The sequence below is a fragment of the Vulpes vulpes genome, chromosome 14, assembly GCF_048418805.1.
Source record: "Vulpes vulpes isolate BD-2025 chromosome 14, VulVul3, whole genome shotgun sequence".
Lineage (NCBI taxonomy): Eukaryota > Metazoa > Chordata > Mammalia > Carnivora > Canidae > Vulpes > Vulpes vulpes.
Genome location: NC_132793.1, coordinates 65,555,931 through 65,618,294, shown reverse-complemented (window position 1 = coordinate 65,618,294; position 62,364 = coordinate 65,555,931). Strand labels below are relative to the sequence as shown.

The following is a 62,364-nucleotide window of genomic DNA, read 5'->3' as shown; positions in this document are numbered from 1 at the left end:
ACCCCATGGTTATTGGATGAATCGTGGCTAGCTTTTACTGTTTCAAACAAAGTAGTGGCCTACATAGTACCATATACTATTTTATAGAGTGAAATTTAGTTGTGTAAGTTTTAGGTTGTAGTATTGGTGTAAGTATAGGGAAATAATAAATTTTACAGTAATATAAAATCTTCAAGTCCACAACCTGAGTACAAGGTTATGATATTTTAATTCAACTATATCAGGTATTCTGAATGGAAAGGTATTGCTGGAAGAGGAATTTCATTTTTTTTAAGTTTTTATTTTTTAAGTACACCCAACATGGGGCTTGAACTCACACCCCTGAGGTCAAGAGTCACATGTCTCACTGACTGAGCCAGCCAGGTGCCCCAAGAAATTTCATAGATTAAGAAGCAGGAAATGCAACATCAGAAAAGTCAGATGATTTGTTCAGTTCATTCAGCCACTTAGTGTCTGTGGACCAGAATTTAGATTTCTTATCTCTTAGATGAGTACAGTAACCCAGCAGGACAAAAAGGGGTAGCAGGGAGGGAATGTTTCCTTTGGTCTATAGTGATTTTACAGTTTGGGACTAAATCTGCTCTATAAAGTGAAGAATATCTGAATGTATTTCCTCTAAATAGATAGCTTTTCCTTATAGGTACTACATTATTAGCATGTTTTGTTTTTTGGAGGAAAGAAGGTTGTTATGGATTGAATTGTGTCTCCCAAAAAGATAGGTTGCAGCTCTAATCCCCAGTGTCTCAGAATATGACTTGATTTGGAACAGGGATATTGCAGATGTAATTAGGTAATATAAAGTTTGTGCTGTAGTACGGTGGACCCTTAATCCAGCACGACTCTGTCTGTATAAGACGAGAAGAGACTCAGAGGAGAAAGCCATGTGAAGGGACAGAGACCCTAGGAGAAGATGGCCATTAGATAAAAAAGGGCAGAGGTTCCAGTGGTGCGTCTGCAAGCCAAGGACTGCCAAAGATGGGCAGCCACCACCATAAGCAAGAAGAGGCAAGGAAAGGTCTGCCTCTGTAGACTTCAGGAGTATAGCACTGCCATGATTTTGGACTTCTAGCCCCCAGAACCGTGAGAGAATAAATTTCAGTTGTTTTAGGTCTCCTGGTTTGAAGTATTTTGTTGAGGTAGCCAGTAGGAAACTAATAACAGAGGACAATGTAATGAGGGAATTTATGGGGCTTTTCCTGGTCAGGCTGCTCAAGTTCGCCAGCGGAGGCATTTGTCCACTGCTTCCCTACACAGCGTGTACTCCTGTGGTTGTTTCTTCACAAGGGTTTCCTGAAGTTGACTCTCCAAATAGGAGAAATAGTAAGGAGAGAGAGTATTTTCTCCTCTGCTTTTGTCATTTTTGGGATTACCAGTTTGGGAAGGGAATGCATGTGTGATTTTGTTGTTGTGGGTTCTGGGACCGCTTTTTATAAGGGCTGCCAGCATCCTGTTTATGTGATGTGTGTGCTGTATCTTAGTTTCCTGTTATTTTCCTCTTGTTCTAAACATTGTGAGTACTACCTTTTGGGATTCAAATCTGTCAAGATGTGTAGATTATAAAAGTGTGTCTTGCACTTGAAGGTAGAAATGTTGATGATGCCTTAAAAAAAAAAAAGCAAAGCAGAAACTGGCTGTTTATTCTAGCAATTTGTTTTTGCATTTCTATCATTATTTAAGCTATTAATCATTAGAGAAAGATGATCTAATAAGTACAAATTCCTATATTCAGTAAGGATCAGATAGCAAAAATTCATGTCATCTAAAGTAATAGTGTAATAATTTGACTTTCATCTGTTGTATCATCACTGTTAGACTTAGGACAATATATTTTAATTTTTCACATCCTTCTGTTTACTGATAAGACTGTTTTGTATAACTAGTAAATCTCTAAATTATGCAAAGATGTTTTAACTCCCTATTTTAACTTTATTAATGTTCCCAGAGACCTATCAGTGCCAGAGGTAATAATCATTTTGTGTAGATTGTAAACTAATGTTGAGAATTTATGGAAGTCTTGAATTTAGAAGTAGCAAAAATCCATTTCCAGTTAGACTTAACTATAATGCATCAGAAATTCCTCAAGCCATAAGCATTTGTTTTCGTGAATCACATTAGGCTATATGATCTTAACATAAAAGTATTAGAATCTATTCTAAAGCAACTTTGTTTTTGTTTTTTTGCTCTATAATAATCGTGACTTCAATTACCCAAGTTAGTAATTGTGAAGCTGGTTTGAGAAAATATATTCTTTTCCTTATAACTTCATGCTATTCAACAAAGACAATGATATTGGTTCTATTTCCAGTTGGGCTTGTGCATTTGGATTTTTAACTACTGGTTGTTTTGGATTTGACATATTCGTGTATTGGATTTCCATCTTCATGTATCTACTGCATTTCCTGGCTATTTTCCTAATTTTTTTTTCTTAAAAAGATTGCAGACTACATTCCTCAAAAGTCAAAATTTTTTTTTCATTTTTTTTCAAAAAATTTTATATCAATAAATTTTTCTCTCATGAATTGAAAAATGCATCTCCTATTGATTTTGAAATCAAGAAATAAAAAGAAAATATTTCATCATTTAGTCATGGATGTTTTGAGAAATGCTGGTTGTTAATATAATAATTGCCACCCTTCATTATAGTAGTTACAAAATTGTATCCCCAAAATATCAAGCCATAAACAGGCTTTGAGATTTAAAACACCATGATTATTTTTCATTTATTTATTTTTAAACAAGATTTTATTTATTTATTCATGAGAGACATAGGCAGAGACACAGGCAGAGGAGAAGCCAGCTCCAAGCAGGCTCCATGCAGGGCAGTCCCATGATGTGGGACTCAATTCCAGGACTCCAGGATCACGCCCTGGGCAGAAGGCACAGCTGAGCCACCCAGGCGTCCCTAGTTTTCACTAAGTTTCCCAAATCCTTAGCTCACTTACAGTCTGAGACTCATGAAAACAAAGTTGCCTGTTGTGTCTTCATCTCTTACTTTTCCTTGGTGCTACAGAGCTTCTTAAATTTTACTGTACTTACAAATTATCTAGGAATCATGTAAACAGGTATTGGGTCAGTATTCTGGGATAGACCCTGATATACTGCTTTTCTAATGCGCTTTTCAAGTGATCCATTGCTGCTGGTTTGGACAACACTAGAAATACCAAGAATATATAGTAACCTCTTTTCTCCCTTCTTTTGGAAACAGATTTCTATTGGGAAACCCATTCTGTGTGGCATGAGACATAACCCAGATATTGGCCAATCAGAATCTCCCCTAACAAGTGATTTGGAGAGTCCAGATGGCTTTTCTTCCTGGAGCTATAGAAGCTGGGCTCATCTTTCTTGGCCTATTATGAAAGAATAAGGCTAATATGAAAAAGGTAAGTGAACAGAGATGAGAGACAAGTGTCCTCAGAGCATTATTTGGATTTCTGGATTCAAATGTATTTAATATAGTTCATCCTCGGAATTACTGGTTATTAGTGTTTTAGTACTTAAGCTAGTCTGAGTTTCTCCCTGTTACAATAAAAAAAAATCCTGAAAAATAGTAAGCTTGGTCATTCAGTAAATCCTAACTGGTGATAGTTTGTTAAGTATCGATGACAATGCAGAAACAGAGCCAGGTAACTATCAATTGTATATAACTTGAAACATGTACTTAACTCAGTCTAAAAGTATTCTAATGCAAATTAAGAAGCACTGTAGTTCATTTCCAATGTTGTAAAGGGACTTTGGAGATCTTTTCCACCTTGAAGACATCAAAATTCACACATCTTGTTCTAGGCTACATCTAGTTATAGAACCCAAAACCTCTATCTCCCCTTCTCATGCTGTAGTTCTTCCCTTGGTCATCTTTATTTCTTACTGTATAGACATTGTGTAGATTGCTAGCTCTTATATCTGTAAAATTGATTATAAACATATTGTATAAACATTTGTCACACCTTATGTATGTATACAAATTTGAGAATATGAGAGAATCATAGTATAAGGCACATATACAACTTGATAGCTAATCTAGGAGTATATAAACACTGAGGAATGGTTATTTTCTTAATGTGGTCCAAAACTACTTCTGATGTTACAAATCACTGTGAAATCCACACATTCCTTCAGAAAAAGAATATGTACAGTTGTTCTAAAGTTTATAAAAAATATTTTTCTAAGATTAGTTAATAAAAATTTATGTGCTCTTGAAATAATAGAAACTTGGGACACATCACAGCAAGAAGGAATTGGTACCTGAAAGTGAAACTACTTTACCTGGTTAAGTTTGGATCATATAGAGGACTGAAATTTATACAGTGGACTTACAGCTTTTATTAAAAAAGCATCCATAATTTGATGGATTATTAAGTCAAACACTGATAATCAGTATTAAAAATTCCTTTAAGGTTTCAGTAGTTCTCTTTGGTGGCTTGAAGTAAGTCTTACCCAGAATGGCTTAAAATAGAATTTAATTGTAGTTCTAATAGTGTTTGCATGTATGAGGAGTTACTGACATGATCAAGATTCAAGTAAATCTCCACAATTTTACAAAAAAGAAAAAAAACAAAACACTTTATTTTCCACAAGGAAGAGCAATAGGAAAAATTAAATCATTTCCCACATATTGTTTTCTTAAAACAGAGCCTACAAGGACATATTCAGCACCAAATAAAACAGGAAAAAAAGAGAAATTACAAACAGCCATAGAATATAATCTATAAAGCAAACATTTAATATTGCACTTTGTTTTGCTAACGTTTTGGGTTTTACTTTTCCTAATTGCAAAATCAGGAATCTATCTTGAATACTGGAATACAACTGTGAACCTCACATCTTATGTCAGGAATTGACCAATATTTAGAAGAGAGTAAAGTAATGCCTCTAAATAAGAAAGAAAAGAAATATTTTAATGGGGAAAATAAAACTTTATTTGATAAAGTTTTATATATTTAAAATTTAATCACATTTTGTGACCCAGTCCAATTGTCAGAATATTGGTCATTCTTGCTTCATGTGTTATTTATAAGAGTATATGGTGATAAGTATTCCAATGCTATGCCTATCAACAATTGTTCCCTAGTCAGTTAGACATAAGAAGAGAGAAAAGAAAAGGGATTTTTCAGACAGTCCCCCCCCAAACAAAAATAAAACCACCAAATGCCCTTTATGCCAACTATTCCATTAGCTTCTTTTGAGGGGGACATTCACAAAATGATTTAACAATAAAAAAATATTTCACCCCCATTTCCTTATTATCTAGTATTAGTTTGCTACGGGAGCCCAAACCCTTTATTGAATCACTTAAAACGCGATTCATTTTTACGCTGGGCTTTCTTCACCCTGTCAGCATTTTTCAAACATGAATTGTCTTCCATGTTTTCTTAAAGGCCACTTATGGAAAAGCCTATTTGTTTTGTATGAAGCTTTAAGACAGTATTTAACCAGGTCAAGCACCAAGCCAGAGTTACTATTATTTTCAGCCACTTTATTCACTGTGGGGTTAAATGGCAGGATAGATGTAACATCCATTTCACACGTATGTTGCAACATCAGAGATGCTGATTTATTAAAAATATCAGAGCTGAATTCTTTCTGAAATAAGACAATCAGTACACTTGGTACCTTGGAAAATGGTTTTTAAGTGTCATCATGAATGCTGGTATATTTGTAATGAGCCAACTGTAAATTATCTTTAATTATAATGTACTGAGGTGGTTGCTCTTATCTATATATACTCAAAGTGAGTGGTTTCTCATATTTAGCAAAGTGTTCTTTAGGTAATGGAAAAATACTTTCATTAAAAAAAAACCCACATAAAAAAAAACCCCACAAAAATATAAAAACAGTTCTCATTCCAGCATACATTCTAGTATTTGTAATTTTGAAGTTATACACTTTTAGAATAAACCTGGGTTTTCAAGCTCTGAGAAGCTTGAGCAGGATAGGAAATGTATAAATTAAGCTAATTGTAACCTGAATATATATATACACACATACACATATATATTTGGATCTATGTGTATGTGTGTATATATATATTCCTGCTCATTAAAATACTCTGCACCAGCAAAAATGATTTCCAACATATGTGTTTTGGAGGTAATTAAGTAACTCTGTATAAAAATAAATGCACTTTCTCCTCTTCTCCAGTGACTGGAAAATTTCCATACTCTTAAAATAATAAAAATAACAGTAATTTTTAAGAGCAACAAGCCCTTAACTCTTTGCTGGTGCCTGCCATACTGCCTTTCTAACTCCATTCTTAGCTCTGCTAGTTTCTTCTTTTATGTCATGATAAAAAGGGAATGTGGGTGGGTTATCACTTTTGTGTATGTCCCTTTTCCAAATTTCCCTCTCCAAAAAGCCAACCAAACAAACAAACAAAAAAATAACTCAACAGTGCAACAAAACACAAATAGCATTCCAACAGTTTGGCAAGTGATGCGTTCACCTGAGATTAAGTGATTTTAGGCAGTCAGTAACAAAATGCTGCTTTGCTGTAATAGTAGAAAGGCAACAAATTCTTAAAAGAAACCAAGAAGGTATACAATCTTGACAAAGTCTCTTATTAGCTTCCTCCTCTTATCTCTTTTTCCCACATATCTGTTGCGTATCTACTACAGTAGGCTGCAAAACATACAGCAAGAAGGATTGGCTTGAAGGCATTTGATGTTTGTAAATAAATCCACAATAGGATCCAAGCTGAAGAGGTGATACATGGTCAGCCTAGTAGGACATTTCTGAGCATGTGCATACGCAGGTAAAGTCCAGGCTATATTAAATTAAAAAAAAAAGTCAGTGCGTTTTTTTCATGTTAAAGTTTTTTCAAAGCTTTCTTTTGTTCCTTGTTGTGCTGACCACAAACAAGTTTTTAAAGAGTATCAAGAGTCTGGCATAAATGGAAAAAAAAAAAGCTGTAGTGACATCGGAACTGCACAATGTAAGCATTGAGCATGTGCAAATTTTCAAATCAAAAGAAGGAAATCATCCCTCTTTACAACGTGGTGTCTTGACACGTATGACCATAGGCTAAGAAGACTGCTCTTAGTATGTGCCTGTTTTAAAGGAGAAAAGCTTAGATCTTCAAGCATGTTGGAGCAGTCCCAGAATGTTGCTATAGGCTTCTAAAGCATGATCACTGGTTGTTTCATGTATTTGCCATTTTTCTGGGCAAAAGCAATTCCACTTCCTCTGAAAACGTGTCTCCCAGATACTTCTCTGTCCTCAGCTGGGAAGAGATACAGTTCGGAATCCACATCAACTTGATTTAACCAAGTGTTCCTTCAACGAGATGGGCAGGATGGTCTATCATCTGCTGACTGATCAGGATTTGGATCAATCTAAAAAGTGAAAAAAAATTACACTTATTTGAAAGGGTCTAGTAAAAATGGAGCAGTGACTAACATTTTGAGGACTACTGAAGAGTTTAATCAGAACATACACAGCATGTAAGGGAGAAAAGGATACTCGTAGTATCTATAAAGTGGCTGAGATTTAATTACTAGATTAATAAGGTATGCCCAAATAGTTCTCTTTCCCAAAAGCTAATGGTAAAAATTTTATCAGTGAATGGTGTTTTACTCAGCACTTCGTAGTACTTAAGACTAAAATACAATGGAGAACACATCTTCGTAGTAATGATCTTTGTAAAGTATCCCTTTTATCCTCTTACAAAAGTCAACTCATCTTTTTCTAGGCTTTGGGAAGAATGCAGTTGTGTAAATAATGTTCTTGGTGAATATTTGAAGTAATAATTTGTGAGTAAGAGACACTAGAGAGGGCCTAGGAAAATTAGGTCTATCAAGAAATAGCAAGGCTGAATCCGAAATGCCTAAGGAGCCTGCCCCCTTCCTCTGTTACTAGTGTGACTTTCATATGCACATATATTCAAGCAAGGTGACTGTATCTCAGCTGCCTCTCTGGTACAAAGAGAATGGGCACAAGGCGGCAAATAATTGACTTTAATACATTTCGTTTACTGAAACATCTTTTGGAAAAGACCCATTTTACTTGCATTTAAATTTGGCATAATTTAAAGTGCCTCACAAAACTAAGTAAAACACATTTTTGAAGGGAAAAAAAGCAAAATAACTTTCAATAACTTAAAAGAGAAAAAAACCTTAATACAATCTAGAACTTCCTCCGTTCTATGTGGCTATTTAACTGAATCACATTCTGAACCAATTTAGGGTTTTAAAAGTTTTTTTTTTTTAACATTTTTTCTTTTTTAAAATTTTATTTATGTATTCATGAGAGACACAGAGAGAGAGAGAGAGAGAGAGAGAGAGAGAGAGAGAGCAGAAGCAGGTCCATGCAGGGAGCCCAATGTGGGACCCCAGGATTCCAGGATCATGCCCTGAGCTGAAGACAGAGGCTTTAACCGCTGAGCCACCCAGGCATCCCTAAAAGTTTTTATTAAATCGTTTTTAGTTCACTTTAAAAGAAGGTAGTAGAATTTTGCCACAAATTGCTTACAAGTGGATACTTAGATTGCCATTCTTTTAAAATGCCTGTTGTACAACCTGAAAGCCTCAGATCAAATCAGAAATGACTAACTTAAGACAGAAACATCAGCATAAAAATGTAGTAATCAAATCTGTAATAAGTGGGAAAATCTTTTTAGCACGTAAGGGAAAATTTTGTGAAATGGAATAGTGGGTTAGAAAAATTATGTCTAATCAAAAATTTGCAAGAACAAATTCTAAATATCCTATAATCAATGAATAAAGTGACTCTTCTACTAATCGCATCTGAAATGGACTCTTCTAAGTCATGATATTAAGAGGTAAAAAGCAATTTGTTAGAGTGAAGCAATCCCACTTAGGTCTTGAGAGTAATAATTCATTGTTAAATAGCTGAACTATGATAACCAAAAAGAGAAGAGTGAGTCTAGTGATTTACAAAATTATTTGGCATTATATTGGTATCAAGGCCAACTTAAAAGCTCTGTAAAACATTTATTAATTAAGATGTATTCTGGGGGTGCCTGGGTGGCTCAGTTGGTTAAGTGCCTTTAGCTCAGGTCATGATCCTGGGGTCCTTGGATCCAGCCCTGCATTGGGCTCCCTGCTTCTCCCTCTCCTCTGCCTTTCCCCGTTCATGCTCGCTTGCTCTGTCAAATAAATAAAATCGTAAAGGGGGAAAAAAAAAAAAAAAAAAAAAAAAAAAGAAAGATGTATTCTCAAGTATCCTGAGATTGCTCCATTTCCCCCCTACCTCCTTGTCTTTGCACATGCTGTTGTTCCTGCCTGGACTATATTATCTTTTGAAGACTAATTATTTGAAGATTTGGCTTCCTTCTCAAGAAAGACTTTCTCGATTTCCAAGGCCTAATGAACTGCTCCTCAAATGAACTGAGTGCATTCTAATCACTTTATTATGGAATACCTTGCTTCTAAAAAATTTGTTCTCACCAATCTGTAGGCCTCTCCCACGTAAGGGCCATGTTCTACTCACATAAGTGCTTCGTGGTCATTCATATGAGATGAATAAAAAGAAACCGTGTAGAAATGTTTGTCTAACATGTTTTGCAAATATGTTATCTTCCCCTATGACTGGGAATGTTATATGCAAGAACTACATTGGAAAAGGATGATAAAGATAACTTCTTAGTTACTTGATTAGTTCATGCTTGCAAAATGCCACTTCTATTGATGCTTTAAAGTATGAATTGTTCCTTTAACTGGCACTTTGTTAAGTTTGAGTTTAGAGCATTATCCCTATTTCCCCAATTACAGGAGTTCTACTTATTAAATTTAAGAATGAAACTTAGTTAAATCTTGACACCTTAATCAAATGTTTAATCCTGTTGTTCTAGATTGTTTTTCTATTAATACAATGATAATCAAAACCTAACTTTTTTTTTTTTTTTTAAAGTCTGCAGTGCTATTTCCTAGGAGAGTCTGCCCATTTCAGACTCAAGATGCTGGGGCTTACCTCTGAATAAAGAGGTGGAGGCAAGAACCGAAACTCCTGGATATATGCAAACAGTGGTCCTTGAAGCGCTCTCTCAAAGTCATCACAAGCACTCACTGGTGCAAGATTGTTCCGCCTTTGTTCCTCTGTTACCACTTCTGCATAGCTGGGTGGTGCTGAAGGAAAAAGATACACGCAATTCGAACAGCATGTTCTTATGCATGTCAAAATACACAGAATAGTAGGTATTAAAAAGGAATGTCAAGGTAAAAATAATAATTGTTTTGTGATTAAAACTAGGGGGATATATGTTTTAAATCTAACATTAGGGACACATCTACTTTCTGCAGATATAGACAAAAATTTAACTAATCATAAAATACTAGAAGCAAAATTACAATCTTGAAAATAATCATACGAGATTAGGCTTAAACATGCATTACTGAATTACCTTCAGGTCTTTCACGTAGGGATAAGCCAAGCCAGCTCATATTCATGCTACACTGACTGCTTACACTTGAGGTTCTGCTACCAAATGGATGTAGAGGAATGGTACCAATGACAAGTGGCAAATTAAGAAATAAATCCATAGCTCCAGGAATATCCACATATACCTAAAACATTGAAAGGAGATGATAGGTTTAGAATTCCAAGCATTATTTCTTTTTAAAAAACCAATAACCCAATTTTAATGTTACCTTAGTTTTTCATTTACTTTCTTTTATACATACATACATATATATAATCCACAATAGAAGTTCCTCCACTATGTATAGTACTGTGTAGTACATTTACATGTGACATAAAATAGTGGTAATTCAAATTAAAGGTTTACATATGTATATATCTATGATACATGGAAGATAAAAACCAAACCCTGGAATAAGACAGAATGATATCCTCATGACTTTAATAATGAAAAAACTCTTAAATCTATACATACCATTAGTGAATATTCCACACGAATGATGCTACAGTCGAGGATAGAGGGAGAAACTGGTGGAATTTTCAGCAATTTTCCATTCCATGTATCGGTCTTCCCAGATGATAAGGATTCCCCTCGCAAGTTAGCCACCAGCTGTTTTACTTCCTTCATTTTCCCTTTGGCATAGAAGGCCTGTGTTTGGTAAATGGCTGCCTTTGGCACTACCATTCGGGAAGAGCAGTTCTCAATCTCAGCAAATATCTGAATTGATTCCCCTGGAGAAAAAAAACATGTATCTACTGTTAAACAAATCAAAAACCCTCTACAAATGTAGATAAGTCTGAAAGTTCAATGGACTACATGGATGAAAAACTGTCCCCAAAGTGGCAAGTAACTTAAATTGGTAAAATGAACTACTGATTTCTAGTAGCTATTTAAAAATGGACATCACATAGGACACCTGAATGGCTTAGCGGTTGAGCATCTGCCTCTGACTCAGGGCATGATCCTGGGGCCTGGGATCGAGTCCCATGTTTCTCCCTCTGCCTAGGTCTCTGCCTCTCTCCTGTGTCTCTCATGAATAAATAAATAAAATCTTTAAAAAAAAAAAAAAGGAAACCACATTCCCATGTATGAAAAAAAAAACGGAGTTATTTTACCAAAGAATACTGTATTACATCTGCATTTAGTAGAAGTACTATAAATTTACACACAAGAACTAAGAGAAGAAAGACCACTTCTGTGGGAATCCATCTCATACATACCTGGGGTATAGCCCTTCCTTTCGATTTTGGCACTTAAGGATATTGGGCCTGAGGTACAGAACCAGCAACAGAGAGTCTTTTCTTTTGTGCCTGCTTGGGGTGACTGCAAGAAATAAATTTAGAGAAAAGGGTCAATGTATAAATTAGAGCAGTAACAGAATGTTTTAAATTAAAACTCTCGATTCTTGGGGAATTAAAATTAAAAGCAGTGTTGCTTTTTTCCCCCCAAGTGTATTGAAATACACTTTTTAAAAAACTAACCAATGGCTTCTGAATTATACAATTATTTTTGTTTTATACAAATTTCCATCCAGTTAAAAAAAAATAAAACAAAAAACATGGCTTAACACATCCCATAAACACAGTTTTTGCTCACACTATTTACATATATAGTAATTAAAAACCAACCAATCAAACAAACAAACAAAAAAACCCTTTCCACATTCCACTTAAACTGCCTTAAAAAAAAGGCAGCTTGGAAAGCAACTTGGTTCTAATCCCAAATGTTAACATCTTTCTTTGAGAATGTAAAAATCAGTTTTGTGAAAAAAGGAAAACTCTCATTTTTAGGATTCTTATTTGCCTAAAGATGTTATCATTTGTTTAAAACTGATGAAGGTTTTTTTTTTTTTTTTTTGATGAAGTTTTTAAAGTCAAATTTGAATTTTGTGAAAAAATGCAATTAAAAAGGATTTCTTTTAAAATGTAATGGTTTTTTCATGAAAGTGACAATCTCCCCATTATTTGACAACTATCCCTATATTGGAATATGCAATGCAGTCCAAATTTTAGAGTATGATCTTTTCATGGTAAGTGACATTTTCTTATGATAAAAATAATTGATAGTACTGTTCCGCCTCCACTAAAATTATCCAGGGAACAGATCTATTTTTTGTTATTCTGTTAATTTCAGAGTAAGAGTTATTTCATACCATATGTTGCTTTGACTTTAAAAAATTTTTAAAGTCATTATATACTGTCAGGAAATACGAGCATATTCTTCACTAATTTGTGTGCTCTTGACTGTATTTTAAAAAATATATTAGTATTTACGGAATTTGAAATCACGGTTTTAAAATTATACAGACTGCATAGTTTAGGTGATTATTCTTTAGTATTTATATGCCAAAAAACAAAGAATGAAGAATTCAGTCAATTCTTACCAGTAATGAAGGAGTGTTGATATCTATATGCTCAAAGACTGTAAATTCCTTCTTTAATTTTACTGGTAGAAGCCAAGGCCTGTGCAATTCGGCTTTCACCCAATAGCGCACACTGCCATGTCGGCCTTCGAATGAGGTAGCAAGTGGTCTGTGCAGAATATAAAGTTCATTATATTAATTTTATACCTCTTTTTAATAATTATACAGGTCAGCATAGAAGTGTTACTATATTGCACTGTTCATATATCAATGAGGTATCAAACAGAATTTTTTTAATTTCCAAAGGGAGAAGTCATTGGGGGAAAAAAAGCCTTCTGTTTTCCAAAAAACAATAGCTAACACTTAAGTATTATAGAAATTTTGCTTTAAAAAGCCAGAAGAATACAATCCCTTTAAACTAAGAAGAGGCTCCTTTCAATGCTGGCGGCAAAATTATGAAAGTTTGGAAAGTCAGCAATTCTTGAAAGGTCGATAATTTAAAAACAAAGTTAAGAATGGTTTCATCATTTCTAATATTCTACACACTGGCTAGGAATTCTCTCTCCTTTTATAGGAATTAAGAAGGTCTAGAAAATGCCTGGGACTGTTGTTATAATATCAAAAAGTTCACATTTTATAAACTCTCCTGAAACTCTAAAAAGCTGCTTTTCCGTTTCTTAGGTTACTTGTCCTAAGAACTCTTTTTGGCTGTGTTGTCTAACCTTACAGAACTAAAAAAGAAAAAGAAACATTTCTATTAATCTGTATCCAGAGAATCATAACTGGTTTTCTCCCCCCCCCCCTTTTTCTTCAGAACTGGTTTTCAACTCTCCCCTAGATTTTATTAATTGTGGAGGTTTTATTTCAGTTAGTCTCTGTTTCATAATTTCATTAGAAATATGCCCAGTAGTCAGTTACTTACAAGGTAGAGTGCTAACCTGGATTAGCATGAGAAGTAGTGGCGTTTTTAAAGATTTATTTTGCATTTTAGACTCTTGCATTAATGTGTATAGCATGAAAATGCAGTATTTATGTAAGTCTTCCAGAGTCTATTTTAGATACTTTGGTTTATACATAGAATTTTTTAAAATATATATTAAATGACCTTAAAACTACTCAGGTCCAATATTAGCATTATATTCAGACTCGCAGTACTTCTATTAAAAGTAGATTAGGGCAATACATTTAGAAAGAGGTCACGTAATTTGATAAATACTCTGAAAAACACCATTTATGAACTCTATCCACATATAACCATTCAAATACTAGAATTAATAAAGACATTTAAAAAACTGAGGAGAGTATAATCTCTTGTAACAATCTATTTTTACTGAGAATAAACCACTCTCCTTTTTCATGCTATATCCGTGCCTTATATTTAGGTAGCTGATGGGTGTTTCCCTTGAATTCCAGGTCTTAGTACACCTGTGTGACTTTTTCAGGAGTTCTTTGCACAGAAGCTACTGAATTCATATCAAAAGAACATCCACTTCTAACGTTAGGATATTTATTTTTATCTTTTCAGCTTACGGCTATTGGTTAGCATTTAGCAGAACAGATTAAATGCTTAATTTTTTTTTTGAATTATTGAGTCAGAGACTTGATATGTTCCACGTTTCCGCTAATGCCACCTGATGATAAAGTACAAAGTGCTTAGTATCTGACGAGCACCTTCCAATTCACTCTCAGTACCTGAAATACTATTCAAGTCTTGAAAACCTCATAGGTTTCAAGACCGAGGACTAAGAATCGAGCTTTGCTTTCCATAATTTTGCCAGGCTCCATCAAAAAGGAGCTTCTTTTTTTTTAATGTATTGTTTTCCTCTAGCAATATTCAGTAATGAAAAGGGTTTTTTTTTTAAACTAAAAAAATCTAAATTTAGAATGACTTTAATTTTCAAAGAACAGAGGTCTACCAAAAAAAAAAAAAAAAAAAAAAAAAAAAAAGCCTGTTACTCATAATACTTACGTCTGTGGAAGCTCGAAGCTGAATGCATATTCATGCCTTCCTGAATGAATAGTGTTGAAACCTTCTTCTGAATTATCATCATCTGAAACAAACAGGAAAAGAAAACAAAAGACGATATTAGACCTTTACACAGTCTTCCTGGTGGCATCGCGTTAAAGGTACTCTGAGGCCACGGGCTTTGGAGCCCGCGAGGTCTGAATTCGGACTTTGGTCGCTCCCTCTGGGCGAACTACAAGTCCTGAGACTTCAGTTGCCTCCCCTGTGAGACCTCCCGTAGGCCTACCTTACAGGTGGCTTTCTAAAGGGAATGACCCGCACTGCGGGGCACCTGTGACTACTAGAATTCATGTCCAACAGAGGAGTCAGAGCTCAGGTGACGCCATCCTGGTCTCCAATGGTTGACTTAAAAATTCATGACTGGGGCAGCTGGGGTGGCTCAGCGGTTTAGCGCCGCCTGCGGCCCAGGGCGTGACCCTGGAGACCCGGCATCGAGTCCCACGTCCGGCTCCCTGAGTGGAGCCTGCCTGTCTCTGCCTCTCTGTTATCTCTCATGAATAAAGAAGTAAAATCCAAAAAAAAAAAAAAAAAAAGAAAAAAGAAAAATTCATGACTGTATGTGAGAGAAAAATCGCCTAGATCTTTAACGTCCGTTTTGATACAGAGGACACGAATGTCAAAATCCTACAACCATCAGAAAACTTTGTCGAAATGTTGGAAGTAAAAAAAAACAAAAACAAAAACGGATTTTTAAATGTCGGTTTTAGGGCTAAAAAAACAAAACAAAAAAAACCCTCTTGATTGAATCTAAAACGATCACACTTCAGTTTGTCCTGGCAACACGCTAGAAATTTGCATAGATAAAAATATATCTTTTGAGATCTAAAAGGTGCCTGGCCTGCCTGCTTTTACCGGGAAACCACACTGTTCCAAACATTCTGGAAAAGGCAAATTCTGACCAGGTTGTTTCCAATGGCCAGGAAGGAGGAGGACCTTTCATTTTTTTTTTAAGACCTATTTTCTGGAGACCGAGTTTTTTTTTTTTTTTTTTTAAAGATTTCTCCAGAATAAATAAATTGCACGACCCTGTGGGCGGGGATGCCGGACTCTTCGGAGGACTCTGATTTCCGCCTTGGCGAGTGCAGGGAACGTCTCGCTGACGGAGAGTGCGGCGCGGAGGCCGACCTGGCCAGGAGCGCCCGGGCCGGCGCCCGCGGACTTTCCCCGCAGCGCCGAGAGCGCACGACGCGAGGCCCCTCACGTCCGAGGGGAACGCGGCGGGGAAAGCGTCCCCGCGCGGCCACTTCTCTTCAGAAGCCCCGCGGAGTCCCTTGCCCCTCAGCACGGCTTCCCTCGCCCCCCGTGCAGACGCCCTCACCGAATCCCCGCCTCGGGAGCGGGCCGGCGGGCCGGGGGCCGTTTCGCTGCGCTCCCCTCCGAGGCGCCCAAAGTTCGCCTCCCTCTCCTTCCCTTCCCTCCTCGCTCCCTTTTTGTGCCAGCTCAGCAGTCTCATTGAGGCGCGCGGCGGCGGCCGCGCCGTGGTAAACAAGTGCCGGGCTGTCAATCAAGAACTAGACCGGAGCAGGAGAGGACCGGCCTAAACCGGCGCGAGCAGATCCCAGCCGGCCCGCCCGCGCGCCGCCGCCGCCGCCGCCGCCCGCGCGCCCCGCTATACATACGGCATACGTCGCGCGGCGCTCGCGCTCGCGGTCGCGCAGCCTAGCCTGCTTGGGCCGGGGGGCGGGGCGGCCGCAGCGCGGCGCTTCCGCTTTCCACGCCCCAGCCGGTGACCGGTTCGATCTGGCTCGGGCCACCCTGACACCTTTCCAGTGACGGTGAGGGAAACCGGGGCGGGGGGAGGGCAGGGCCGCACAAGGGGGGGGGGGGTCGGAGGACGCTCGCCGAGGGCCCCCCACCCACCCACCCACACAGCCACACACCCGGCTTTCCTTCCCATCCTGGCCCCTCACGTCCCAGCGAGGTAGCGGCCTGGGGGCTGCTCGGGGCACACACGCTTTGTTCTAGCTGAGAGGAAACGGGCCTTCACAGAAGCCACCTGACATCTTCCAGCCGAAAAAAAAAAAAAAAAAAAAAAAAAAGCCAGGAAAATGGGGTCCGGCTAACCCTGCCGCGCAAGTTCCCTCAGGATGGGCTGGCCGGCTCCGGGCACGCCCAGCGGCCCAGCGGCACCTGCGAGGCCGCCGCGAGCTTCTCCCCGTGGGCTCGGCCGACCCCCGAGGCCGCAGGCTTCCGCCCCCCCCCAGCCCCCCAGGAAGGCCGGCGCGAGCGGCGACCCGGCGGGGACCCGGGGGGGGGGGCGGGGGCGGCCGCTCGGGAGGGACTCTGCCGGCGCACGCCGGTTCCAAGCCACGCCCACTCTCCCCACCCGCCCGCGCCCAATCCAATCAGCGCGCGGCATCGCCTTAGCAACAGGCTAACAAACGCGGCTCCGCCTATCGCCGGGCGCCCGGGGCGGGGCCTCAGTTACCAGGCTAGTTTGAGAGGTCCCACTTTTAAGTCATTGAAACTATTCCAGCTAAAGAGAGCCCGTCCACGCTTTGCGGGGGTCGAGGGGTGGGGGGTATCTCGTGGGGGTACGGGGTACCCGGCTTTCTTTAGCACGGAAGCACGGAGCTAACTAATGAAATTGCGTTTGTCCCCATAAGTCGTGACTCTACTTCTAGCCCGGCTGCAAGCCTCAACTCCTCCAAAACCTTTGTTTCTTATGTATTTTATAAAAAGCTGCAACGTCCAGAAAGGTTCAAACGCAAACCCCTGCGTCTGCTTTCCAACAGATACCGAGGCTGTCATTCGGCATCTGCAGTTCTTATCAGTGTTCCTGCTTGGAAAGAGGAGCTAGGAAATTATCTCAGGATGCAGGTTAGCTAAGGTGCAACTGTGAAAACCCAACTTTATATAAGGAACTGATTTCATCTCCGTATTTAATAATAGTGATAATAATGATAATGCATTACGTGCCATAACTCAAAAGCATCCTTCATTTGGACACTTGTCTTAGTTCAATTAGCACTTCCTCCGGGGACGTGGTTTTTAAGAAGAAAAAAGGTTAAAGGTGTGCTGTACTTTTTGAAAAATCGGCCCCATTTGAACTAAATACTGCATTAAAAAGGAGAAGCATGAAATTACATAACCAGTTTTAACATTATATTCTTCTTGGGCTAGGAATTAAGTCATCGCCACCACCTGACGCGTGTAACCAATCTGCTGAGAGCAGAACAAGCGCCCCTCCTCACCACCCCCCAGAACTGGTCCGAAACAGGATTGAACCGCTTCTAACAAAGGGTGGAAACTTAGAAAAACAAGCTTAGAGTCTCCTATATTTCCACAATGTAACCATTTAAACAATAGATTGGAAATCTCAGGACCCCTTCTCCCCTTGACAACCCTTTATCTCCCTTTTCCAACCAAAAATCAAATCCAATGTGCCGAATACTTTTCAATTCCATTTGACTGGCACGGGTTTCATTGAATGCACGTTCCAAAGTTAGGCATCCTACTCGGAAAAGAAAATTACTGACCCGAGATGGTTCCTGAAACTGATTTGAAACCTATCCTAATGATAGGTTACTGTCCTTTAAAATAGAGAATGCCTGATGTAAATTTATGAAGGATTTGGAGAGAATAAGGAAAAAACACGTGGGGTGTCGATACCATATGTCAAAATAAGCCACAGAAATCCTTGATCAAAGAACAACGATGAGTCCTTTAAAGTATTTTGCGTGTCAATATTAAAAGCGAAAACCACCTATTAACCCACTTAAAAATGTAATTCCATTTCTCCACTGAAGCTTAGTTTCTAAGACCTGAGGTTGCAGAGTATAAGGGGGAAAAATGGAATATTGGGACTGCAGGGTTTAGCAACTGATTTGGAAACTGATTAGTAAAATTACTGGATGGGATTTAAGTAGAATTTACAAGCAAGGTAGAAATGTACTGCAAGTGCGTATGGCACCGACCAAGACGGGTCTAGAGGTAGTTAAGTGCAGTTTGCAGTCACTTTGCAGATGCCTGCATGCATTACGGCTTAACACACGATGAATGTCAAGGAGAACCAAGATCTTCCAACTTTGCTAATCTTCATCAAGCTGCTATGTGTTACGCCCGGAGTGGAATTACATTAATTCAGAAAAAGCTGAAAAGGCACTTTCCCAAAGAAAAAATCGGTCTAATGAGTCCTCCATAATATAAAAACTTACCTCTTTCGTGTCCAATTAAGATGTCTTTATGGTTGAAATATTCTACTTCTTCAGTGTAATTCTGCGTGTAGGCAGTATTGGAGCCGGCGTTTCTCGATTCGGTCCAGCGTACTTTGGCATGCCCTCTTGCATGAATTTTAAGAGATTTTACTCTGATTTCCCCAGTAACTTCTAAATTCACCCTTCCTGAGACTGTATCCCCACTAGAATACACAGGGACGTTGCTGTCATTAAGACAGTCAAAGCTTATTGTCAAACTCTTCACCTTTCCCAGCACCATGTTTATAACAACAAAAAAAATCTATAAAAATATAATGTAAGACCAAAAAAAAAAAAAAAAGTCAAGATCACATATAAAATGTGATCTTCACCTAACACTGATCGATGTCTTTGCCGTGCAAAAAGCTTGCAGGCAAGATCAGTGATTCTTTACAAATAGTTCATTGAGATTTCTTAAAAAGTCAGGGCAGCAGAGCCGCCGCCGCTGCACGATCCCGCTAGTCTCAGTGGTCTCCTTACAAAGACGGGCGGCTGGAGCCTGCCAGCTCACTTTAAGAGCAGCTTTGTGAAAAACAACCCCAGTGCGCAGGCGCACGCCGCGGCTGCTGTCCGCCCTCTCGGCGCGTCCCCGGCTCGCTCGCGGGTACAGTAGGTGCGCGGCTGCGGGAGGGAGGCTCCGGGGCTGTCGGGAGGCCGGGCCTGACTTCTCTCCATCGTGGGCTCCCATTGGCAGGCGGGCTACCGTAAACCCTCGACGTGCGCTCCGAAGCCGCTTACCGAGCTCACCCTAATAGATCCTGAGATAGTGGGGCTCGGGGTGGGGGGGCGGCCGGGGCCGGGCGGGAGGCTGTGTGCAAAGCCGAGGAAGGACAAACTGCCGAGTGCACAGCCCGAAGCCTGCGTTCCCGGCACTGCGGGGTTCGGCCCACTGCTCGGATGGAGGGAGGAAAAAGTGATGCGTGAAGGCAGATGGGGGAAGGGGGGAAGGAAACCGGTTGGGCAAGAGGCAGGCTGCTGAGCTGAGCACGACCTAACGAATTTCAAAAGAAGATGTAATAAAAACCAGACAAGAAATAATGTCCGTAGACAAGAGCATTCTTGGCTTGGATTTTTTTTTTTTTTAAGACCAGTGCGTTGTAGGCAGTTGTGGAAATGAACTCAGGCGGGGCCACAGAAACCTTAGAGGAGAGGACACCGTAAGGAGCCAGAAGCAGAAGCAACTAGAATTTCATCAATGGGTTGTCGTTGTTGTTTTTCAATCAATAGGTTTTCCATTCTCAACTGTTTTTGTCTTCCATCTCTTAATTAGATAGCAACGAAAAGCAACAAAGTTGTTTGCATGATGACGCGGGGGGGGGGGGGCGGGGGGAGGCTGACCACTTCCTAGAAGGAAGAAGAGACTTTTTTTTTTTTTTAAAGACACCACCTCCGGCTAGATGTGCAGTGTATGACATGATTACAACTCCTCTGTCCAGGGGATTAAAAATAGAGTTCAGCCTAAAAAAGTACCACCTTCTACGAGGCAGCATGACACAGTGTTTTAGCTGACATCACGTTCACGACATAATAGAAAGATCTTCGTTAGAAATTAGTGAAGGCTGTAACCTGGTTTTTAAAAAGCATGCTTTGGTATATGAATAGAGCTTAGTTTTGTAAAGTTCTAATAATGTTAATTTTTATAGGCCCAATAGCCTTAGACGGTTCAACATTGTAATTCTCATACTAAGTCTCAAGACAAGTACATGTATCTCTCGATTGTGAACATTTTAGTAACAAATGGCAATGTTTTCATAAAATCACACTGGGGTTCAAAGTGTAAGCATAAACTTTTCTAGATTTTTGCAATCAGAACTTTCTAAGAAATGTAGAAGGAAAAATATAAGAATCTGGAACTATATATTCATAAACTGTAGCAGGTTTTTGACTGTATTTAATGGTCTTGCTGTTTGCTGTTTTCTTGCTTTTGGGGGAAAGTTGACAAGGCCAATTGCCTTATTTGACAAGGCAGTGATCTTGGCCTCAGCATTATATATAAATACGCAAACTATTTGGAGAGCTAATGGCAAGCCATTTGTCTCTAATTGAGTTTAGGTGATTCTGTTTAAAGCTATGAATTTGTGTATTTGAGTGGGAAAAATAGTCTTTTTTTTTTCTCCTCTTGGTTGACACCTGGTGGAAATTCTAGTGGTTTAAGTGCTTGGGATTTTGTACTAGCCTTAATAGCAGATACTACTTGGGTTTTTTCGCCACCTAGTGGCAAAATGGTGAATTTGCGAAAATGTCAGTTTCTTAGCTTTAAGGTCAAATGATATTAAGCATTCAAATGACATTGGACAAGAAACGGATTTAAACGTGTAGTACACAATGAGGCCTTCATTAATAAATATTGTTTTAAATTCTTAAAGGCTACTTAACAATGGCTGAATTCTTGAGAATTTTTAGTAAACTTTTTCCAGTAGGAATATAACTTACTTCTGAAAAAATAAGAGTCAGCTTTTTAAATAAACTAGAATTGCATTTAACCAGAAAGAACCCTAAGAGATTTACTTGTAGTTTGGAAAATCGTTTTACTATATTAAATGATTCATTCCTGTGACTATCATGCTTTATTCTTTCTCTTTGAAGCTTTTAGGATATTATTGTCTTTATTATTTACTTTGCCATTTTTCTTTATTTTCTTTTTACTCTGTCTTCCTAAACATTGATCACTGACCAGTTGCCAGGAAGTTTTTATCCCCTATCATTTTTACTTAAGATCCTACTCAGCCTAATTATTACCTTTCTTTGTTTTGGATTTGGTCACCTAACTCTTTCTTACATGTCTAAACTTGAGTTTAGTTGCTTCATTTTGTTTACTTCCTCCTATTTATTCAAACTATGAAAACGCCAGAAACAACAAACAACTCTGGCAACCCTAAATTCCTGTTTATTTTATTTTTTTTAAAGTTTAAGTAATTTCTACACCCAACGTGCAGTTCAAACTCACAATCCTGAGATCGAGTCTCATACCCATCTGACTGAGCCAGCCAGGTGCCCCTATGCTTTCATGTCTAAAAGAAAAAAAAAAAAAAACAAAACAACACTTGGACTAAATTTTGGACTGTTTTCTTTCCTGGCTTTTGTAACCTCCCCTTTTCAAAACTCCTTGTCTGGGGAGCCCTGGGTGGCGCAGTGGTTTGGTGCTTGCCTTTGGCCCAGGGCACAATCCTGGAGACCCGGGATCAAATCCCACATCACGCTCCCGGTGCATGGAGCCTGCTTCTCCCTCTGCCTGTGTCTCTGCCTCTCTCTCTCTCTCTCTCTGTGTGACTATCATAAATAAATAAATAAAAAAAATATTAAAAAAAATTCCTTGTTTAAAAATCTGCCTTTAGATAAGTTGAAATGTTGTATTGTAGCTGTTATTGTGGTCTTCTGGACTTGTCTCACTAGGCCCTTATTGTATTTTGCATTAAGTTCAAGCTATTCATCTTTACCACCAAGGCTCTTTCCTAGCACCCCAGCCTACGTCTCATATGCCATCTCCTCCTACTCATCTGCTAACTCTCTATACTCTTGTCAAGTACATCTTCTGTCCCTTTGTTAGCCTGTCTTGCTGTTGCCAGTGTGAAGTTACATGCTGCTTTCTCTGCCCAGAACAACATCCCATTGCTGTTATCTCCTTCCCTTCTTCTAACCCCTTTACTAGACTCAGCTGGCACAACTGAATAAAATTCCAACTAGACAGAATAACGAGCACCTCCTTCCCTTTTTAAAGCTTCATCAGAGCTTAAATAGAAATCTGTCTTTATGGTATTTGTTTCTTGGATTTTAAGTTCAATGGCTGTTCCACCTTACTGTACAAAGGATTAAACCCAATCTCAAGAACTCTGTCTGGGGGCACCTGGGTGGCTCAGTTGGTTAAGCGTCTGCCTTTGGCTGAGGTCGTGATCCCAGGGTTCTGGGAGTAAGCCCGCACTGGGTTTCCTGCTCAGCAGCGGGTGGGTTGGGGTGGGAAGGTGAAGAGTGAGGGGGTTGGTCTTCTCCCTCTCTCTCTGCTGCTCTCCCTGCGTGTGCTCTCTGAAATAAATCAAATCTTCAAAAACAACTTCTAAAACTGACAAATGATAATCACTATCAAGACACTTCATATTGATGTGGTATGTAAAAATTACTGCCAAGTCTGGAGTTTTTCACATATCAAAATGCTTGATATTATTTTTAAAAAAGCAAGCTATCTCAACTTCTCTTTTTCTCCCTCCCTCTCTAAAAACAACTATCCCCCCACCAAAAAAAAAAATACCCTCAAAAACTTGTTATTTATTGTCACTATTTTTCCACTGTTTAATGGAAGCATTTTCCAAGGGTCTGCTATGTAAAGTTAGTTTTATTTATTGATGTTAATTATTATACTTATGCTATCATAACTTAAAAATGGCGAGAGAGACTTATTGCTTGTCATTCATCTGAATCAGCTCAGTTTTCCTATTTTTCCTGTTGTTGAGGAATTTTACTTGCTACAACTTTGAAGAAGTAGCTATGATGAAGGAAGTGTTTGTTGGGAAAAGCTGTAAGAAGGAGGGGCAATTTAAGCTTAAAATTTTGCTGGGGACTCACTGCCTCCAGAATTCTAAGTGTTTCAAATGACCTTGTGTTTCAGGGTCATGATATAGGTTAGATGATAGCTAAACTTTGAAATCATACAGTCTGTGACTTAGTAAATTCACATGTTGCTAATCAGCAATTGGTTTTCTATTTTCTGTTTTTGTAACACAATTTTTTTTTTTTTTTGGTTTATGTATAAACTCTACATTTCAGGGGAAACATTAGGCAACTGAAATTTTCTGCCCCAAATTGATATGTAATTGATACAACCCATTGATAATTGATTTCTGTAATCAGGTATGGATTTGAAATTATTTTGCTGTGGGGAGTCTGATAAGACCTTAAATGCTTTACTATTTGGGACTTTGAAACACATGAAAAGTTTTGTGGGCATGAAGTAAACATGCTGTTGTAAAGATGCACAAAACAAAGTGTCTCAAATGAGGAACAGAATTAAATCATGAATAATTTACAAATTGAAATAATATAGTCTATCTTGGTCTTTAAAAAGTGGGAGTAATGCTTTGGTAAAGCTAAAATAGTTTTGTAAGCTCAGAAAGGTCAAAGTATAAGAAGAAACTGAACTGAGGGGCACCTGGGTGGCTCAGTGGTTGAGCATTTGCCTTTGGATCAGGGCCTGGTCCCAGGGTCCTGGGATTGAGTCCCAAATCAGGCTCCCCATAGGGAGCCTGCTTCTCCCTCTGCCTGTGTTTCTACGTCTCTCTCTGTGTCTCTCATGAATAAATAAATCAAATCTTAAAAAGAAAAGAAAAGAAAAAAAAAAGAAACTGAATTGAGCCTGGCCCCATCCCTCAGGTCTTTCTGCAAATGAAGAGGAAGGAGAGAAGAACCTTTTAGGGAGAGTTACTTGATAGATAAGTGGCCAATGGGAGATTACTGAAGAAGAAAGAATGATTGTAAAATACAGTCACGTTCCTAAAGAGGATAATGTGGAAAGGAACAAAAGACCATACTCTTAATGTTTTTAGCGCTACCCTTTCTCAACTTCATGAACCTCGGTGATTTTGTGTTCTAATCACATTGTTTTTTATTCAGTGTCTTTGCAGGGATGTTCAATCCAAATGAAACATAATGAAATGAAGTGTTGGCTGCTGGCTCAGAGACAGTGGTGACCATTAGAGAACAAAGCTGGGTAAGTGGCCTATGGAAAAATCATTGAAACATTGGTAAGAAAGACCCATCAGAGAGGGTGAAGGTGAAGGGCAAAGATCTGTCTTCTCATGGAGGAGGAGGACGGGGAAGGATGACGGGACTGTTATGGTAGACAGTCCGGAGATTTCTCAGTGGTCAGGCTTACATTCAGAGAGTAGACATGGTACGGGCATGGCTGTTAATGATCAGCAAGTCAAGGAGACTTTTTGGGGGATCAGAAAGCCTGACTGAAAACAGAAAATGGAGAGGGGCAGGCTTGGTGGGATGAAGAAGGTTTTTCTTTTATAGGTATATAAAAGACTTAACATGTATTGACCAACAAGTCCAGAAAATACCAGCTTTTAGGCTAAGTGGGGTGTGTGTGTATGAGAGAGAGATAGAAAGAGAAAGAGAGAGAGAGGTCATCATTATAACAACCAGAATACTAGTATATTTTATGGCAGCCATTGTACTTTCTAGTTATTATCTTATTTGGTCCTCTTAATAGCACTGTGAGGTAAATACACTCATATCCATCTTATAAACAAGGAAATAAACTTGGAATGACAAAGTAACTTGCCCAAACTCATACAACTAGTAACAGATGATTCTCAGATTTGAATTTATGCTCTTAATCAGTAGGCCATGCTGAAAGCAAGGCAGTAGGCTTGTTTATTGATAAGCCTCCAAGAAAGCCTTTGTAATCATCCTCCCCTCCCCTAGTTTGGATTATATGTTTCTCTTCCTCGTTCACAGAACCTTTTGAAAACCCTGTTTCTTAACAGGATTTTATTTGGTTTGTTTTTACTCTGTCTTCCATAAGAGAGAGTAAAACCATTCCGAACCTCTCAGGGGTACTCTTCATGTCTTATCTAGGGCTCAAGTGTTAATCATTTTTCTATCTCCAATACTTAGCATAGTGCCTGGCACATAGTACACACTCAATAAATGTTTACTGATCTGTGATAAATTGATAAAGGAACATTATCTGTAAGCAATCTTCTGTTATAAGAATCTAATGGGAAAATTTTCCAGATATCCACTTGAAAGCACCTGAGACTGATGAATGAAAAATGAAATATAAGTTCAAACCATCATTTTATAAATATGTGCTGATTGCCTCAATGTCCTCATCATGATGTATTGTCCAATCTCCGTTGAAGTAAATAAAGTTTAGTGCATTAGCTAAAATTTTATGGTTTTAGTTTTTATTTATTTTTTAAAAGATTTTATGTATTTATGCATGAGAGACACAGAGAGAGAGGCTGAGACACATGCAGAGGGAGAAGCAGGCTCCATCCTGGGAGCCCGATGTGGGACTCGATCTTGGATCTCCGGGATCATGCCCTGAGCTGAAGGCAGATGCTCAACTGCTGAGCCACCTGGGCATCCCAAGTTTTATGGTTTTAAAGTAATAATCATGTTAAATGCATATATCACCTTTCAGCATTTTTTACTTATATTTAGTACATTATTTACAACTAATGAACAAAGAATCTTCCAGCCTGCTTTTGATTGCTTTAGAAAAATACTATTGTGTGCCATAGCAGAGAGTGCAATACCTGGCTGTAAGAATTTGGGAAGTTCAATGAAACTTGTGATATTGCTTTCTATATTTTTAACATAGTTTCACAGCTGACATTTAATAAAAGTATTCTGAACAGATTTGCAAATAGATCATAGAAAGGTTTTTTCAAAAATCTTGATTTTGTAATATTTTATTTGCTATATACATGGAGATTATATGTAGGTGATATGTATCTTAGAAATTAAAATCACTAAATCGTTTCTGAAGACAAACACTTTTTCGTTCGTTAAGTTTGGTAAATCTGACAGTCGGGTATGTGAAAACCTGGTCACTAAAAATCTATATTATTTAAAAATGATTTTGCATATATTTTCAAATATATTTTTATTTTTAAAAACAGTGAGATAATTAGATGGAAAATACTACAATATTTGCTGTGGAGACACAAACTTTTCTGGATTCATGAGTAAAAATGTGATATAATCTTCTGGATTCTTACAAGGTAGTAGAAAGCCTGAGCGATCTTAAGTGCTGTGGATTACATTTTTAAAAGAGTTTTTATTTAAATTCCAGTTAATATACAGGGTTATATTAGTTTCAGATCTACAATTTGGTGATTCATCACTTCCATACAATACCTAGTACTCATCATGACAAGTGCACACCTTAATCCTTATCACCTATTTCACCCATCCACCCACCCACCTCCCCTCTGGTAAACATCAGTGCTTTCTCTATAGTTTAGAGTCTGTTTCTGGTTTGTCTCTCTCTCATATTTTCCTTCCCTTTGCTCTTTTGTTTTGTTTCTTAAATTGCAGTGGATTAAATGTGTTTGTATAAAATTAACTTCTGAACTAGTAAATTAATTTTCCTTCAATAATTATAAGAAAAGCTCTAAGAATGTGTTTAAAATATTGTTTTGCATAATTTACTAAATAAAGATCAATGATAAAATCATATAATTAACAATGGTAAAATATGATAGTTAAGTTTAGAGAAAGAATGTGGTCAGTGAGTAGAAATGTATGATCATGTATGCAATTGTAAATTTTTACCTGTGGCAGCTGGAATTTTTAGTTTAAAATTTATAAAAGACAATTTAAGAGAGCTAGAAAATACATATACTTCTTCACAATTATGGGACTCAGAAGACCTTTATATGTATTGTATGCAATGTCCAATCTGTCAGTGTAGGTCCCATTAAGTAATTGAAATGTTATTTTTTACAATAGGGATTTTTCCCCCAAATAATGTTTAGTTATTAATAAATAACCATTTAAATGATAGAAACATTGTCTTCCACAAATCTTTGTATTTGGCCCTTATTGTTTTATAATATTTTAAAAGGCTATCTTCCTTTCCTATAAATATACTATATTTACCATACAGTTTATGTGGAGAATTTGCTGTGGGGACTTATATGTGTTTACTCACTAGGACAGAAAGGAAAGAAATATTCTATGCCTGAGCGGTGCTAATAATTTCTGGTATTATCTCATTTCTCAGAAGATAACTTTCTATTAGAGCATGTTTTTTTTTTAAAGCAAATAAATAAAATGAAAAATAAGAATCGTAAAGAGACTTGTTATATTGTGTTAAGAAGAAACAATTTTTATCTCTGCTTGATAAGTAGGATACATAGAAAAAAAATCAGAAGATTGGCTATGAAAAGAAGACAATTTTAAGGAGCACTAGAAGAAATATGCCTTTAACTACTTACATAGTTCTTAAAACATAAAATGATGATATGGTGGGCTAAGCCTTTACCTGCTTTATATCATTTGATAATGATAGTGCAATTATTCTCATTTTACGGATGGGGAAACTGAAGCTTAGACTGAAAGGTCTAGTAGCTTGCTCAAGGTCACACCCCGAAATGGCAAAGTTATCTTTACAGGATTTATTGTTTAAGGGTAAATATAAGCAAATAGTTACAATAAAGACGTGTGTACAATAGATATATGTTACTTAGAAGGACTAACATAGTATTAGGAAGAATCTAGCAAAGGTATTGAATCCTGATACAGGGCTCAGGCAGAGCTTTCCCAGAAGAGTTGAGATTCACTAGAGATGAGAGGGAAGTATCATCTAGATCAATCTAGAGAAGTAAATGGAACATATGATTCATTGTCTTTTTTTTTTTTTTTTTAGATTTTATTTATTTATTCCTGAAAGACACAGAGAGAGGCAGAGACATAGAGGGAGAAGCAGACTTCTGGTGGGGAGCCTGATTTGGGACTTGATCCCAGGACCCCAAGATCACGACCTATGCCAAAGGCAGATGCTCAACCACTGAGCCATCCAGGTGCCCCTCTGATTCATTGTCCTATTTGGGACACTAGTGAGCATGAAAGGGAGGCCAATAATAACCAGGTTTGTTCAACAGAAATAAACAAAAAGTGTCCTGGGCAAACCAGAATGTGTGGTAGTCTAAGGAGTTTGGATTTCATTCTAGAAGTATTCAAGAACATCGAAGGATTTTTAAGAAGGATGACATGAACAGATTTATGTTTTGGAATAACTGAGACTGATGCTGGAAAATGGATTGGAGGAAATTTATAGATTATTTTAGGAGGCTGTTTTGGTAGCACAGGGGAGTGTGATGGTGGCCAGAATTGCATAGTATTAGATGAAAGGGAAATGGATTAAGTTTACGAAAGATTTAGGATGCAGAATCATTATAATGTGGGGTGTAATTGGATTTGGGTTTGGAGGGAGCCATATATATTAACAGGATGTATATTGTAGTGGAGGGAAAGGGAAGTCAAGGATGACACTGGATTTCTGGATAAGCAACTTGAGTGAGTGGTGGAGCCATTCACAGAGTTGAGGAACATGGGAGGAGTGAAGGTGATAATGATTTTACTTTTGTTCAGTTTTATATTTGTTCATTTTTAATTTTTTTGATTTTTAAAATTTTGAAACATTAAAAAATGTATAGAAAATGTGCAGGCACAGTACACCATGTTTTTTCCAAAACCATTTGAAAGTAACTTCCAGTATATGCTCCACCACTCCTAAATACTTTACTATGTATTTCCTACCAACAGGGACATTTGCCTTTGTAACTATAATGAAACAATGAAAATCAAGTCATTGATGTTATATATTACTACCATCTGATCCTCAAATCACAATCAAGTTTGCCACTTGTCTCAATCCTGTCCTTTAAAACAGAAGGATATAGTTAAGAGTCATCTGTTGCACATAGTTATAATACATTTTTAGCCTCTTTCAGTTGGGAACAGCAGTAAAGCCTTTTCTAGTTTTCAGTGACCTTGACATTTTGAAGATTACAGACCAGTTATTTTACAGAACGTACCTCTGGGCCTTTTCCAGCTGGAGACGTTAGACCCTAACATCTTAGGGCATCTATTGTATGAAAAAATTAACTTCTTTCAATATACCTAGAATGATGTTAATTATGTGCTATTCTTGAGAGAGTTGAGAAAATAGTCACTGTGTTCTGTGGTTCATTTGAAAAAGACTGAATTAATAGATTTGGGGAGGAATACCTTAAAAGTGATACTGTTTTCCCCACATTGAATCCTATCAGATGACACACAATTTTGATTTATCCCATTACTAATGTTCACTTGAGTAAGGATGTGTCTCTTAGGATTCTTAACTATTTAGTTTTTTTTTTTTTTTCCTTCGTTGGTAATTAATAGGTATTTTGTAGGGAAGTTCTTTGAGACTTTGCAAATAGCCCATTTCTCATCAAACTTTCAATTTAGTCATTTGTTTATTTATAGTACTAGTGATTAATATGGGTTTTAATTACTGTCATTCAAATTACTGTCATTCAGTATTGTTATTGTATTCAGATTGTTCCCAGTTTAGCTAGTGGAAGCCCCTTGCAGGCGGTTTATGTGTTCTCTTGACACGTCTCTAGCACTTTGTTTTACTTCTTTCCTTCTGGTATAAGATATGAACAAGGTCATTTTGTACTTCCCCTACCCTAGCCCTGGAATTAGCCATTTTAGCCCTGAATAACATTTAGTTGAAAATAACATTTAGAAGACAAAGCCTGGGTAAAGTCAAGTGTACTTGCTCTTGGAGTGTGATGCTTCAGTGTTTTTCAGTGGAGAGAGCTAAGCTTTATATGCCCATATATATGAATGAATGTCCACACATTTGGATTTCATCTGTCTATCCATCTATCTATTAAACCGTGAATGTATACTGATAACATTAGTTTTAATCTAGCATGTCAGGGTTTATTCTAATTTTTTCCCTTTCCATATATGTAACCCTTTTCCTTGCTGCTGAGAAACCTGGCTCCCATGGGCCTGATTATATGACTTATATTCCCAGTCCTTCTGTATGTAATCATTATCTCCTTTCCACTGCCATCCCCTCTCCTCTGTAGGTGCACTATTCCCCTGTGCAGGCTCTGTCATCCATGCCAGACTGCCCCTGTATATGGGCAAATTCTCACCCTACTCAGGCTTGGCCTCTCTACACTGGACTAAAATTTGTGTGGAGACATCTTTATCCAGTATCAGATGGGCTCCCCACTTCCCCCAGCTTGTTCCACAAGCAGGGCAGATATGCAACTATTTCAGTTTAGTTGTTAATGAAAAAGAAAGGGAAGTAGCTAAAAGATCCCTCATTCAGGAAAGACTTGTTTTTGATAAGATGACAATCTGAGGGCAAATTTAAAGATGTAAAAGAGATAGGATTAGTTTTTGTTTTTTAAAGATTTTATTTATTTATTCATAGAGACGCACACAGAGAGAGAGAGAGAGGGCAAAGACACAGGCAGAGGGAAAAGCAGGCTCCATGCAGGGAACCCAACATCCAGGATCACACCCCGGGCTGCAGGCGGCGCTAAACCGCTGCGCCACTGGGGCTGCCCAGGATTAGTTTTAAATATGAGGAAAGACAAAGTTCCCACTTCAATAGGAGAGGAGAGAATGGCTTCAATACAGATTGGTTTGAAAATTTCCTGGCTGGAAGAAGAGTGACTTTCTATCTTATGGCTTTAAGTTTCTCTGAGCAGATTGCTGAGAAGTAGTGATTTAGTTGGAGCTTTGAGGAAAGTAGAGAGAGTTTTGAAATCACTGGAGAGAACGAGAAAGTGAAATGAGCAAAAACAAAACAAACACAAATTTCTGAGTATTATGGAAGATCTGAGAATCAAAAATGAAAATGAGTTAAGACACCCACCTGAATGGTTGTAGTGTTTTCTTTAGCAGGTGCCAGCGATAGGAGTGGAGAAGGCAGTTTTTATGAGGCAAACAGTTAAATAGAAAGACATGACACAGGTAAGTTGAAGATATTGGGTAGAGAGAGGTTGATGTGAAGGAAATGAATGTTGAATATTGGAATGTTGAAATGAGTAGTTATTAAGAAAATAAAGGAAGAGAGGAGGGGTATGGAAGAGGGATAGTAGATGGGTCAATGGTCCATTTCAAGGTCCTTGTGTGACTTTGTCCCAAGCAATCAGAAACCAACTTTAACTTAAGAGTATTTGTATAAGGGTAGGGAGGTGAAGGATTTGTTATGAGTATATTGGGTAGCTCACCGAATTAAAAGTTAGGCTGAAAAATTTTGCCTCACAAATAGAGGAAGCATGTGGTTTTGGTGTTATAGTTATTAGGAAACCTCTTTAGGTGACCAGTACTGGAATGAATCAGCTCTATTATCAATCTATTCTTGCTCATGATTCAGATACCAAGAAGAAAACTTAAAGTTTAAATGACTTGGGTCTTGTTCTCACCCTCTTGGACAGGAGAGTAGGGTTCTACCAAGAAGTATGAAATAGGATAGAAACAGTTCCTAAAGGAAAACAAAAGTATTGTTAAGAGAGGTAGAATGGATGCTTTTGGTGCCAAAAACAAGAGATGACTTGATGGGATGAGCACTGGGTGTTATTCTGTATGTTGACAAATTGAACACCAATAAAAAATAAATTTATTAAAAAAAAAAAGAAAAACAAAAACAAAAAAATGAAAACAAGAGATGTTCAGCTTTGGTAGATTGCATGTCTGGTATTGAATTTATGTAGGCTAAAGCATAATTTCACAGGAAGGGGAAGATGATGAATAGAATGCTAATCATTTTTTTTACTTTTTTTTTAAATTACAAAAATAATACATGTACCTTGTAAAAATAATTAAAACCACTCTCCTCCCCCATAAATCCAATGAATGTGAAAGTAAGACAGCAAAAGGGAGAAATAGGTAGAAGGTGTTAGAATTGTTACAGGTTTTCTTTTCCTTTGGTGCTCGTGGTTCTTGGTCACGCTGCTTGGGAGAATGAAGAGGTAGAATAGACAGTGGTGGGCAGCAAAGCAAAGTTTATTGAGCGATGGTAAAGTAAGAGTACAAAGCTCCCAAAGAGGGAGGAGACCAGAGAGGGTTGCCACTGGAGTTTCTAAGTCTAGTGGTTTTTATGGAGTTGTTGGTGGGCTGTTTTAATCTGATTAACCCTGCCATGAACCTGTGATCCAAACAGGTTTTTGTTTTCTAACTATCATGTGGGAAAAGGTGGAGGGCTTCTTCCAGGGTGGGTGTAAAATCCTTTTAAGGGTGGTTTCCTCTTAGGGCAGGGCAGGAGGGGGACCCTTGTCACTCACTGCCTGCTTTTCTTCCAACTATCCTTCATCAGAATGACTTGAAAATCATGATTTGAACATTTTCTGTGGTTCAGCTCTGTCATATACACTATGGATATGAAAGTGAATAATGAAAAAAAAAAGTGAATAATGAGAGTTTAGTCTTTTGCTCATAAAATAAAATTCAAAACAGTACATTGAAAACTTGAAGGCCTTAATACAAATCTAAGATTTGCTTTACTAAAAACATCTTTTAAAAAAAATTATTTGGTGGGTGGAAGGAAAGCAGAGGGAGAGGGAGAGAAAGGGGAAAGAATCTCAAGCACACTTCACACTGAGCTTAGAGCCTGACCCTGGGCTCGATCTCACTACCTCCAGATCACAACCTAAACCAAAACCAAGAGTAGATGCTCAACTGACTAAGCTACCCAGGTGCCCCTAAAAATGTCTCCTTTTAGAAAGGACATAGATAAATAAGTATGTGGCTTCAATTTATTATATAAAATCAAATATGAATGATTTTTAAATTCTTTTAAAATCTTTTTTCCTAATTCCTGCATTTAAGAATTGACTTGTTTTTTATTATTGTAGTTCTTTTCATTGTCCACTATTTTTGAGATAATGTGTGACCCCCCTCCCTCCTCCCAAAACGCCTCCCAGCCTGCTTTAGAAAGTCAGCATTTGGGGATCCCTGGGTGGCTCAGTGGTTTAGCGCCTGCCTTTGGCTCAGGACATGATCCTGGAGTCCCAGGATTGAGTCCCGGGATTGAGTCCTGGGATTGAGTCCTGCATCGGGCTCCCTGCATGGAGCCTGCTTCTTCCTCTGCCTGTGTTTCTGCCTCTCTCTCTCTCTGTCTCTCATGAATAAATAAATAAAATCTTAAAAAAAAAAGTCAGCATTTTAGTGTAAACAGTTTTACTGAGTAGAGTCTACTTGGTGGATATTAACACAATAATGTTTTTATTTTTCTCCAATCACAATTCCCAGTAGTGCTTTGTAGAAATCTCCCAAGACAATTTCTTGGGCATATTCCACATCTTTCTCATCACTTTCGGTTATTAAAAAAACAAAGCAAAACCAAACTAATTTCACTCCAGTGTAAAAATCCAGTCTCAAATCTGATTTCAAGTATAATCCTCTCAGTTGCCTCTGCCAGCATCTAACTCCTCTTTTGGGGAAGAGGAATATAAGTGATGGCAGGGACTGCTTATTGGAGATGAGGAAGTACCCTTACCCACAAGAAAGTGCATGATTCTGTTGCTACTGGTGTTGCTGAGGATGTGGTGGTCTTCTCATAACTTTGTGCAATTTTTAGTGCTGTTTGGCTTCACTTTGGAGGATATGGCCCTTCTCTATGGAGATGTCAGAGGAGGTACCCATGTTGTCCTTTAGTCCTGCCTTTGGTCCACATTTCACTCCCCACAAGAAACAAGCTGTCAGGTAACCCTAGGGCTTGGGCTTTCCGCTCTCTCCTCAGTATTTCTTTGTATTGAGTCAAGCATGGAAGTCCTCTTCTGCACCTTCTGATGGGTCAAGAAACTGGAAACATGTTGGAAGTTTCCTCCACATTTTTCTTAAATTCCTTATAACATGGTCTCGTTTTGTCCCTCTTGGGCTCAGCCAGCAAGTGCTTCTCCTTCAAAATCTCCAGAAAAGGAGGAGGCACAGTTCTTAGTGTTCAGATATGCTCCCAAATTCCAAACGACATAGGTCAGGTTCTCTGCCAGATTCCCTCATGGGGCTCACTGCACTTTGAGGACAGGCTTCAAATTGGTCTCTAGGTCCCTGACTATAAATATTTAGCTAAGTAGGAGGCTGTCAATCTTCCTGCCTTGCCAGCACTCACATTCTGCTTTTCACTGGAACTCCCTGTTTACTTGGCTTCTGGTGGGTTGAGGGGATGTACTTTTCTGCCCATTTAGGGTTGACATGTTGGTTGGGAATAGGAGAGGTGGTCCCTTTGCCTCAGGGCAAAGGTTTTTGGATAAGTCCTCAGGGAGGCTTTTGTCCCCAGTGGTTGGAGAGGCCTTTGGAAGTGTGAAATCCTTATACTATTTTGTTATCCTTTTTTTGGTCAGAATAACCAATTCCAAGACAACAAGAAAGATCTCATTCAATATTCAATTATTATAGCACAAAACTAAAGTAAATGATATCTTTCATTCTTACTTGACCTTGCATTATACAATGAAAAGGAAAAAACAAAAAACAAAAACAAAACAAAACAAAACAAAAACACAAACTAACCCATGGGATGTGACGAACCAAATTTTTTCAGTGCCTAAAATTTTGAGTTAAGTATGTTTACAGCAGCATTGATTTTCCAAGGTCATCAGAAGTACTGTTAGTGAATAATATTATAGTTGCTTTGTCTGAATTCCTTTTGGAATATGACAGGTATAAGATGGATGTCAGAGTGAGGGAGAGAAGTTAGGCCTACTATTAAATCATTAGTCAAAAATATAGGTCAGTAACAATGTTTGGCTTTAACTGTTTTTATTATTAGGGCTTTGCATATAATAAGCAGGTTTGGCATTGATTTAAAAACAATAAATAGATGTCCCTTTAAGACTCTTGAAAGATGTTTGCAAAATTTAAATAGATGTTAAAATGTACTTGTAATCTTATGCCTCATAGTCCCCTTAACAGAGGTTTGAATAAAAAAGTATTTTAGGTTCTGGCTTAAATATGAAGATGGTTTTAAGCATTCCCAGTGGCGAACAAATATAATGATTATCATTCCCAGAGCGCTACTGTCTTCAAACTTTCTCAGCTGAATTCTTTCTGAGTGACATTTCTGCTATCCGTATCCTTCTTGTTAAGAACTCAATAATGGACTAGGTTAATTAGAGATAGGTAATCTTACCTTGTATTAATCATCCTTCTGTCAGAATAAATTAACCTTTTTAGCTCCTATTTTCTGGAATTCCCAGCCTCCAAAGACACTGTTCTCGAGGCATTAGATAGCCTCATAAAATTTTAAACTCATTTGAATTTAGAAATATCCATTACTGATAGAATTATTAAGCTTAATAATCATGGAGATTTACTCTGATCATTGAAGATTAGACTTATTCAGGTACCATATCAGCTTGTTTCTTCCTACCTGTGTGATCTGGGGAAATTCAGTTATCATCTCTGAGTTTTCATTTCCTGACTTAAAGAATGGGAATAATTATATTCACCTCAAATTGTAGAAATAAAAAGGGACAGCACTTAGAGTGGATTCTGAAATACACTGCTGAAATGTTTGGGATTGTATTATTTTGAAATGGTCAAGTCCGAAGATTTCACTTTTTGTACTGTTAGTGTTAACTGATCACTAATATCTTGGATCCTTTTCCCTGGCTCCTTTGTATCATTGTCAGGAAGCAAAATAATGGCAAAAAGTTGTATGAGAGGGTATTCGGTACCTGTGTGGCCCAGGCAGCAGATTTATCAGTCAGTCCATGAAAGAATAGAGCTCATGGGGCTGGCCATAGTGGAGATTCATGACATACCAGGACAAACTGAAAAATGAGCATATGTTAAAATAAATATATTAACAATGTAAATATAAGCTTGTCTGCTTTTAAAAGGTAAAATAATGCAGTGAATTTCAGAGGTAATTTAGGAAGTATTCAAACATTTGTCTTTAATTAGGAAGGCAGGAAAATATATCAGAACGGATTCCATTTGGGCGGGGTTTGTTTATCCTTCTCATCTTGAGTTTGAGCCAAAATCCTCAGTTTTGACTAGTTTTAAATGTTTCTCCAAATTTGGGCAGAGCCTTTTGCCTCTTTAGAGATAGATGCTACTTGTTCAGCATTAGATAGGAGGGATGGAGGCCCATGCATATCAGGACCCACCAAAATAAAGAGCAAGAGAAGGTCATGTGATAGAAAATGTGTGTGAACAGAGGGGCACCACTAGTAAGTAAATGAGTACCTCATGAGGTGGAAGAAATCCCATTCACTAGAGTTTCTCTTGGGCAAAAATGTATGTATTTAGAAAAAAATACTTTGATAAACTACTTTGGAGTAGTTTGATAATACACTGTGTTGGTAAAGCTTTGAGAAACTAGGCACTTTTATTCATTTCTGTTTCAAGCATAAATCGATACAATTCCTTGGGAGGGAAATGTAGCAATGTTTATCAAAATTACAATTGCATATCCAAAAAAGACATCCAGATGGATAGCAGGCACATGAAAAGATGCCCATTATCACTTATCATCAGGGAAATGCAAATCAAAACTACAATGAGATATCACGTCCACCTGTCAGAATGGCTAAAATGAACAGCACAAGAAACAACAGGTGTTGGTGAGGATGTGAAGAAAAAGGAACCAACCTTCTTACACTGTTGGAGAGAGTGCAGACTGGTGCAGCCACTGTGGAAAACAGTATGGAGGTTCCTCAAAAAGTTAAAAATAGAGCTGCCCTATGATCCATTGATTGCACTACTGAGTATTTATCCAAATAATACAAGAACTGTATTTCATAGGGATATATGCACCTCTATGTTTACAGTAGCATTTTTTACAATAATCAAGATATGGAAGCAGCCCAAGTATCCATTGATTGATGGATAGATAAAGAAGATATGGTACACACACACACACACACACACACACACACACAGTGGAATTTTATTTAGCCATAAAAAAGAATGAAATCTTGCCATTTGCAATGACATGGATGAAGCAAGAGAATTTAATGCTAAGTGAAATAAGTTAGTCAGAAAAGACAAATACCACATGATCAAAGGGAATTTGAGCAAAGGGAAAAAAATAAGGGAGAGAGAGTTGAGTCAATGCACTTGTCATGATTAGCACATGGTGCTGTATGGTAATTTTGAATTATTATATTGTATACCTGAAACAAATATAACACTACATGTTAACAAATTGGAATTAAAAAAAACTTTAAAAAAAGAAGAAAGTTGGGACTCAGTTGATTAAATATCTGCCTTCAGCTTAGGTCATGATCTCTTGGTTCTGAATTTGAGCCCTGCATCCACCAGATACCTGTTTAATGGGGGGGTCTGCTTCTCTCTTTCCTTTGCCCCCTTCCTCTCCTCTGCTGCTTGTATGCTTGCTCTCTCAAATAAGTAAAATCTTAAAAAAAAAAAAGAAAAATGAAAAAATTACAACTGCATGTATCTTACCCAACTGTGCATGTATCTTATCCAACATTACTGAGAACTTATTCTATGGACCCAATGTCTATAAACAGGTTAAATTAATTATGGAACATAGATAAAATGGAATACAGTGGAACAAGGGAAAAGAATTAGAGACGTCTCTATGTAATGATAGGAAAGGAAAGATATCCAAAATATATACATGTTTGACAGGAATATATGTTTGACAGGAATATGGCAGAAATGATGCTGTGTTCTTCTCATTGCAACCTATCTGGTGACTCAAAATTTTGATTTATTATATTATGGATGATGTTATTCTGATCACTTCATTAAATTATTGGCTGCCATGATTCTCCACTGTAAATGTAGTCTTCCTTTTGTAATTATAAAGTACTTTGAAATTATATATAGAGATTTATTTATTTATTTATTTACTTATTTATGATAGATACAGAATGAAAGAGAGAGAGAGAGAGAGAGAGAGAGGCAGAGACACAGGAGGAGGGAGAAGCAGGCTCCATGCTGGGAGCCTGACGTGGGACTTGATCCTGGGACTCCAGGATCCCCCATATAGAGAGTTTCGGTGTGAAAATTTCAATGTGTTAGTTGTTTCCTTTAGTAATATCACTGCGGACCCCTGGTTTCTCTTATATTTAATAGGTCATAGTCTGTTACTATCATTATTTATTTTCATGGTTAAATTGTCCTAGATATGTTCAAAGGGAGCTCCTTCAAACTGGCTCCTCTGTCCTTTTGACTTATCTCCGTTATCTGTGGACACTTTTTGCTTTCTGATCCAAAGAAATGTTCCAGGCTCATCTAATACTTTGCTTTCCCAGACCTGGAATCATCTATTTCTTCAAGGAAACTTTTAGTGAAGAGTGGTATTTAGAAGCCAAGATACGAGTACTAGGTGTGGTCCTTGCTACTAGGGTGTCTCTGTCCCTGGATCCTCTTAACAAACAGTTTTTTCTTCCTTCTTTCTTCTTTCTTCCCTTCCTCTCGTTCTATTAAAAACTATGAGTTGATACTATAACTTCAAATCTTATCTAATAACACATAATTCATTTTAGTTATCTCTCTTTCCATGTTTTTAATTCCTTTCTATGACAATTAGAAACTTATTTCACATTATTCTTAAATGTTTACTTATTTAATGATTCCCGCCTGCATGTAACAAACACATCTCCCTTTATGCCCATCTCCCACAGTAATACTTTCCTCAGTCTTCTTGGGCTTTGTGCAGATACCTCTCTTTCCCCTCCTCTTGCCCGCCATTTCCTACAGAAGTTCTCTTCACTCTTCACAGGCTCTAACAACTCTGGCTTCTTGGCACAGGTTTAGTTTGCATTTTTGTTGTTGTTGTTGTTATGAGTGAGGTTGAGCAATTTCAATGAAGAATGCCAATATAAATCCTTTCTTCATTTCCCATATAAAATCTTCAGTAAAATCACCATTGCCCAATAATATGTTTTTGTGAGTGAATTACTTAGTAGTTCTTGAATCAACTGAGTTTTATGTTCAGCTGTACAGAGTAAATTATTTAAATAATTTGTTCATTTTGCACATATTTATTGAATTCATTCTATGCTTTGGCCACTGTTCTAGGCACTGAGGATCAGTGGTAAGAAAAAAGAGACAAATTGCCTTTCCTCCTAGAAGTTGTATTTTTAATGATAGGGTCAAATAATGAGCAATTTAGCTTATATGCTTAGAATGTAATTTCAGTAGTGAAGAAGCTACAAAAAGAATAAAGTACAGAGGTAGCATATGCACTTGTGGGTGCTGGAGCAGAAGGGAAGCCTCAGTAGACATGTGGGTAGTAGAATGGAAAGAAATATTTGGTGTATACATTCCAAGGGCCAGCATTTGGGGATTTATGTCTCCACCTGGAAGGAACAAGTCAATTTTTGGAGCTGAGATCCTGAATCAGGGATCCAAGCTGGAGAGTATGACAGTCATTCCCTATGGACCTCTTGCTAATTAATGCTGGGGCCACGTCTCAGAGGCAGGCCTGTGTAAGACTGTTTTTGCAGCTTCAGTTCTAACAAAGACATCAGAAACGACAACTTCATAAGTAACTGATAAAGTTTGTTAACTGATAAAGTTTTGTCTTAAAAATGTTTTTAACCTTTTTCTAATCTTTATGAGCGCATCCTTGCAAGTTAGGGGGTATTAGTTCCATCTTACAGATGATAAAACTGAAATAATGATTAATAACTTGTCTTAACTAGGAAGACACTGAGCAGTGATTAATTCCAAAGCCCAGCTCTTTCCAGTGTTGCCCAGGGTCAGACTCTGACCTGTTATGTCGGACAAGTGCTTTACAGAGGCAATGCCGTTATATAAACCAGGAATCTCTAGACTATGGTCCTTTTGCTAAAACTTGATAAATATTCTCTAATCATGTAGACATGTTTCCATGTAAGTTAGAGTGAAATATAATTTTTATTCATCTTCTCCGGGTTACACATTATCCTCTAGTGTTCAGAATCCAGAGTATATAGATGATTAGTTATATACTTAATTTTTTAAAGATTTTATTTATTCATTCATGAGAGATACAGAGAGAGAAACAGAGACACAGGTAGAGGGGGAAGCTCCCTGTGAGGAGCCTGATGTAGGACCTGATCCCAGAACCCTGAGATCACGACCTGAGCCAAAGGCAGATGCTTAACCCCTGAGCCACCCGGATGTGCTCTTATGCCATTTTAGAAGTCTAAGCTTCTTATTAACCAAAATATGTCTTTAAATGATAAAGAAGTTACTATCATGATTTACTTTCAGTTAATTAGAGTACATTTCTAATCTTTAATTGAATTAAAGACTAGGATTAAAATGAGATCCAGCAAATATTTCACCATAATATAATCCCATTAATTATTACATATCATGATTGATTATATATAGTTTTATACAGATGTCACTGTTCAGTCATATATATATTAGAATTGCTAAGGATCATTGTTAGCAATAGCTTAATTTCTTTTCTTTTTTAAAGTTTTTATTTAAGTTCCAGTTAGGGGGGGCACCTGCCTGGCTCAATAAGTAGGGCATGCAACACTTGATCTCAGGTAAGTTCAAGCTCCATGCTGAAGTCATAAATAAATAAATAAATAAATAAATAAATAAATAAATAAATAAAACAATAATAAATTCCAGCTAGTTAGCATACAGTATAATATTAGTTTCACATGTACAATACAGTGATTCAACACTTCCATACATCACCTGGTGCTCATCACAAGTACCTTCCTTAATCTCCATCACCTATTTAAACCATCTCTCTACTCATCTCCTCTCTGGAAACTATAATTTTGTTCTCTATAATTAAGAGTCTGTTTCTTGATTTGTCTCTCTCTTTTTTCCCCTTTTCTCATGTGTTTTGTTTCTTAAATTACATATATGAGTGAGATCATATGGTATTTTCTCTGACTAACTTATTTCACCTAACATAATATTCTCTAGCTCCATCCATGTTGTTTCAAATGGCAAGAGCTCATGCTTTTGTGTGGCTGAAGAATATTCCAATGTGTGTGTGTGTGTGTGTGTGTGTGTGTGTGTATACCACATCTTTTTTATCCATCTGTTGATGGACATTTAGGCTGTCTCCATAATTTGGCTACTGTAAACAATGGCTCACTTTCATAATTTGCCAATGAACATTTTCTGTTTTGACAGGTGAAACAATATATTGAAAAAATGTCTAACCAAAGAGATATTAACCTCTATACATCCTTAACTTTGAATTTGTTCTTTTCAATTAGAATCTCCAGATGCATGATTGAAAAATTCAAGCGGTACAAAAAGACACAGTAAAAATCAGACTCGTGTTACACCCAGAAGCTGCCATCTCCCTCCCAAGTATTAACAGTTTGAGTGTCATTCTCAAAAAATGTATATATTGATACAAGTATATATATATATATATATATATATATATATATATATATATATACTTAAAATGTCCTTTTTAAAAAGGCAAACATATGGTATATGCTGTTCTACATCTTCCTTTTTTTCAAGCAACAAGTATCTTGGATATCACTCCATAGTTTTTATTTTCCATGCAGTGTTCTATTTCTACATAATCATTAAATGGGTTTCATGTGTCCCTGATCACTCATAAGTTATTATATGTTATTATTTTTAAATAACAAGAGTTAAGGGGCACCTGGATGGCTCAGTCAGTTAAGCATCCAACTCTTGATTTCAGCTCAGGTCATAACCTCAGGGTTATAACCTATTGGGCTCCATGCTGGGCATGGAGCCTGCTTAAGATTCTTTTCCTATCTCTCCCTCTGCACCTATACTGCCTCTCTCTCCTTCTCTAAAAAAAAAATAAAAAAATAATAAATATAAATAACAAGAGTTAACACTCGCAAACTTACTATGTATCAAGCATCTGATAAAATATGGATTATTATCTCTATTTTATTGATAAAGAAAAAGGGTCCAGGTTTCACAGATAAGAGAGTCAGGATTCAGAAAAGATTTTATATATTAAATATTCTATCCTAATTTTCAGTTTCTACTTCAAAATGTATTTTAAAAAAATATTTATTTATTTTAGAGAGAGTATGTGCATGCACAGGAGGAGGGGCAGAGGGAGAGAGAGAGGGAGAGAAGCAGACTCCTCACTGAACATACAGCCCAACACATGACCCTAAGATCATGACCTGAGCCAAAATCAAGAGTCAGATGCTCAGCCAACTGAGTTACCCAGGCGCCTTGCAAAATATATCTAATCATTATTATGGTCCTGTGTAGAAAAAGATACCACAGAATAGTTCTTTTTATTACACCAACTGCTACTATTTCTGGCATGTTTTTGATTCCCAATGCAGAATTCTTTTCCATTTCTGCATGTCCTATCTTGCCTGATCTGTAATCTGCAGGGCCCTGCTATTGCCCCGCAGAGGGTTGAGCTGTTGAAGCTAAACCTAGTAGTACTTCATTTCCCAGGCCATCTCCTCACATGAAATATTGATTTCCTTTTTTCCAGCTCCAGAAACTTCCATATCTTTACTTTTAACACAAGGTTAAAACATAAAGCTCTTCTTGTAGGGTGGTACGTACCAGATGAAGTTATTTTGATTATAGGTCAAAGCAAATTTGAGTGGCCAGCATCTCTAGGTCATGTTTTTTTCCCTTTTTAAATTTAAATTCAATTTGCTAACATATAGTATAAAACCCACTGCTCATCTCATCAAGTGCCCTCCTTAGTGCCCGTCACCCAGTCACCCCAATCCCCTACCTTCCTCACTTTCCGCAAACCTTTGCTTTCCAGAGTTAGCAGTCTCTCATGGTTTGTCTCCCTTTCTAATTTTTCCCCACTCAGTTTCCCTTCTTTCCCTTATAATCCCTTTCACTATTTCTTATATTCTGCATGAATGAAACCGTATGATGATTGTCCTTCTCTGACTTATTTCACTTAGCATAATACCCTCCAGTTCCATCCATGTTGAAGCAAATGGTGGGTATTTGTTCTTTCTGATGACTAATATTCCATTGTATATATAGACCACATCTTCTTTATCCATTCATCTGTCAAAGGATATCGTGACTCCTTCCACAATTTGGCTATTGTGGACATTGCTGCTATTCTAGGTCATGTTTTCATTTTGTTCTGTAGCTGCCTTGAGGAAAGAGCAGCACAGCTAGTTCCAGTTGGGGGCCTGACAGTGGCTCTAGGGCCAGTGTAGCCTCAGGCAAAATGAAAGCCACCATTTCTCGTTCCCTTTCTGGAAGCATACATCACTAATTGATCCCTGCACTCTAGGCTACTGAGACCTATCCAGGATTCAAAATCTTTCTCAATACAGCATTATAGGAAGGCACACCGAGTGATTACCAGTGAGATTACATTATATCCCAGGCTTATTCTAACTCACAGATGAGGCAAATTACATTATTCCACAGTGACATTTCTTTCTCATTATACATAAAGTGGTTCAAATATTTTGTTTTTACTATCTCTCCCATTTGTTTTCTTAACTTGATTTTTAATAGGTAAAATATGTTTAAATATTTTATTTGGGCCCCAATCATAGACAATTTGTCTTTTAATAATCTGATGTTTTTAAATGTAATACTGACCACCATGACAGTTTAGTTACTGAGTTCTCATAATTAATCCAAGTAAATCTATTTAAGTGATCTGTAATCAGGACTTTGCTTAATTGACTGGCTGAATTTATCTGTGATCTCACTGGTAAAATTCAGTTCAGAGATGCACATTTGCAGGAATATCAAGCGGTAGCCACACTTACTGTGAAATAGTATTGTTCATTTTTACATCTTACAAGGATATAAAAGTCTTTGTTTATTATAAATATATAACTAGGGAGCACCTGAGTGGCTCAGTGGTTGAGCATCTGCCTTCGGCTCAGGTTGTCATCCTGGGGTCCTCTCATGAATAAATAAATAAAAATCTAGGAAATAAATAAATAAATGAAATGAAATAAGAGTGGCCAATAATTGGCTTTAAAGTGAATAACATGTAACGTTCTTGCTTGTTAAATGACAAATATTTGTTTCACAATATTTGGAAATTATAGAAATAATAGGCCTCCCCATAAAAATTGTATGTTGCACACTTCTGTGATTTTTTAAAAAGATTTTATTGATTTATTCATGAGAGACACAGAGAGAGAGGGAGAGAGAGAGGCAGAGACACAGGCAAAGCAAGAAGCAGGCTCCATGCAGGGTGCCTGATGTGGGACTCGATCCCGGGTCTCCAGGATCACACCCTGGGCTGAAGGTGGTACTAAACTGCTGAGCCACCTGGGCTGCCCTATGATTTTTTTTTTCTAGCTTTTTTCTTTTTAGTTTTTATAAATCACACAAGAAGATGGTGACCAGAACATCCTATCTTTCACTTCCACTCCTAATTCCAATCTGTGGGCTTCTTCTCAACCAAATTCAGAAGTGAGTGCAAGTAAGGAGTGAGGCCCAGTAAATGAGTGGGCAGCTGAGGACCACAAAGTAGTGAATTCAGGGGAGACTGTGGACCCATAAGGGAGGGGTCATCACAGGCTCAGCAGGAGTAAACCCAGTTTCCTTGGCTTCCAGAAAGTCAAGGAGTTTTATGGACTGACTGGGTCTTCCCTGTGCTTGAGGCTAGGTAATTGGCAGGGACAAATAATGGGGAAGCTTCCCTGAGGTGCCTAGTGAGGCACTAGCTGTCTGCCTGCTTGTCTCCTAGGAGAAGCCTAGCCTTCACCTGCAGTGTTCTCGAACACCTAAGATTCAGTCCCTTTGAGCCAAAAGAAAAATGACATCTTATGTAAAGGGGGCCAGAAGCCCAAGAGGGGAAGATAAGGCAGAGTAATCAGTGCAGTAGAGCTTTCAGGAGAGGGCAGAGGAAGTCCTGAACTCAAAAATGGGCAGAGCACCCAGGGAGATAAAAACACAGCATAAAAGAGGCTTTCTGTGGGAAAAAAAATCAAATAAATAATTTATTAGGGGAATTTGGAAAGAGGATGCTCACTGTTGAAATTTGAAATAGTCAACTAAAAATCAGTGCCAAGACGTATATTAAAGTTAGAGTAAAAATATAAGAGGTGGGAATCTGAGGGAAGCAGTTAGATGCTTAGGAAATATGTCTAGAGGTCTAACATGTGAGTAATGGTAGTTCTAGAAGGGAAAGCAAGTCAGGCAGTAACTAAAGAAATATGGAGATTGCTTTCTATTCACTGAAGAAAGAAAGAAGCTTGCAGATTCTAGTATCTCACCAAGTTCTAGGTTTGAGAGGTGAGGAAAAATATACTTAGTATGTCATGATAAAGTCCCTGAGCTCTAATCATGAATAGAAAATGGTGCAAGACTTTAGGCAGAAAGAACAAATCCTACAAGGAGGAAAAATGGTACTTATGATACTTCTTGACTTGTAAATGTTAATTTATGCCTTTATTCTTCACAACAACCCTATAAGGTAGGGGTAGTTTTTATCTACATTTAACTCATGAGGAAACTAGAATACCCAGGTGTTAAATCATAAGCCCAAGGTCTGTCACACAGGTAGAAAGTGACAGAGCCAGGACTCCATAAAAGTGGTCTGGCTACCCTGGCACCACACCTTATCATCACGCCAATTGGGTCTCAAACAAGGTATTGTGTTTGAGAAGATATTTGGGAAAAAGAGTCTAAGCATACAACAGATCAATTAAAAGAAGCAGGATGAGCACTAAAATGTGGTGTGTGCGTGTGTGTCTGAGCTTCTCTTCCTCAGCCTCTCATTTTCTCTCTCCCTCCCTCCCTTCTTCTCATTTTCTCAGCAAATTGTACCATTGTTGACAGTGGTTCATCGTATTGACTGCCACCCCAGGTGAAAGAGGAAAAGGGAAAATCTTCAACTGATTGCTTTGACTTGAAATCATTATTAGAATGTGAAATATTTCTTAGAGAATCAGTCTTGCATTAAAATTTTTCCTAAGTTGGTGAAGATATAGACTTATTTTATAAAGTTGATTAGATAAAGCTTTGCTCTTTGAAAGTTCCCTGCTGCTTAAAAATAATAGAAAGCTCAGAAACAGATACTTACATATATAGAAACTTAATATATGACAGATAATTAAAAAATCAAGGAGAAAAGAATGCACTATTCCATAAATAATGCCATGGCAATTCTTTACTCAGGTGGAAAAATAAAATTAGATTCTTGACTAACAAAATATTCGAAAATATATTTTAGATGCATTAAAGTCTTTAATGTGAAAGAAGATTTTTTAAATTTCTAGAAGAAAATATAAGGAAATATCTTTATGCCTTCGAAATAGCGATCGATAAACAAGAAACAAGATACAAAAAACACAGTAAACAAAAGATATAACAAAACAAACTACAAAAAATACAATCATAAAGCAAAAGAGATGAGACTGCATGGTAGATATTCCTAATATTTATGTACATTAGAAAACATTAGAAAGTAAAAATATGAGCTATAAATTGAAAGAAGATATTTTTAATGCTTATTATTGACTTTTTTTTGACTTTCAAATGATATTCCAAATATACAAAGAACCTTGCACAATCAATAATAAAGAAATGAGCAACCCAGTAAGGAAATAGGCAAAGCTCTGACAAGGCATTTCACACATGAGAAAAAATGGATGTCCTTTAACACAAAAAATATGCTTATCTCATTTGTAAACAGGAAAAAGAAATTAAAACCTCAGTGCAATACCATTCCACACCCATCAGATTGGCATAAAGTCAGAAAATTTATGAAAAGTTTTGGTGATGGGGAGAAATTAAAAGAACTAATACTACTGAGGACAGACAGGATGTACATCAAAATGTGGAGGTTAGAGAAAGTCTTGCATACGTTATGTGAGGGGATTGGGATAAGAAGGTTGATGGACTCATTGTTCAATATTATGAGTATGGAAAAATATCTAATTGTCCAATAATAGAATGGATAAGCAAACAGTATGTGGAGGAAAATATGAATTACCTATATAGTTAGGTGTATTAACCTGTGGCTAAATCCCAACATGAGGTTGAGTGACAAAATGGGGAAGGATATGTACAGTAGAATGCCATGTGTATAAAGTTTTAATATGTACTAGATAATATTGCATGTTGTTATAGATGCTTACATATGTAATAAAAATATAACAACTGTGCAGTATCCTAATGAGAAACATCAAATTGAGATAGTGTTTATTTCTGGGATGGGAAAAAGAGGATGGAATTATAACATGTGGAGATACACACCAAATTTTATTTTGTTTTATGTTTTAAGCTCATGGAGGGGGTACTTAGATATTTCTGTTACTTTATGTTTTAATAGGTCTTAAATAATCAATAATTATTTTTTTAAAAAAGATTTTATTTATTTATTTGACACAGAGAGAGAGAGCACAAGCAGGGAGGGTGGCAGGTGGAGGGAGAGGGAGAAGCAGGCTCCCTGATGTGGGGCTTGATCCCAGAGCCCTGGGATCATGACCCAAGCTGAAGGCAGATACCCAACCCACTGAGCCACCCAGCTGCCCCTAAATAATCAATAATTAAAATAAAAAAATTACTATTGTCATTTTTTGGGAAAGATTTAATTTTTTAAGTAATCTCTACTCCCAGTGTGGGCGTAGTACACCTAAAAGTAATATAACATTATATGTCAACTATACTTCAATAAAAACAACAACACAAAATAACAAAATTAATCCATATTTTGATATATTTGAGTCAAGAATGCCTTGTATAAAGAAATATGTTTTTAGAAGTTAACACAAGGGGCACCTGAGTGGCTCAGTCAGTTGGGCGTCTTTTGACTCTTGATTTTGGCTCAGGTCCTCATCTCAGGGTCCTAGGATCAGGCTGTGCTCAGTGGGGAATGTGCTTGAGGATTCTGTCTCTGCCTTTCCCTCTGCTCACTGTGTCTCAAAAAAATAAGTCTTAAAAAAAAGTTAATGCAAAAAAGCCTTTATCCCCCCCCGAAAAATAATGAAGTATTATTTTACTTCAAAGGAAAACCCTATGATTTAGAATTAAGTTGAAATTATTTGAAGACAAAAAATATGCTTTTAGTTTCAATAACTCTTGGTAAATACTTATAGTCTAATCTAATGCTTTCTTTCTTCAGAGTTACGTGAGTACAAATAACTAATCATTTAGTGCTTAAGTAATATCATTTTCATATAACTGTGTGGTTGAATTGTTCACAATGAAAGTAAAAGCACAGTGAGAAGAGCATTACATAAACAAGATTAGTTGGCTGCATTCCCTTGGGTCTGTTTGCTAGATGAAGGTTTAAGTGATAGGCGCCACCAGTGGAGGATGTTGAAATACTCTCTTCTCTTGTTGCCTAGTTATAGATTTGTTTATATAGCATTTTTAAAAGATCTATGGAACATTTTGACATATTAGATATTTGACTGTGTCACACAAATCATTAAAAAAACCCAAACAAAACTTTTCTGGGCATGAGGGTATAGAGGGGGCTAAGCTTATTTTTAAGAATTTTTCTTGGTTTCTCATCTACATTGCCTCTTCTTTTCTTTTCTTTTAAGATTTATTTATTTATTCATTCAGAGAGAGCGAAGAGAGAGGCAGAGGGAGGCACAGGCAGAGGGAGAAGCAGGCTCCCTGCAGGAAGCCCGCTATGGGACTCGATCCTGGGTCTCCAGGATCACACCCCAGGCTGCAGGTGGTGCTAAACCGCTGCGCCACCGGGGCTGCCTGCCTCTTCTTTTCTTGCATCCTAATCCAGATCCCTGTAACTTTATGGGTTATTGCAGGTCATTTTGGAAGTTCTGTCTCTAGGCTTCTCCTTCCATTTCCAGTCCCCAATTTTAGTTAGTGCTCTACTTAAAGATAAATAGCAATTATTGGTTGCCAACCAGATGAAATAAAAATTTTTTTTTTGTTGGAAACAAAACATATAGTTAGTTAACATATAGTGTAATATTGGTTTCAGGAGAAACCACAGAATTTAGTGATTCATCACTTATATACAACACCCAGTGCTTGTCATAAATCTCTTCCTTAATACCCATCATCTATTTAGCTCATCCTCTACACACCTCCCTCCATCAATCCTCAGTTTGTTTTCTATTAAGAGTCTCTTATGGTTTGCTTCCCCCCCCTCTTTTTTTCTTCCCCTATGTTCATCTGTTTTGTTTCTTCAATTCCATAGATGAGTGAAATTATCATATGGTATTTATTTTTCTCTGGTTGGCTTATTTTATTTGGCATAATACACTCTAGTCCACTATGTTGTGCAAATGGCAAGATATCACTCTTTTCCATTGCATATATATGCCACATCTTCTTTATCCATTCACTATTCAATGGACATTTGGGCTCTTTCCATAGCTTGTCTCTTATTGATGATGCTGTCATAAATATCAGGGTGCATGTATCCACTTGAATCTGTATTTTTATATCTTTTGGGTGAATACCTAATAGTGTGATTGCTGGATCATAGGGTAGTTCTATTTTTAACTTCCTCAGGAGCCTCATTTCTAGAGTGGCTGCTCCAGTCTGCATTCCCATGAACAGTGTAAGAGGATTCCCCTTTCTCCTCATCCTCACCAACATCTGTTGTTTCCTGTGTTATTAATTTTAGCCATTCTGATAGGGGTGATGTAGTATCTCATCATGGTTTTGATTTGTATTTCCTTGATGATGAATGATATGGAGCATCTTTTCATGTGTCTGCTAGCCATCTGGATGTTTTCTTTGGGAAAAATGTCTATTCATGTCTTAGCCCATTTCTTAACTGGATTATTTTTTTTTGGGTGTAGAGTTTGATAAGTTCTTTATATATTTTGGATACTAACCCATTAACAGATATGTCATTTGTAAATATCTTCTCCCCTTCTATAGGCTACCTTGTATTTTTGCCAATCAGATGAAATTACTTGATTTCACTTTGAAGGTGTTCTGACTTTCTCATTAATCTCAATTTGGACTCTTCATTTTTTTAGGCCAGTAATCACAGAAGCTAGCTTGTGACCAAGTTTTCACCAGTCACAGTAAAATGATAAAAATATGGATAATGTTGTTAGAGTTGTATACAGCTAAAATTACTTAAATGTAAACTTTTGAGATTTTTTCCCTACTTTTTCTGATAAAATTTTTTTCTTCATAAAATAGTGATAGTTGATGGCAGAGTTTTTTTTGTTTTTTATTTTTTAAAAAGGTTTTATTTATTTATTCATGAGAGACACACAGAGAGAGAGGGAGAGGCAGAGACACAGGCAGAGGAAGAAGCAGGCTCCATGCAGGAAGCCCGACGTGGGACTTGATCCTGGGTCTCCGGATTCATGCCCTGGGCCAAAGGCAGGCACCAAACCACTGAGCCACCCAGGGATCCCAGAATTTTGTTTTTTAAATATGATTTTTCTCTCTAGGTGTTCTTAATGCCTGTAAAAGAAGAACTTTTTCCATTTCCTTAATACAAAGAGGATTTGGTGGTAAGGACATAAAATTCATATACGGTGTTTTATGTTAGAGTAATCCGGAATATGCTATATATATATATATGTATATATATATATATACACACACACACACACATATATACATATATATTATATAATGACTACATATTTGTAAATTGTAGTGACTCTTCACTATATATTTCCAGCTTTCTGCTTTCTAGATCTCCTGGTGTTAGGTATATTGCATGCAACTGGTTTGGGCCAATGAGATGTGAGTGAAAATGATGTGGTAATTCCAGTTGGACCTTTTGAGCCAATGTAGATTTACTGCCTCTGTTTCCCTGTGCCATAAGGAGCAGGAATATCTAGTTGGTGAATGATCTTGAGGTTGGGTACTGGAGTGAGTGTAATGTGAAAGAGAGCCCCAAACAAATTGCAGTGGACTTGTAGTGTGCCTGAGGAATGAACTTTTGTTTTTTAGTCCACTGAGATTTTGGAGATTGTAGTAGCATATGTTATGTAGCAGCATAATATAATCTGTTGATACCAATACAGACTGTAATTTAAAAAAAAATTCTAATTGGGGAAAAACAGAATTTTTCCTCCAAGGTCAGGAACAGACAAGGGTGTCCTCTCTTCCCATTTTTATTCAACATAATATTAGAAGTCCTGGCCACAGCAATCAGACAACAACAGCAAAATAGAAGGCATCCAAATCAGCAAAAAATAAAACTTTCAGTATTTTCAGATGATCTGATACTACATATAGAAACCTAAAGACTCTGCCAAAAAATTACTACTAGAACTGATAAATAAATTCAGTAGAGTCACAGGATATAAAATCAATGGATAGAACTCCATTGCATTTCGATACACTAATAATGAAGCAGCAGAAGCAAAAATTAAGAAAAAAATCACATTTACAATTGCACCAAAAATAATAAAATACCTAGGAATAAACTTAACCAAAGATGTAAAATATCTAAACACTGATGAAAGAGATTGAAGATAATACAGAGAAATGGAAAGATGTTCTATGCTCGTGTTTTGGAAGAATGAATATTGTTAAAATGTCTATGCTACTCCAAGAAATCTCTATCAACATGCCAATAGCATTTTTCACCAAACTAGAATAATTCTAAAATTTGTCTGGAACCACAAAAGGCCCCAAATAGCCAAAGCAATATTGAAAAAGAAGAACTAAACTGGTGGTATCACAATCCCAGATTTCAAGATATAGTACAAAGCTGTAGTAATCAAAACAGTATGGTACTGGCACAAAAATAATCACATAGATCAATGGAACAGAATAGAAAGCCCAGAAACAAAACCACAAATATATGGTCAGTTAATATTTGTCAAAGGAGGCAAGAATATGTGATGAGAAGATGACATTCTCTTCAACAAATAGTGTTGGGAAAACTGAACAGCCACATGCAAAAGAATGAAATTGGACCACTTTCTTACACCATATACAAAAGTAAACTCAAAATGGGTTAAAGATCTAAATGTGAGGCCTGAAACAATTAAAAGCTCAGATGAGAGCACAGGCAGTAATTTCTCTGACATCAGCCATAACAGTATCTTTCTAGATCTGGCTCTTGAGGCAAGGGAAACAAAAGCAAAAACACTCTTGGGATTATATCAAAATGAAAAGCTTTTGCACAGCTAAGGAAACAACCAACAAAACAAAAAAGACGACCTACTGAATGGGAGAAGATATTTGCAAATGATCTGATAGAGTTAGTATCAAAAATATATAAAGAATTTATACAACTCACCACCCCAAAACCAAATAATCCAATTACAAAATGGACAGAAAACCAGAACATATGTTTCTACAAAGAAGACATCCACAGGGCGAACAGACCCCTAAAAGCTGCTCAATATCACTCATCATCAGGGAATTGCAAACCAAAGCTACAATAAGATATCACCGTATACCTGTCAGGATGTTTAAAATCAAAAACACAAGAAACACGTGTTGGCAAGGATGTGGAGAAATAGGAACTTTTGTGCACTGTTGGTGGGAATGCAAATTGGTGCAGCCACTGTGGAAAACAGTAGTTTTCCTCAAAAAATTAAAAAATAGATCCAGGAACTGTACTATTGGGTATTTACTCAATACAAAAACACTAATTCAAAGGGATACAGGCATCCCTGTGTTTATTGCAGCATTATTCATGTTAGCCAAATTATGGAAGCAGCTAAGTGTCCATTGATAGATGAATGAATAAAGAAGAGGGGTGTGTGTACATTTGTGTACGTACACAATGGAATATTATGCAGTCATAAAAAGAATGAAATCTTGCCATTTGCAACAACATGGATGGAACTAGAGAGTATTATGCTAAGTGAAGTAAGCCAGTCAGAGAAAGACCAATACCATATGATTTCACTCTCATGTGGAATTTAAGAAACGAAACAAATGAAGAAAGGAAAAAAAAAAAGACCAAATAACAGGCTCCCAACTATAGAGAACAGATGGTTATTTAGAAGGGAGGTAGAGAAGGGTGAGTGAAATAGGTAAAGGAGATTAAAAGTACATTTATCTTGGTGAGCACTGAATTATTGAATTACTATATTGTACACTTGAAGTGAATATAACACTGAATGTTAATTATAGTGGAATTAAAAAACAAAACTGAATCTCTTCATTAAGATCAACAATAAAGACTCTGAGTCTCATAGCAACATGCAGAAACATGTGGGACAGATTTGAAAAACACACCTGAGTATTGAAATTGGCAAGGAGAAAACTAAAACACATATGAAAATTAAACTTCTTTGAAAAGAAGCAGCTATGTAGTCCCTAAGAGTGGAATTTCCAAGTCTTATGAAGACATCTGAGATTCCACTTCCTACTACAAATCTTAATCTCAAGAAAGTTGATTTGAATCAGTTTCTACCATGTTACTTTGGATTTAAAAATAACTAAAATTTGACATCTGGGAGTAATTTTACTTGATATTTTTTCTTCATTCATGGCCTAACGTTTAATGAATATATTCTTCAGTAAGTTTATGTGGTAATAGTCTGACATTGAATAGTATCTTGAAAACTCGACACATTAAAATATGAACAGCTAAAACAGGAATCTGATAGGATCCCATAAAGAAATATTTTTTTTTTTAAGATTTTATTTATTTGACACACAGAGAGAGACAGAGCATGCACAAGCAGGGGGAGCAGCAGGCAGAGGCAGAGGGAGAAGCAGGCTCCCCGCCCATCAGGAAGCCCCATGTGATTCTGGAATCATGACCAGATCAGAAGGCATATGATTAAACCAACTGAGCCACTCAGGTGCCCCTGTAAAGGAGTCTTGATCCATAAGAAATTATTTCCTGTGATTCTTCAGGATGATGTGCATGTACCACAAAAACACAATGAAGCAACTGACTAACCTTACAGCTCTAAATTAACTTTTGAAGGCTCTTTTGTTTGCCTAGTACAGATATTTGGGATCTTAGTGCCATCTGCTGGCCAAATACCAGCTCTTCAGTTTCCCTTTTGTGACCTCTTTTTCAGGAAATACTGTGAATTACTTCACACTTTGTAATAATTAGTGTTAAGTCAATGAGTGAAAATATTTCAAATGCAATTTCAAGAACTTGTGCACATAAAATGAAGGCAAGTTTCTGTATGGTATACACTATAGTTGTATGACAGAGTTTCCATCCTGTTTTATATTTATACTTGATTTATTTTTGAGAGCCTTACACAGTTAAAACTGCCACCTCTTTCTTAATATAAAATATAATTTCCAAAAAAGTCATATCTGTCTATGCTCAATACAATTTAAATTATTTTTTCTTTTTTCTAGAAAAGATTGATGTAGGTGTGTGTGTGTGTGTGTGTGTGTGTGTGTGTTTAATATAAGAAATTATTTTTTAAATGCAAGAAGAAGGGGGAAGGGAGCTGGAAATAACTTTGTTAATTGTCTGCTTTGTACTCAGCATTGTGCAAGATTTTTTAAGTAGATAGTCTCCTTTGCTTCCCACAACCATCCTTCATATTAGGCAGTGTGAATTCAATTTTACTGTTCAAGAATTAAGTCTAAGAGGTTAAGGACACAAATGTGAATGTTTTGGAAGAAATTCAAGTTTAGGGATCCCTGGGTGGCGCAGCGGTTTGGCGCCTGCCTTTGGCCCAGGGCGCGATCCTGGAGACTCGGGATCGAATCCCACGTCAGGCTCCCGGTGCATGGAGCCTGCTTCTCCCTCTGCCTGTGTCTCTGCCTCTCTCTCTCACTGTGTGCCTATCATAAATAAAAAAAAAAAAAAAGAAATTCAAGTTTAAGAGAATGATTGCAATTGCTCATTTATTAAGCTATCCCAGGAAACTGATTTAACAGATTTTTTTCAGTCTTTGTCTTCTGTAGTGACTGGTTTTTATCATTGTTAGATTATGTTGGTATTTGATTTAATTGTATTTTGGGGATAATTAAAGGCACAGAGTTGTTTGTGTTCTTTGTTACTACACTTTTGTTCATTGCTGTCTCTTCAGTAACCAAATGAGGCATTAAAGGTCAATGGGTTATGAAAGAAAGAAAGAAAGAAAGAAAGAAAGAAAGAAAGAAAGAAAGAAAAGAAAGAAGAGAAAGGGAGAGAGGAAGGAGAAAGGAAGGAAAAGAAAAAGGAAGAAGGCAGGAAGGGACAGGAGATAATTTGCTGCTTGTCACATAAAAAGCTTTGGTAAAGATACAGTAAATTTCACCTATGACATTTACTGTGTCATAGAGGTGTTGGGGGAAATGGGGTGGTGGGGACTTAACCTTTGTCAGAATTTGCTATATTCCATGCACTGTTAGGCACGTTACACTTGTAACTTCATTAGTCTTAAAACCAATCAAGTGAGCCATTTATTATTGTTTCCATTTTTACAGATGAGAAAATTGCGCTCATCATGGTTAAATTGTTTATCCAATATACACGGTTCACAAGAGGCACAGTCAAGATTTAAATCTGTATCTGCCCTATATTTTTAATGGGTTATTCATTTACTCATTTACTGAGCAAATATTTACTGAATGATGTATCACTCTTCTCAGAGAATCTGATTTTTTCTCATACCTTACAATATCACAAAGTATTTTTTCAGTCAAAACCTCTCCCCTGAACTCTAGACTTGTATACTCACATGCCTTTTTGACATTCCCACTTGGCAGCCTATACATCAACCTAATATGTACAAATAAAATTCTAGATTTTAGCCCCAAATGTGTCTTTTTCTGGATCTTTACTGTCTTTGAAAATTACACAACTGTCTATAATGCTAATAAAATCATAAAACCAGGAGTCCTCCTTAACTCCTTTCTATTTTTTTAACTCTCAAATCTTAGCCTCGTGTTTTACCTGACTATAAGATCTGTACCCTGGCTCCATCTCTACCTGTCTTGCTTTCCACTTGCTAGTCATGCAGGCATTCTGGCTGTTTTGAGAACAGATCAAACACTTTCTTACAAAAGGATTTTGTACTTGCTATCATCTTCCCAGAATGCTTCCTCCATTGTTTCTCTCAGGTCTCAGCTTAAATGAAACCGCCTCAGAGAAATTTGGTCTTGAGAAAAAAAATTCTAAGTAGGTTCATAGTACTCTGCTCATTTTCTTCCTAGCACTTGGAACAGTCTGGACTTATTTTACATCTTTGATTACTTGTTAAGTGTGTCTTCACATAGACTAAGTTCGATGACTCACTGAATTTGTTTGTCTGGTTCATTGCTGGAAAACTGTGATGTCCTAGCACTGGGCTTGGTACCTAGAAGATCTATGATTGATACTGGCTGATTCCACAAATAGTGTTCAGCAGAACCTCTTAATATATACCTGTGCATTCAGAATGCTTGTTCTGAGACCCTTTATTATATCCATTTTACAGACAGGAGCTTTTTTTGTATCTATCAGAATTTTGTCTTCAGCCTCTTCTTTGTTCTCTTATAGCTCTCCATGGATTAGAGATTCCTAAATCTAACCCTTTAGCTCAGACATTTCTTCTAATTTTAGGCTGCAGTTACTGTGAGTATTCTGAGTACTTTTTTTCAAAGCCAAACTCTGATTTTCTCCACAAATTTCTTTTCTTTTTGTAAAATATATCTAGATCAGTGTCAACACAATTCACCTAGTCCACCAAATCTGTTAGCAATTTGGGACCTCATGGACTACTGCTCTCTTTCATCCTGTATCTAATCAGTGAAGTCCAGTCAACTTTAGACCAGATATGTCTCCTAGTCTGATTCCTTATCATACCCTTGCGGCTTGTGCTTTAGCTCCTTGTCACAGTCTTAGAGAACATTCATCTTTTAGTCTGCAGGATAAATTCTAAACTCCTTCCCACAACATGCTATGCCATGTTTATCCTTTAAGAATTAGCTCAAATATCTGTGTAAAGCTTGATAGTCACTCTTTTCTGAGATCCCACACCTCAGATGCACACATTTAATTGAGCACTTTTATTGAATTGTGATCTGTCCAGTAAATATTTGACTTTTATTTATCAATATTTTGTTTTCTACTTTATTTACTTGAGAGAGAGAGAGAGAGGACAAGTGGGAGAGGGGGCAGAGGGAGAAGCAGACTCCCTGCTGAGCAGGGAGTTGGACATGGGGCTTGATCCCAGCACATGACCTGAACCAAAGGCAGCTACTTAACTGACTGAGCCATCCAGATACCCCTATTTTTTTAAGTTTTAATTTAAATTCCAGTTACTTAAAATACAGTGTAATGTTAGTTTCAGGTGTACAATATAGTGATTCTGCACTTCCATACAACACCTGGTGCTCATCACAAGTGCACTCCTTAATCCCCATCATTTTTTTCACTCATCCTCTCACCCATCAGTTTGTTCTGTATAGCTAAGAATTTCTTTCTTGGGACGTCTGGGTGGCTCAGCAGTTGAGCATCTGCCTTCGGCTCAAGGCGTGATCCCATGGTCCTGGGATCGAGTCCCACATCAGGTTTCCTGCATGGAGCCTGCTTCTCCCTCTGCCTATGTCTCTGCCTCTCTCTCTCTCTCTCTCTCATGAATAAATAAATAAAATATATTTTTTAAAAGGATCTCTTTCTTGTTTTGCCACACTCTCTCTCTTTTCTCCTTTTGCTTATTTTGTTTCTTAAATTCCACATATGAGTGAAATCATATGGTATTGGTCTTTCTCTGACTGACTTATTTCACTTAGCGTAGTACTCCTTAGCTCTATCCATGTCGTTGCAAATGGCAAGATTTTGTTCTTTTTTTGTGGCTGAGTAATATTTATATACCACATCTTCTTTTAAATATAAGACTTTTAAAAGTTAGGGTCTGACCAACTCCAGCATCAAGCAAGGTGCTTTTTGCATTATAGTTGGTGTCTAATGACTGTTTTTCAAAATAAGTGATGATCACAGAGGTCAGATAGTTTTCTCAAGGTAATCTCCCTTGTGCGGAAGGTTCGAGCTTAGGTTTCCTAACTCTTTTGCCTGCTGTAGTGTTGGCCTAAAGGGGCACTTTCAAGAGGAGATTTTATACCCTTCTGTAATCTGCACTGTTTCTTCCCTCTATCCTATAAATTGTCCCAAATAAATTTATAACCTAAAGAAAAGTAGCACGCTTTGTACACAAACTAGTTCAAGACTAGCCCTGCCTTCCAAGCAGTTCACCCAAGTTCCCTCTATAAAATGACATTCTGTACTCGCTTGCTTAGATTATGTTATGTGTACTTCACAGTTAATTTAAATATGCAGATTAGCACAGTGCACTTAAGATTGATGAAAAGCTCTCTGTGATCTGGTAATTCATATATATGTTTGTAGTCACTGAATGTAAGATTATTCTGATTTAAAAGAATGAGATTAAACACAATCAGTTTTTAAACAAATCTGAGATAATTTTTCACTTCAATTTTCAGGTACATGTTCATTTTATTTAATAACTCATTAGTAATTTCACTTAGATCAGTGAACTAAAATGGAAATAAACTATTTTCAAAATATTAAGGCAGTTTTTATTTTAGGTTGGTTGTTAAATATTATATGATATTCTTGCAAGTTGAATATTGTCTCCCATGGGATTTTATAAATGTTTAGTAATTATCTTTATAGTCTAAAACAGGAGTTAGCTCCCAAACTATGGCTACTGGGCCAAATACAGCCTACCACCTGTTTTATATGTCTGCAAACTGAGACTAGTTTTTGTATTTTTAAGTGGTTAAAAAATTCAAATAAGAATGACATTTTGTAACATGTAAAAATTATATAAAATTAAAATTTCACTGCTAATTAATAAAGTTTTATTGAAACAAAGCATGCTCTTTTGTCTGCCTATGGCTGCTTTGTGCTACAGCTGCACAATTGAGTAGCTGCAACTGGCCAGCAAAGCCTGAAATATTTCCTTTCTGGACCTTTACAGAAAACGTTTCCCTACCCATGGTTTAAAATACTATAGCCAAGACTGCCCATATTCCCTCAAGTTCCACCCCTGTAGTACAAAGTCCTGTTACTGTTTGAGGGCTTTCTCTGGGTCTGAGCATCCTTGCCTGTGTTCCCAGCAGGTCAAAAGTGTGCACAAATCAACAGCCCTCAACCAATGATAGTTAGTAGATAAATACCCATAGATTAGGCATGTTCAACACCAATAAAGTTTTCATTTGTTTGCTTTTGTTTTGTTTTGTTTTTAATAGGGTATCAAGTCTGGTTGTCCATAGTGCTAACTGCTTTGAAAAAACACCCCTCTCTGACTTCTGACCCCACCAATTTTTTCCTGGGATCTCCTCTCAAATGAGCTACTTGTATTAGAATACTTGTTGCAGAGTATGCTTCTGGGGGAAATCCATACTGAGACAAATGTGAATTATTTGTGTATATATATTATTTAGGGTGTCACTTTGATGTATAAGCTACCCTACGATGAAAAATTTATAACCAAACGTTTGGGCCACTTTTTTCTTACTACTAAAGGAAAGACAGGTTTTATTAATTGGTAGTTTTATTCTGTGTGACATTTATTGGCCAAATTTATCCTGAAAGATGCAGTTTGATAATTTTCTCATATTTTTGAACATAAATGCTTATTCCAGGAGAGTTATTCTTGAAGTATTGAATTAATTTTTCATATTGTAAAATCTTCTTTTCATCCTTTGTAAAATTTATATTTTCTTCTTTTATACTAATAAAACTTTTTTGCCCTGTCTTTAGAAAACTTCCACTAAAATTTCATTTTGCATAAATAAAAGATGGAAACAAACACAGCATAAGAGGCAGCCATGAGAATTTTTTCCATATGATAATTAGCTATAGGTTCAGAATGTTTAAGAATAAATATTGCTATAAGTCTGTGGAAAATGCCCATATGTTTTCCTTGTATATGTCTCATTTCCCTAGTGGTTAGTGAAAATCAGTAAATAGTGACAGACCTAAACCTCTTCCATTTATCATTTGTTTGAGATTCTATAGGCATCTATATGTTGAATAAAACTTTATTTTTTAAATTTTTATTATTTTTATTTGAATAAAACTTTAATATTACTACTTAAATTATATGACTTTTTCTAAAGATTTTATTTATTTGGTTGAGGGAGACAGAGACAGAAATAGCTAGAGAGAGCATAAGCAGAGGGGAGAGGGAGAAACAGGTTCCTGCTGAACAGGGAGCCTGACTCGGGGCTCTATACTAGCACCCTAGGATCATAACCTGAGCTTAAGGCACATGCTCAACCAACTGAGCTATTCAAGTGCCCCACATAAGATGTTTTTTCACTTGCTTAATGAATATAATACTCGATACCCCTAAACTATTGTAAAATATGGAATAGATATTTAAGAGATTTAATTGAAAAAAAACTAGAGGAATAAAATATTTGATTTGTTTGGGCCACATAACTATTTTATAGTTTAAACAAATAGACTTTCTCAAGTTGCTTTGAGATTTCCCAGTTGTGTGTGTGTATGTGTGTATGCAGTATATTTTTTGAGGATTTTGGAGACATAGTTATATGAAAAGTTGAATTACTATGTTTAAAATACTATCATTTGTGTAAAAAAATTGCCTAGGATATATTTAGGATGATACAAAGGAAACTAGTGGGGTTTTGTTTTGTTTTGTTTTGTTTTGTTTTGTAGAGGGAAACAGAGGCTAGGTTCAGTGGTGGGAAGGAGACATACTTTTGACTAGACAGTCTTGCACTGCTTGTGGTTTTGTTTTTGCCATATATGTGACTAGCTTAAAAGGAACTCAGGAAAGGAAGAAAGAGGAAAGAAAGGAAGGAGGCTACTGGCATTAGAGGGACTCAGGTGTGAATACCTGTGAAGCCACTTCCTAACCATATGATTGTATTCATATGGCTTAATCTCTCTGCTCTCTTCTGTAAAGTCCAGATAATACAATTATAGTACATGGATTAAAGCATATAGCATATTGCCTGGCACATAGTAAGTCTCCAATAAGTGGTTATGTGACCATAGTACACAATTATTAATATTTAAGGTAATCTTCCCTAGCTTCTACAAAGGGTAGGCTTTTTATTTGTCCACTCACTGGACACATGTTTTTTGAGCATTGTTATTGAGAGGCACAATAATGAATGGCTGATGCATCATTTATGCTATACTCTGTTGGTCAAAGCAGTCATAAGATTCAAGGGGAGGGGATGTAGACCCCACCTCTCAATGGGAGCAGTAGCAAGGAATCTGAGATCATCTTTAGTCTACTACAGGTTGCCTTCTGGTTGTAGACTATTTATATACCTCTCACATACAGAATACTCCAAGTTCCTATAAAATGTCATTTTGCTACAGCATCAGCTCAAAATTAAAGAGCTCTTCATCTGAATCAGACTCAGATATGGCTGATGCTCCTCATGTGTGATTGCTTGGGTACAGCTCCTTGAGTTCAGATCCAGTTGCTCAGAAGACTTGTACATTAAAAAGAGTGGTTATCTGTCCCTTTTTGTCACTGTCAGCCCTCCCTGTCTCCACCCTTACACGTACTCTGGTAGGACAAAGATAGGATCACCAAAGTAGACATTTCCATTAAAAAGCAGGAGGAGGCTGATAGCACTTGGCATCAATGTACATGGAGAAAAGGCCCCCAAAGATATCTATGTCCTAAATCCCAACACCTGTGAGCATATTACCTTACCTGGCAAAAGGGACTTTGCAGATGTGTTAAGGTTAAGGACTTGAGATGGGAAGATTATTCTGGATTGTCCAGGTGGGCCCAATTTAGTTACCTGAGTCCTTAAAAGTGGAAGAGGAAGGCAAAAAAGTGAGTCAGACAGAGGCTGCCGTAGGCTTTGAAGATGGAGAACAAGATCATGAGCTCAGCAATGTGATGACCTTGAGAAGTCTGCATTCCATTTACAGCCAGTAAGAAAATAGGGGACTTGTTCCTATAATCACGGGGTACTGAATTCTGCCAATAACCAGAATGAACAGGAAACAGATTCTCTCTTAGAGACCTGCCGAAACCTTGATTTTATTTTGGTAAAGCTCATATTGAGCTTTTGATCTAGAGAGCTGTAAGATCATAAACTTGTGTTTATTCACCAAATTTGTGGTAATTTTTTTATGGTAGTGCTAGGAAGTGAGTCCTCTGACCAGTACTCTGAGGAGTCCTCTAGCCAATAGCAATTC

General features: G+C 37.2%; 1 protein-coding gene across 3 annotated transcripts; it reads right to left on the bottom strand.

The window, feature by feature from the left end:
• Nucleotides 1–4,531: 4,531 nt before the first annotated feature.
• Nucleotides 4,532–19,547, bottom strand: ARRDC3 (arrestin domain containing 3). Of its 3 annotated transcripts, none has more exons than XM_025992907.2 (8): nucleotides 18,918–19,547; nucleotides 14,704–14,785; nucleotides 12,756–12,903; nucleotides 11,593–11,695; nucleotides 10,847–11,103; nucleotides 10,355–10,517; nucleotides 9,925–10,079; nucleotides 4,532–7,328 (listed from the first exon to the last, which is right to left on the bottom strand). In XM_025992907.2, the coding sequence occupies exons 1-8, from the start codon at nucleotides 19,195–19,197 to the stop codon at nucleotides 7,272–7,274; spliced, it is 1,245 nt and encodes a 414-aa protein (XP_025848692.1). In that variant the 5' UTR covers nucleotides 19,198–19,547; the 3' UTR covers nucleotides 4,532–7,271. The 3 variants fall into 3 exon arrangements, with proteins under 3 accessions (XP_025848692.1, XP_072592905.1, XP_072592906.1); XM_072736804.1 differs by lacking the exon at nucleotides 18,918–19,547 and adding an exon at nucleotides 16,641–16,916; XM_072736805.1 differs by lacking the exon at nucleotides 12,756–12,903 and having other exon boundaries at nucleotides 18,918–19,519.
• Between the last annotated feature and the right edge of the window lie 42,817 nt (nucleotides 19,548–62,364).

Excerpts from the sequence above, each read along its gene's own strand:
- ARRDC3 (XM_025992907.2), bottom strand. The coding sequence starts at position 19,197 with ATGGTGCTGGGAAAGGTGAAGAGTTTGACAATAAGCTTTGACTGTCTT. Across the intron at positions 10,518-10,846 it reads GTGTGGAATATTCACTAATG|GTATATGTGGATATTCCTGG; the intron begins GTATGTATAGAT and ends TCAATGTTTTAG. Across the intron at positions 7,329-9,924 it reads CTCCACCTCTTTATTCAGAG|ATTGATCCAAATCCTGATCA; the intron begins GTAAGCCCCAGC and ends TTCACTTTTTAG.